Consider the following 72,089-nt stretch of genomic DNA (forward strand, 5'->3'; position numbering starts at 1 on the left):
GGTGAGATAACATTGTATCATTTTAAAAAATACAAACATAATTACTCTTAAAAAAAATTTAAGATATCAGCCACCTTTAGTAAAAGAATTTCAAAATATTTTTACTTTTTAATTCGATAATAGATTGATGAAGGCGAGAAGGAGAGACACCCTCGCCTCAAGTATCTCGAGAATTTGAGATGCCGTTGAAAAGTGAGCAATGAGACTTGCATGTGCATTGTTGGGCTTTTAGGTAAAAAATCTAAAATAGTGAAAAGTTTTCAGCGCCTTCTGTGATCCACTGATCCTGTCCTCCACTAGAGAATAAACTGACAAACGAGTACGAACTACGAACGAGATCCTGCACGTCCATCTAATTCCTCGAAGTACGTTATATTTTTTTTGGCCCGATTCCACCAATTGCGTTATAAATATAACTAGATCTAGTCCAATGCGACACACATGTATTTGTTAATTTTTTTAGAAGTTTAATTAAATGATAAATTTGTTTTCTTTCTATTTTACAAGAGATTTAGTTGAGTTGCTTTGATCTTGTTTATAACAAATAAATATTACTTGTTTAATGCATTTATTATTTTTTTATACTCTCCTTAATAAATGAGTGAGTTTCACATGTCAATTGCCAAATCACTGATCAATTTTATTAACAGCATGATTAAATAAATGGGTATTTTCCAAAATAAAATTGAATAAATGGTGTTAGAATTAAAAGATACTTTTTATAAAATCAAGAGACCAATTGAAATCTCACAAAATTAAAGAATTAAATGTACACTTTATTCTTAACATATTTATAACTTCTAGAGTATCATTTTTTAAAAAAGAGAATTTCAATATTAAAAAGGGTAAGACTTGTGTATTTAACTTTATATACTTAATATATTTATATCAAATCAAATCATAACATGTGAATTTTAATGTATTAATTCAATTAATAATAAAAATTTATTATAAAAAATAATTTATAAAAGATTTATATGTTTTAAATTAATTGAATACAAGTATCTTAAGTATGTAAGCCTAAGTATGTAAAATTTTTCCTGTTGAAAATACATGTTTTGATATTAATATGAGCACTTTTGATTATCTAATAAGTAAATAACAACTTTTTATTTTTATTATTTAACAATTCTTTTTATTTTTATTATTTAACAATTCCTTATTATCCCTACACATATTTTATTGCACATTCAAAAATTAAAAGCTAATTACAAATTACATAAATTTAAAATATTCTAATATGATATTGTAAAAATATTTTTAAAAATGTCTGCAGTCATAATAGTTAGGTAACCTTGAATTGTTTTATGTAAAATAAAAAAATAATACAGTTTTAAAAAATGGACGGCCATGATTACCATTTATACAACTGTTTCACGAACAGTGAACAGCTTTTCTGTTATGCTATGTATCATCTAGGATTTTTTTTTGGCCAAAGATATAGGATTTCGTACATATGAAAATAAACAATGTCATATCATTCAATTAATGCAAATTGATGCGGGTAATAGAAATTTTGACACCTTATAAAAAAATCATATAATTTGAAGGGTTTTACATATTTAAAGATATTTACGAATAATTTTCTGGCCAAAATGTTTTATAAATAATTCACAGATTAATTTTTATGATTCTAATTTATGATTAATTCTTAATTCATAATAGCGCATATTTAATTTAAAGTATAATAAAAAAAGTTAACAAAATGATTTAGAATGGTGGTGCAATCAGCAATGTAATCGCATTGCAGGGTTGAGAAATAAATTTGATTTAATTAAATGACATGTTAAGAGGGGCAATTTGATTGTTTTAAACTATGAAAGATGTTTAAATTACTTCATGTATTCATATTGATACTGATATTTGTCAATATATATATATATATATATTTATAAAGTATCAAAATATTATTTTTTAATTTAAGAATTCTTTTACTTTTGATACATATTAAATACTTATTGATTGCAAGTCTACATTTCAAAGCCTTCCTCTTCATCATGTTGTGAAAGTGTTTGGGTTAAAATATAAAACGTCGCTCAAATAGGTTATAGGACTAATTAGGCTGAGTAACTGAAGAATCAGGCCCAATACAAGCAAAGGAGTTGGCCTCGAAGCTCAATAAAGGCCACAATAAAATAAACATGTCAAAATCTTGTCAGTTACAAACATTGGACCGTTGGTATAAGAAGACACGATCTCGAGTAATTTCGGAAGCCGCGAACATCATGCCCAAGTATCTTGATGAGACGGGCTGATTATCAAAAATGAAAAACACGAAATAAAGACCGTGCCATAAGTTTCATGAGATCCCTGATTCCTCGGCAAAATATGTTAGATCTTAATAGAGGTTACTACCACTCTGACACTATAAATAGAAGATGAAGAGACAGAAGAAAGTCAATCAACACTCAATCAAAGACTTACATTTTAATCCTTTTACCTTAGTTTTATCAGTTAATTTTACTTTCAATTTAGACTTGTAACTTCTCACATTTCAATAAAAATCAAACACTTGTTCTCCCAAAGTCTTGTGTATCTTTTACATCTGAGTGAATTGTGGTAAGGGAGCTCAGGACCCTTTTGTTATCAACTGAGATCCAATGTCTTTGACAAGCCTGGTATCTGTTGTTCACCACGAAAAATTTTTGGCATGCCTAGTGGGACTTGTGTAACAAAGATGGCAAGGATGAGAAAAGACAAAAGGACTGATGAAACAAGTGCTGGTTCTCACAAACCAAAAGAGACCTCTGCACACGCAGGGTTAGAACACTTAGTGCCTGATGCTGAAGCAGTTGAGCGTCGTAAGCACATAGTGCCAATGTTGACAGGTAGCAGCAGCATAAGCCTTGGCTCAAAGCTAAGAAGTGGACAAGCTAACCCACTAATCATATCCAACGTTCCTGTGGCAAAAGTGCTGCAGACAATTCAAGATTGGATGGATAAACAGTTGGAAGAGAACCAAAGGTTCCTTGCACTATCCCGAAAAACATCAAAACACATGGAGAAAGAATGATAGCAGATCATGATGTAGGCTCTACATGATGGCCTGAAGAATATAGCCACATTATTGAAAAGCATTCTTTTAAAAGCAGGCTCAAATTTAAGGCCACATGGAAGGCAACAAGCAGGAATTAATGTAGATGCTGGCTCTTTGGGCCGCCTACTTATAAGGGACATCCCTAACCTTTAAATTTTTGCGAACACTAACCCTCTAACTAATCTATTATACTATTTACAGGAGCCTAGCATAAGTGGCCCGAGGGGTATAGCAATTTTCCCGAAACATCATAATGAGCCTCTTAATTGACTAGTGAACATGGAGGCCTTAATGGATGCTATTTAGGATATACACAGACCGAGGCTGAGGCCAATTGACAACCCCACCTTCTCAAAGCCATACGTGAAGTACATACATAGGGACAACCCATACCCTTAGGGATACAGGATCCCTAACTTCATACTATTCTCAAGAGACAAAATGCAATCTACCCTAGAGCACATTGGAAGGTTCACAATCCAATGTGGAAAGATTATCAATTACGAGAATTTCACCAACTTAAAATTGAGATTGTTCCCAAATACTCTTATAAGCCTGGCGTTCACATGATACACTTCACTACCCCACAATTCAATCATTAGCAAGATGGAAATGGAGCAAAAGTTCCATGTCCAGTTCTACAAGGCAAAGCCAAAGGTCAGCATAGCAGAACTCTACAAGCATACCCAACGGGCTGGAGAGACGACAGACCAATACCTAGCAAGGTTCAAACAACTGAAGAGTAGGTGTCATGTGCTACTTTCAAAAACCAAATTCATCAAGGTGGCATAAGTAGAATTAGATATAGAACTCTAAAAGAAATTCTAAATGATAGAATTTTGAGATTTTTACGAGCTCGCAGCCAAAGTATAGGGATACGAGCAATTGTTCAAAGAAGAAGATCATCATTGACGAACTATAGTAGTAACTTATTTGGGTGACTTTGACGTGGCGGTGGTAGAACTAAAAAATGTAGACAACTACATATGCCCAGCCCTGATAAGGAAGGCCAGAGAGATTCTTAAAAGGTTGAACGCAATTCAGTACACCTTCGACACCACCAAAATAGAAGAAATCTTTAATTTCCTCCTTAAAGAAAACTTCATCTCCCTTCCTGTTGAACATAAAATCCCTTCGAAAGAAGAGTAGAGAGGGAAGGAATACTGCAAGCACTATCACTCGTGGAGTCACAACACTAAAGTATCTTGGGGTTTCAAAAACATCATTCAGGATTAGATCAATAAGGGAGTTCTTAAGTTTCCTAAGGAAGAATCCATAGTTGTTGATGAGGACCCATTCCTATATTTGCCACAATCAATATAGTGAAGATAAACTCCAACGAACTAGGAGAAATAATGGTAAGCAAAGATATGGGAGGCCCTGGAATGTTTGGAATAGGGAAGAAGTAACTCAAGAAAGCTCAAGGGAAGTATAGGATTTCCTGGGGAAACCTACGGGCCAATCTAGCAGGAATAGGTCTTCTAGATGGGACCTTGGCCCTGAAGGGCAAAACTTAAAGAGCTCGAACAACCCTAAGGTGGTTTGGAACTGCTTAGGAGAAGCCCTAGACATTGGCAACTAGTAAAATATAAAGAAGAATAGAAAACAACCCTCAAGATAGGATATTGGCTCAGGGGGATTGATAATAATAGAGCCAGATAGATCTAAGGTAGTCTAGGATTGTTTGGGGAAGCCGTCTAGCAAATTTGACTTTTTTGTTAAGTACTTAGCACCACGAGGAGCAAGTAAACCATTCACTAGGACGTCGACGAGCTAAAATGTAACCATTAACGCCATTAGAAAGTATAATAGAGCTTACTTCAAAACCAAAAGTTGTTAAGGCCTCGAACAAGTTCATTACGCCACCTAGCAACGTGCCGCCTCTAAAATGGACAGTCTTGAGGCATAAGAAGTTCCTAGCTACCTTAACTAGGACTCAAAAATGATGTCTTCAGTAAACATAGTCTGCATAGAGATACCTTGAGCAGTAGAAAATTGAGGTACAGGACGGTCTTGACGTGTAGGAAACTAACAAGTTTAGAAGGAAGTCTACCGAGAATCAGGACGAGGGGAGTGAGATGAAAATTGGCGTGATGGGACTATTCATATTGGGGAGATATCTCTTAATCTTTGCTATGTGGTTTCATGAACGCTCCCTTCTCAGTTTTGGTCTATCACCAGTAGGACCTAGGACTAGCATGAACAGAGCTCCTTAGGGCCAACGTACATGGGCCCGTATCAATATTGCCCAATGGAGCCAAGGGAGGAGGAGGAGTATGAACCAATAAGGACATAGGTGTAGAAAGAGAAGGCTACAGAACTCATCTATCAGGTCACCTTACAAGTTGTAGAAGGAAAGTCAAAGCGGGCTATCCTGGAAAAATCAAGCATTAAGATGACCTAGCACTTAAAACCTTTATACATTAAGGCATATTTCGATGGGAAGCCAATGACTAGGGTCCTAATGGATAATGGCTCAATGATAAACATACTGCCAGCTCATATGATGATCAAGATGGGGTAGGTAGAGCAAGACCTGATGCTACCCGAGGTATTTGTTGTAGGATTCATTGGGACCGCCTTTAAGGTCCTCAGTGTATTACCATTACAGGTGACATTGGGACTAAATCCTCTTTGATGGCCTTTTTCATGATTAGCACTACAACACAGTATTAGGTCCTCTTAGGTGAAGACTGGATCTATACTAACGAGTGTGTACTTTCCTCACTACATTAGATACTTCTTATGTGGAAAGAGGAAGAGGTAGAAGTGGTCTAGGTTAAAGATAAGCCATTCACAACAGTCACTAACTTTGTGGATATGAGGTATTTATGACATTAATATAGGCCTGTTTACATTTTGAAGGGCACAAGAGGATTAAACAGAATCCTTTATGAACAATGAAGAACATTATAGTGCCTCTAACATCGCAAAGGTGCAAGCCCATCATAAAACTGGTAAATGATTGAGTCAAATAAAAGAAAAACCATAGCAGTTGCGGTTATTTAGAAGCTATGGTTGCATAACATATAAGAAAGACTGAAAAATTACAGACCCAAAACCTTTGGGCCGAAGTCATATGTGAAGATGAAACCAAAAGGTAATGCAACTGCACGAGGTAGACCTTGCACCTCTGAAGTTTGAAGACATAGCCTCGAAGGTTCAGGATTCGCTAGAAAAAGTAAACCTCGGATCCCCAGAGGAGTTGAGGATCACTTTCATTAGCTCACTATTAAATGAAAAATAAAAGAATACCATCAACCACGTACTATAAGAGTTTAAGGATTGCTTCGCATGGGACTATGATGAAATGCCAGGGTTGACGAGATAGCTAGTTGAAACACAAGCTTCCTATAAAGTTGAAATTACAGACTGCACCAACAGCCTGCTAGGAGAATGTCAATTGAGGTGGAGCTACGAATAAAGGAGGAGATCAAATGCCTCTTATGGGCTGAATTTATATGGCCTTACAGGTATGCCCAGTGGCTCTTAAATATAGTCCTAGTAATCAAGAAAAATGAAAAGTTATGAGTTTGCGTAGATTTTTGAAACATAAACACAGCCACACCTAAAGACATGTATGCAATGCCTATTACAGATAAGACGATAAATGCTGGGGTCGAAAATGCTTTATTATCATTTATGAATTGTTTCTCTAAATATAATCAAATATTTATTGTGAAAGAAGACATCTATAAAACTGCTTTTAGATGCTTAGGCTCTATTGGGACATTTGAATAGGTAGTCATGCTATTCGGTCTAAAAAAACACTGAGGCCACCTATCAATGGGCTATGAATTCCATCTTCCACGATATGATAGGAAAACATCTGGAAGTATATATAGATGATATAATGATTAAATCTAAGAAGGCACATGATCAAATTGAGTATTTGAGGATGAGTTTCCTCTGAATGAGGGAAGTAGGCCTTAAATTAAATCCATTGAAGTATTCTTTCAGTATAACTACAAGCAATTTCCTTAGATTATCTAGGATTAAAGTAGATTGGAATAAAGCACGGGTTATCCTAGAAGCAAAGGTGCCAAGCAATAAGAAAAAGCTTTAAAGGTTCTTGGGTCAGGTCAAGTATCTTAGGCGTTTCATTTCAAATCTAGCAAGAAAGATGAAAGAGTTTTCTGAGCTCCTAAAACTTAAAAATGTTGAAGAATTCACCTAGACCAAACATTATCAGATAACCTTTGACAAGATTAAAAAACACTTAACATGACCTCCGGTCTTAGCAGCCTCGAGGGAGAACACCCCATTTTTATTATTTTAAGCATCCATCGCCACGTCCATAGATTGTATGTTAGCCTAAATATTAATGGGAAACACGAGCAAGTGCTCTATTATTTAAGTAGGTGTTTAACTCCCACAGAGACTAGATACTCAGCTATGGAAATAATGTGTTTAGCGCTATATTATGCTTGTATTAAATTAAGACATTATATAATAAATGTAGTTGTGTATGTGGTTTCGCATTCTAATTTAATTAAATATATGCTTAATTAGCCAATCAAGACAAGCCGTATAAGAAAATAGAGCTTAGCCTTGGCAGAATTCTCATTAATATTCTTGCCTCAAAAATTAGTAAAGGGCCAAGCATTAGTAAATTTCTTGGCTGATCACCTTTCAGTTGGGCTCCCCAAAGATAAACATGAATTACCTGTATTCTTAATAGATCTAAGGCTTTGGGTGCTTAGGTTCGATGGGTCTAATACTGAACAAGCATCTGGGGTCGGGATAATAATAACTTCTCTTAATAGGGTAAAAATGATATAAGCTCTTCAATAGATTTTGAATATATTAACAATTAGGCAGAATACGAAGCACTACTCATAAGGCTCGAAATCCTTCAAGAAATAAGAGCCCATGATGTGGTCATGTGGTCATAGAAGAGAATTATTAGTTAGTCATCAAACAATTAACTGATGAGTATAAGTGTACAAGCCCGGCTCTAGTAATGTATTACTCTAGGGCTTCTCAAATCTTGGAAGAATTTGAAACTATAATGTTAACTCACGTCCCCTAAGCTTAGAATTGGGAGGCTAATGAATTGGCTCAAATAGCATCAGTGTTAAGGCCGTCACCTGAACTTACCAGGAAAATAATTGTTATAGAATGAAAGAACATCCTTCAGTCTTTCAATGTGGTTTAACAGTATAATGCAATGCGATCTCGCAAGGGTTAGCTCGAGATTAGCAAGATGATTTCAAAAGTTATCTACAAGATCTCAGCTAACGATATCCTTACAGAATGAGGATACGCACTCAACACTTCATTCTAGTTGGAGATGAATTATACAGAAAGGGCTCCAACGAGTTATTACTTAGGTGTTTGGCCTTCACTGAATATATGGAGGTTTTAAGATAGGTGTATGAGGGAGTATGTGAGGACCATCAGTTAGGGCCAAAGATGCAGTAGCTGGTGTGAAGGCATGTATATTATTAGTCATCAATGACTAAATTGCAACAAATATGCTAGAAGATGCAAGAAGTGCCAGACTAACATAACAGGTACCAATATCAAACATGCATCCAATTATCAAACTATGACCTTTTCGAGGATGGGCTATGGATGTAATAAGAAAAATCTATCCAGCCTTGTCTAAAAGCCACTCATTCATCTTAATAGCCAAAGATTATTCACAAAGTGGGTAGAGGCCATCCTTATGAAGAAAGTAGAACAAGACGATGTCATTAACTTCGTACATGACCAAATTGTGTTTCAATTTGGGATTCCTTAAACAATTACAACAGACCAAGGAATATGTTCACTGCAAGCAACTTCAAAGCCTTTACCGAGGAAAGTGGGATTAAATTGTTGAAATCCTCACCATATACCCTCAAGCAAATGGGCAAGTTAAAAGCTTCTAATAAAATAATCCTTGGAATTCTAAAAAAAGACAATTAAGGAGAACCCTAGGGAATAGCACGTGCGACTACCTAAGACACTATGGGCATACTAGACGTTAAAAAGAGAAGCATACTAGAATTTAAAGAGAGAAGCCATAGGCACGCACATACGGGCACGAAGCCATTTTACTTATAGAAATAGCAGTCCCTTCTTTATGTGTTGCGAATAGTTTAGAAAGATCGTCTAAGCACTACAATGAAGCTGTGATGAACGAGTTAATTTAGGTAGATGAAACACATTTACAAGTACTAGCCTCAGGTCTGCAGTAAAAGTAGGCTTACTACTTAGGGCTGTAATAGAAGTAGGCTCCTGATCAATAGTAGCCCCGAAACCTTCTTACGGCCAGCACTATCTGGGGTCGTAGCTGATGTGGCTCCTCCAACCTCTGCAGTAGCCTTAGGTCCTTCTATGCCTCCCATTACCTCTTAAGCCATGTCTCGAGCAACCTCAAGTAGATCTTTAGGGATTAAATTAGGAATTATTGTAGAAACAACCCCTTGGGAGTTCAAGGTTATTGAAGGGATAGCAAAGGTAGAAGAGATGACCACCTGATGGTCCGACATGGGTTTGGAGGTAGTAATGGGGGTAACCATTAGGGGATTCAGGAGCTGAGTCTCCACCCTTCCATAATGAAGGGGACTCATCCTTCCATCGTCAGATTTTGTTGATAAGATTATCGTCCGTTAGTGCTTATGCATGTGCTTTCCCTTTTAGGGAGTGGGTCTGGTTGAGAGAAGAGTAAAGGAAGGCTGATCAATAAGAGGAAGCATCGTCTTCTTCTTCCTTTTGGAGTCAGACGAAGGAGACGGAGCCCCCTTCCTCTTATCGGTCTATCTCTTTGTCCGGGCGGCTTGAGGAGTGGGTCATCTTAGCCTTAGTCTTCTTTAGGACTGAGACTTGAGAGGATGCATCGTCCTGATCCATCCTTTAGACAATGGTCCTCAGTAAAGGGGCTGCCTGGGTCTTTAAAGCAGCAAGGTGTCAATATTTCCCCTCAAGTATGTCATCAACACGTGTGATTGTGTCCAATTATAGTCTATAAAAAGTTAAAATATATTAGACTTGGTTATAAGGTGAAAGAAGAAAAGGTAGAAGAAATTAAACATAGGAGATAATACTTACTAGTATGGCTCTTTATTATGTGCCTAAAGTGCTGGGCCACCATTTATTGAAGCGAAGGCAGACATCTCTATCTACAGGCTCCACCTTATTTTGTCTCGGGCAGTGTGTGGGATGGCTATCTGGTGGATAGCTTCCCAATCCAGCAGCTCCATACTAATCTGGGGGGACAACACCCAAGGGATGCACTAGCTTAATTCAAACTGGCCCACCATAGTTAAGGATGATAAGACTCTAAGTAGACCTTCAGAGACTTGAAGGAGGAGCCAATATACAACAGCCACATCTTTTTGGGAGTAGTGGCTGAGAGGAAAACCTCATCCCTCAGCAATGGGGTAGGCTTATACTTCCAGTCCACCAGGTGTCTATACTATGTGGAAGACGGTGGTCTAGAATGTTGAAAGCCTTCAAGGTCCTTCGTGCAGACTAGCTCTGCTGACTAAAGAACTAGAAGAAGTTATTCGAGTCAGTTAATAGATGACCACCCAAAAGGCAGGTGAAGGGATGGTTGGTGTGGGAATTTTTAAGGAAAGGTTCTTGACAAAGAAGAGGAAAGTAGGCTGTTGTCTACAACTTCAAGAACTAAACGGGCTCGTGAAAGTTGCTGAAGGGTTTCTTCATCAGTGATTTCCTCATGTTGTCATAAAGGTGGCATAAGAATATGATCCCCAAGGCTATCTAATTACCGCAGAGGAGGGACTGGGCAATCCTCAAGTATAGCTATACGGGCTTCCCACCCCTCGGGGTCAAGATCCAATTGCTCAACAGGATTCAGATAAAGAATAGGTACTCCATAGGGGTGACGGGCTCATCGACCAGCTTCTCGGAGAATAGCTCCATAATCTTTGTGTAGGAGCCAGTGCTCCTAATTTTGCTCTCCAAGTCGGCCAAGAGGATGATGTAGGAGTTTTGCTTTTTGGGAATTACAAAAAAGTTCTCCTCCCCGGTGCTAGACAGTCTTAGGTACATGAAGATGTCCCATAATATAATGGATATGAGACTCAGCTCAAATATGAAGGTGTTGCAGCTTAGAGCCTAAAAACTTAAAAGGGCCATCAGAAGGTTGATTGGGATGTTGACATCAACTAAGGACAGCCAAATAAGGTCGTAGAGACCCATCTCTTTCCATTTGTGTGTATAGGTCTTCTTTAAGCGTCTCACCCAGTGGACCCAGGCAAGAGAAGATCGGGGTTAGTTCCTGAGCTTTCAGCAAGACGACTAAAGAAAGGAGAGGTCGTGTGGGCCAGGACCAAGTTTTAGATTAAGGTCAGCGGCCATAGATTTGGTTGGGTAGGGGCAGTCACTTCCAACAAGTTAGAAGAAATGGTTAGGTACTTGATATCGCTCTTATTAGAGATTTGAAAACTCCAAGGACAAGTATTGAAAAAGCAACAAACGGTTAGCGTATCTCCCTAATAAAACAAAAAAGGCTAAACAGGAGAAGTAAAAAGCTTACCAGAAAGCGACAAAATTGTGGAAGAAAGAATTCTCATGTAATAAAAATAAAGAAATATTAGAATGAGGACCTAATCCAGGGGAAATAAGGGTTTTTAACAATCAAATACATAACGTTACAAATCTATCAAGTAAGGTAATAGGATTCTGGATAGAAGCTAGGGAATCATGCAGACTTTCAGTGGATATGGAAGATGAAGCGACAGTAGAGGCAGTGACAGAAGTGGAGGAAGCCATTTTGAGCAAAGGGAAGATCGGAGTAAGGAAGGCAAAAGCTTGAATGTCCAAAAAGGGCAAAAAGGGCAAGAGAAGTGACTAGGAAAAGAAATAAGTTTATTAACAAAGGGTGCTCATAGACGAAGCGATGTTTCAGTTTTTTCAAACGTGCCACGTGACTCACATTATTAGCCACTGGCACGCGAGGGCATTGTTTAGGCTAAAATATGAAACATCGCTTAGATAGGTCACAAGGCTATTTAGGCTGAGTAACTGAAGAGTCAAGCCCAATATGAACAAAGGGATTGGCCCCGAAGCTTAATAAAGGCTACGCTAAAATAAACATTCTGAAATCCTGCTAGTTACAAACATTAAACCATTGACACAAGAAAACACGATCTCAAGTAATTCTGGAATTAGCAAATATCTTGTCAAGTATCTCATTAAGACAGGCTGATTACCAAAAATAGAGAACATGAAATAAAGACCGTGCCATGAGTTTCATGAGATCCTTAATTTATCGGCAAAACGTGCTAGGTCTTAAGGAGAGACTACTACCACTTTGACACTATAAATAGAAGACAAAGATACAGAAGAAAGTCAGTCAACACTTAATCAAAAACTTGCATTTTTAATCCTTTTGCCTTTAGTTTTATTAGTTAATTTTACTTTCAATTCAAACTTGCAACTTCTCACATTTCAATAAAAATCAAACATTTAGTCTACTAAAGTCTCGTGTATCTTTTATATCTGAGTGAACTATAGTAAGAGAGCTCGGGATCCTTTTATTATCAACTAAGACCCAGCGTCTTTAGCACACCTGGTATCTGTTGTTCACCATAAACAAAAAGAAATTGGAATTCCTGTCATTCGTCCAGTCTATTCAATGAGAAGAAAAACAAGTTGAGTCCTAGAAATTAAAAGGGCAAAAAATTTGATTTACGTTCATACTAATTTGCCATCTTGACTAGAAAAAATGGAGAATACTAAAAAGGCAAGTCTATGATGTGGTACAATTGTGGAAATGAATGTAACGACTTAATGATGCTAGAATTTTGTGAGAGGAACCAAATATAGAAGTTATTCTTTTTTTAAATAATGGTTGATGAGAAGATATTGACACTATACCTGTTAGTAAGAATTAAGTGAGATCTAGATAGAATTAAAGTATAACTAATTATTATGTTTTGATTGGTATTATTATAAAATCGTATATAATATATATTAGTTTGAATTTTTTTTTGAATTGAAATAATATTTTAAATGTTTTTTATAAATATGCATACACATACTAAAAATATATTGTATCATGTATTTTTAAAAATTAAAATATCAATGTCGAGAAAAGAATCTTCGCATCACTGATTTTAACACAGCACATCGAACCTTAAAGCCCGCGGGACCAATTTATTGATTTTTGTGGGAAGAATTTCAATAAAAATTTTTGAACTATATTTATTTAAATTTAAAATTTTTAAAATTTTAAATTTTACTATAATCTACGAACATTAATTTGATATTAATTTGTTTAAAAAAATAATAAAATTATATATCATTTAAATTAATATTAATTTTTTTTATTTTTTATTAATTGTTATAGTTCACTTATTAATTTATTTATAAAATATTATTTATTGCTTCATTTAATTTATTTTGATTTAAATTATTTATTTACTTAAAAATTGTTATTCATTATTAGACTTTCACTTTATTTCATTTAAAAAAATAAATAATGAAATGAGATAGTAAATAATGAAATAAAAAAAATATTAATTTAAATAAAAATAATTTTATTATTATTTAAATTTAATAAAATAATATTTCTACAAAATAGTGAAATTTTACAACTTTAAAAGTTTTAAAGTTAAATAAGTATATTCAGGGTCTTCATTAAATTCTCCTTTTGACGGGCATCATTTCTTGATTTTTCAAAACAATAAAATGAAATATTAGCCGCCAAATCCAATCAGCCCGAATCTCCAACACATCATCAAAACTGTGTCTTGTCAAGGTGCAGCCGAAGAAGCTCTGCGTTTTGGAATTCCAACTCCAGCAATACAGATCCGAGGACGCCAAACCTACGCCATGCAGTTCCTAGCATCAGAGTAATTAATCGCTTCTCAATCGTCAAATTCCACGTCGGCCGCATTCGTCCCTGAATTTTTTGATGGGGCTGTGCCTTCGCTCGTGTTTCACCGGAGGTCGGGTAAGTCTCTGTTACCCCCTCTCCCGTTTTTACAGCGGAAAGCTTCACCAAGAGCATCGGAGATGATGTACCCGGTGAAGAAGCTATAAGATATATACTTCTATATTTAGTCAACTTCGTGTGTCTATCGTTGCCTTATTTTTTATCCCATAAAAATAAAATCTATATCTTCAAGGTAGAAATTCAATATTTTATTGTCATCTACATCTTCGTCGCGTCATCGTCATCATCATCTTCCTAATAGTCTTTGCTGTGACGGCTTTGAAGATATCATTAAACAAAACCCTTATCTCATACAAATTCAAATCGCACAAGCGATCCTCAAGCAAAGCGCCACCCAAGGTTAGTCTCCGACTTTGTGTGGAATAGTAATAATCACCTTGATTGATAATCACTATTAAAATAGGTTTATCAGATAGGAAACGACGCAATATCCTCCCTCTCTCCCCTTTTCCGTTCCTAGACATGCTGAGCACAGTCCTCTCCACCTTACAGCGCCAAGAAAATAAAAAACCAGAGCGTCCTAATCACTGTACAAAACGAGACTAAATAATTATTGGAGAGAGAAATTTGTGCAGCGGCCTGAGTCTAACCCTCCAACTTTAATCTCTTGCCCTTAAAAAATGGTAATTTTTTTTTAATTTCTGTTTGAGATCATTATCGTTATTCTATTATACTAAGAAATTGATTAAATACAAATATAATTTCCTCATTTATGAACTCGTTGGTGATTGCGCCAGGATGACTTCTGTGTCTTATAACCCTGTTCGGGCTATTCCGGGGGTTGCGTACGAATCTCTTTCTCAGGCTTCATCACCTTCTCTTTCTTCTGTCTCTCCACTGTGGAGGGATACCATCAGCAGCAGAAGGAGGAGAAATCTACGAGTAGCGAGGGAGAACATGGCTTCGAACCTGACTACTAACCATTTCCTACGCCACGTAGAATCAATGAAGGAGCTTCCATCAGGTGCTGGTCGCATTTCGCAGCTGAACGCTGTGGTGCTGGGTGAAGCTCTCGCTACTGAAGAGAATGAACTCGTGTTTCCCAGCAAGGAGTTTTCTAGCCAAGCACTGGTTCAGTCCCCAGAACAGGTCATTGATCTCTGTTCTGATTCCAAATGAAGCCTTATATATTTTCTGATTTTTTATTACAAAACTTGTTCTCTTCATTGATACTGATTTTTAATCAATTGAAGTTTCTTGTCTGTGTTTTTGATCTACCAGTATCTGGAGATGTACAAGAGGTCCATCGAGGACCCAGCTGGATTCTGGTCCGACATTGCATCCGGGTTCTATTGGAAGCAGAAATGGGTTGACAAAGTACGTTATGAAAATTTTGATATTAGGAAGGGTAATATCAAGATTGAGGTATTTTTACTTGTGGTCATTTCTCATTTGGATCTCGCTTCATAGCATTAGGTTGACGCCTGAGTGGGTCTCTGCGTTTGTTTGTTGGTCTCTCCAGTGGTTCAAGGGTGGCATCACCAACGTCTGTTATAATTGCTTGGATAGAAATGTAGAAGCTGGACTTGGCAATAAGATCGCCATTTACTGGGAAGGCAACGAGCCTGGTTTAGATGGTACTTTGACTTACGCACAGCTTCAGGATCGAGTTTGCCAGGTTAGTTCTGAGGTTCCTCTTTCTGTGTCGGTGTCACAGGAGTCTACATAATGTGCTTTGACTTGGACAAATTTCCACTTAGATGCTGGAATGTTATTCTATTGGAGCACATTCGTAGCAATTGGCTGGATCAGATGATCGAAGCTATCTTGACCTGCAGGTTGCAAACTACCTGAAGGATATTGGTGTCAAAAAGGGAGATGCTGTAATCATTTATTTGCCCATGCTGATGGAGCTTCCCATCACAATGCTTGCATGTGCCCGCATTGGTGCTGTACATTCGGTATTACGCTGATCCTTTTCTCTTCCTCCATTTTTTTACTTATCCGTTTGCGTATTATTTTCTAATGGCTTTTGGGTTAATGTTGCTGGCTTTTTTCATTTGTTTAGGTTGTATTTGCCGGGTTTTCTGCAGAATCTCTAGCACAAAGAATCATTGATTGTAAACCGAAAGTTGTGATTACTTGCAATGCTGTGAAAAGGGGCTCCAAGATAATCCAACTGAAAGACATAGTTGATGCCGCTATCAGCGAGTCAGCCAAAAATGGGGTCTCTATAGGTTGGTAAATGGATTTTTTGTTTATGAATTCAACAGCACAATCTCTTCGTCAGTTATTGAGTAATTCTGGCATCATGCTTGTCATTGTACTCATTTCATATCATGTTATACATTAAGTATGAATGTTCGATTGATAGCTAGCGAGGCTGCCATGGGAGTGCTTAGAACTTACAAACTAGCGAAGATGTATATATTTTTAATCATTTCACTGTACAAACTGACTTCACACAAGTTGATATTTTCTAATAAGAGCGGGCAGGAATGTCAACAATCTTCTGCCTTGAATGATTGATCTCCAACTTTTTTGACTTTTCTCACTATGGTATGGTTATTATGTGTATAAGCTCTATTGAGAGATAAATTAACCTATAAGGTTCTCTCTGTTTTCCCCCTTTTCATCTTCTCATCTTTTTATTTATTCCTGTTTGCCAGATGCTTGCTTAACTTATGAAAATAAATTGGCAATGAAAAGGGAAGATACTAAATGGCAGGAAGGACGAGATATATGGTGGCAGGTTAGAATTTAAATGTTCCTTGCATATATACTCTCATGGGGTTTACTAATTGTAGTGGTAACATGAGGTTATTCTGTACTTTGGCAACAGTGTCTTCATGATATGCCCATGGAGGAGAAAAATCATGATTTTTCCAATTTCAATTTGTTTAATTATTGGAAACATATGTATTTTTTTATGGTTATAAGGTTTAATGTGAAACTTTCTGTGACTAGTAGATTTTATATGTTCATTGGCTATGACAACATCATACGTTCCCCCCCTTTTTTCTCACTGATTTTTGACTAATTTTCAGGATATCATTCCTCGATATCCAACCACTTGTCCAGTGGAATGGGTTGATGCAGAGGATCCACTTTTTTTGCTTTATACAAGTGGGAGTACAGGAAAACCAAAGGTATTTGTTTGCAGTACTTCTATTCGAATTTTGTTCCCTTCTTTCTTTTACCTTTACTAGAGATTGCTGCATTCTAACATATATTCTCCAAAGGGTGTCCTCCATACTACAGGTGGCTACATGGTGTACACTGCAACCACATTCAAGTATGCGTTTGACTACAAACCATCTGATGTCTACTGGTATCCTTGAAAGCTCGCCCTTTATCTCTTTTCTTTTGAGGATGTTCCTGATCAGAAACCAGATTTATGCTATTAATTGAACCCCTTTATACTTTGACTACAGGTGTACTGCTGATTGTGGTTGGATTACTGGGCACAGCTATGTCACTTATGGACCCATGCTCAATGGTGCAACAGTTGTTGTGTATGAAGGGGTAATACGTTTTAAGTTTAAACATAGAGGAGTAATTATTTATGTGAATAATGTGCAGCTTTAGTCACCCTAGAGACATGTTATAGGCATAAAGAAATTAATCACAGATTTGAAGTTGTTGAATTTAGACTTGAACATACTACAAAATGTGTTCTATTTACCAATGAAGTTAAAAGGCTATAAGAAACTTAAAGCTTGCAGAAAAGAGATTGAGGGCCTATTTGGCAACCTATTTCGAGAGCAGTTTTCTGTTTTTCAGAACAAAAGAACAAAAAAAATCTGTTTGGTAATTGTTTTTAAAAAGTGTTTTAGAGAATCAAAAAAAACAAAATATTGCTCTTGAGAGCAGAAAAATGGAAACAACTGTCAAGTGTTCTGAGATTATTGTTTTGGAGAATAAGGAAAAATGAGAAAAACCTTTATTTTCATTATTTTTTTGCTCTCAGAATATATTTGACAAAACACCAGTTCTCAGAACAATAGAATAAAAACAGTTTCAAATAGCCCTGAATATTCATGACTTAAAACATTACATTTTCCCAGTAAAATTGAACTGTTAAACGTCATCATCTTTCTTTACTTTTGAAATCATTGAGATGTTTGTTGGGATCATTGCATCATTTTTTTTTAAATTCCCATAAACTGTCTTAGAATCACAAAAATTGCTATGCTTTCCACCATCAGTTTTTTTTTTAAAAAAAAATTGGTGTTTTCAGTCAAAAATTGAGATTCAAGCTATTGGCAAAGAGGTACTTCATTAGTAATCTAATGGAAACGTAAATTTTCTTACCTTCAGGCTCCGAATTATCCTGATTCTGGGCGCTGTTGGGACATTGTTGACAAATACAAGGTGACCTTATTCTACACTGCTCCCACATTGGTTCGATCCCTCATGCGTGATGGTGATGAGGCATGACATCTCTCTATGCTTTTATGCGCACAAAGCATTGGTTTGTGAATTGATTAGTTGATAACTGTTTCCGGAGATTGATGATTTCCTCTTTTTATAAGTAACGGGCTTAGAAGTATCATATATGTACTTAATCAGTGCTGACAGGCTTGTTTTGTAGTTTTTGTCTACTTACTCTTGGTGAATCTAATATCTTTCACTCAAACTCCATTATCCCTGCCCGCTTTGGGTCTTCTCACAATATAAAAAATGAACTGTTACTGAATTTTAGCGGATGGAGCCGCATGGCCTTACAGAAAACAATTATTTCCACACAGAAAGGATTTTGGATGAACTTTTGAAGAATTACTCCTATCTTCAGGAAAAAAATTTGAGAACAGTGAAAAAGGATAATATGAATTGTCAGACAGTGTTGGTCATAATTCAGATATGACCAATGTTGTTTATCTCCTTCCTTATTCTTCCTCTTTGGCCTTTTATTGATCTGAATTGATGTTTGGTTGTTCCATTTTCCATAAGCTACTGCAGCATGTGAGTTCAGGCCAATAATGCTAGTCATAAGATTTCTAGAATATGGAAAGTAAAACATTGCAAATAGATCTACGTTATGTCAAAATGGATTGTTGGAATCTTAAGCTTGAATGTTTGAAATATCTATCTGGTATTCTACTTTTAACACGGAAGAAATGAAATATTTTTTGTCAATGTTAACATTGCAGATTATATATCCTAGTTTTCTTTGGTCTAAAGAATTTGAGATGCATCCTCAAGATATGAAATTGATTCTTTTTCTACCGCTTACAGGAATAGGATCTGTCATTTACATCTTGAGTTGATACTTTTATAAAGTTCTATATGCAGAGAGCTGAAATAAAAAAATAGAACAATGGAAAATTTTTGTGGGTGTCATTATCTTGAATAATATTGGATTGAGAAAAAGAATTGGATTAATGGTTGCCTGTGAGCTTCTAACATCTAGAGTTCCATATTGATGCTTACTACCATTTTCTAAAGCATGGCAAATTGTGCAGTATGTCACCCGGTACTCAAGGAAATCATTACGAGTTCTGGGAAGTGTTGGTGAGCCCATAAATCCAAGTGCATGGAGGTTATTATGTACTTTTTCCGTAACTATTTGCTGCTTAATTATTACAACAAAAATATTTAAACTATTTTACTTTCTTTTTTAGGTGGTTTTACAATCTAGTTGGAGATTCAAGATGTCCTATCTCTGACACTTGGTGGCAAACAGAAACTGGTGGCTTCATGGTATTTTTAAAAATGAATAGAAATTATTATATACGTAAATTTTGAGTTTGCAGGACTAATACTCTTTGTTGTTATTCGCAGATAACTCCACTACCTGGTGCTTGGCCTCAAAAGCCTGGCTCTGCAACATTCCCTTTCTTTGGAGTTCAGGTCTTTTATACTTTCCGTACATGTTAATATTATAATTTAATTTTATCAATTTGTTTCACCTGCTTACTAGACTATTGCAATGCCTTTATCATTGATTAATTTTGTTTTAACTATAGCCTGTCATAGTGGATGAGAAAGGTGTTGAAATAGAAGGTGAATGTAGTGGTTATTTGTGTATTAAGAACTCATGGCCAGGGGCATTCAGAACTCTTTATGGTGATCATGAAAGATATGAAACAACATATTTCAAGCCGTTTCCCGGATATTATTTTTCTGGTGATGGCTGCAGCAGGTTAGTGATTTACAAAACAACAGGTGCACATTTGTCTGTCTGCTTTCTAGTGTGCTAAGTTTCAAGCACGTTCATTTCTCTAGTCTTATAAGCAAAGATGAATGAGATACTTGTGCTCAACCAAGGCAATTCTATGTTCTAGGGATAAAGATGGATACCATTGGCTCACTGGAAGAGTGGATGATGTCATCAATGTTAGGTATTTGTTTGATCTCAAACGCATTTTCCCCCTGTCAATCTTCCTAATTTAACTCTATGTAAAGGCAATTCAACATGAATCGAAGAAGTTGATGGGAATAAGAATTTAGATATCTACAAAGTTTCCGATAATATCTAAGTCAAATATCTTAATGACTGTGCAGTGGGCATCGTATTGGAACAGCTGAAGTGGAATCGGCTCTAGTTTCGCATCCTCAATGTGCAGAAGCTGCAGTGGTTGGTGTTGAGCATGAGGTATGTTTCTGTAAAATACTCTCGCTGTGCAAGCCTCTGTTTGTGTATGATTCATGTACACGTATAAAAGGTTTGGTTAATCTATACCTTATAGCTAAGGTATTCATGTCTGTGTCTGAATCAACTACCCAAATTGCTGTAGGTTAAAGGGCAGGGTATCTACGCTTTCATTACTCTTGTAGATGGTGTTCCTTATAGTGAAGAGCTGCGGAAGAGTCTCATACTCACAGTTCGAAAGCAGGTCTTTACATAATTTTGCTCAAACAATAAAGCACTGCCAAAATGCACGTTTTGATATCTTAGATTATGCCCGGATTATGACATTAGAAGGAAATAAGAAATAAAATGAATTTTCTGAGGTTATTGTACCCTGTTAAAGGTTCGATCAACTATTATGGTCTAAAAAAATCTGGGCCTTGTCATTAGTTGTTCAAGTGACACATGAGGACCTGATTATTTGGTGGAGAATAACCGTAAATCCTGAAACTAAATATGTAAATCCATTTATAAAGTGGTTACAGTTGGTGCTTAGATTGAAAGGTTCTATATTGCAATTTTATTACTATGAATATCGTCAGGTAGATTAACTTTGTTACAGTTTGTCAGTGCATATTTCTTTCTTTCTTTCTTTTTTTGGGCCAACTATCAGTGCATATTCCTATGTGACTTCTATTCATGACTTTAATTTAAATTCTGTTGTTTGACCTTTCAGATAGGAGCTTTTGCAGCCCCTGACAAAATCCATTGGGCCCCTGGCCTTCCAAAAACGAGGAGCGGAAAGATAATGAGAAGAATCCTGAGAAAAATTGCTTCCAGGCAATTGGATGAGCTTGGAGATACAAGTACCCTTGCTGACCCAAATGTGGTCAATCAACTCATACAACTTGCTGATTGCTGAAGCTCCCATGTTTGATATTTAAGTTATAATACCTGCACAACTGACCTATTAGAGGCTTTGCCAATGTCGTCATAAAAAGCAGTACGAGGACCATTTTTGCTTGTTATGAACTTTTTGTGCATTTTATTTATTTCATGTCCGCTTGAGACCTCAGAAAACTGAAGGATAAAATCTTTCCATTAGTTTTGTCCTCATTTTCATACCATTCGTTTGATGTTGAGTGTGATCTGCTACTGTGGCTAATGAAATAATAGAACACGCGCTTTTGTAAAATTGTGGGATTACCAAATTTCAATTTTTTTTCCCGACCTGTTGGTTGGTTTGTAAAGGCCAGCTTAATAATGACCACATAATATCTGACTCAACCTACTTGCTATGTTCACGTAAAATATCTAAGAAAAAATGATAATAAGATCAGCTTTCAGTGCCATAATTGAACCAATGTCACCAAGAATCATCATTCTGCCTTGCAACATTAATCAATGAATTCTCTTGAATGATGGTTGGGTTGGAGAATCTTAATTTGGCATGTAAAAGTAGTTAGAGAAGTGCGGAACTTAATTCAAAACATCAATTATACAGTAGGCACCCCTTGTGCCCTTGCCGGGCTTTCTTTTGCAATTGAAAATTCAACGTGGCCAATCACCAAGAAATGCTTTGAAGGAATATTAGGATTCGGATTAGTTACCTAAATTTATGGGCAATTAATACCATGCACAATTAAAATTTGCTAGCCAAAAAGGGGGGGGGGGAAGAAGCAAGACTTGCTACGTGGCACTATTGATTAAGCAGCAAGGATGATGTGAGGTGGTACATGAAATTCTAGGGTCCAACTCCTCTTGCTACATGAAAACTTGTTAATAAGTTGTACTCGTATTACCATCCTTGATTCCCAAATGAAATTTGACAGAAAATCATGATAAGTCTCCATTCCCAACGACACCTAAATTCAACTCTATTCCTCCTAGGAGACAGGGGCAAACGTTATATGCTATATTAAGTTTAGACAGGCGTGCAGGGATACATTGTATTACGCTAAATTCACATATGCCACTATCCTCTGGTATCTTTGAACAAAAATTATCACTTTGCTCAAGGTAACTGCTGCCTGTATGCTCTTTCTCGATAAATCACCACAATCTGGCTTAGTTGCCGTATTCTTACATTGACTAAACAAAAAGTAAATGTAGGAAGCAAAAGACAGAAAAATTAAATAATACATATATGATGGAAGAAGCACCAAAAGAGAATGTCTTAGAACCAGAAAATCCAAATGATGTTTAGAAACTATGAATCATAAAAGCGACCATCCTTTCCTCCAATTATCCAAAATTACAGAGGAACTGCAGGATGAACCTAGTCAGAATCCTCATACACCTCCCCATCATCAGAAAACTCGTCAAATGATCTGATGTCAAGCTGGTAGCGAAGGATACCACCAATGCCACCGAATCCTCTGCAAAATTGGGATCCCTCTTGAGATTTGTTGGTCACAAATTCTAGAGAGCAACCAAATCGCTTGTACTCATTTGCAAACCACTCAAGCAAGGGCATTTTTTCCTGAACCTCCAACTCTGCAGAGGTGGCTGAATCTCGGAAGCTGTTTTGATCAGCCTCTTGCTCCTTGTTCAAATGTTTTATGACAATCTCACCAGTGGCACTATTTTTCAACACGTACCTATTTATATCCAAACTTTCCCATACGATGAGTGTTTCCACAGCCCCCATCTCCAGAGCCTTCAATGTGTCATCAACTCCAAAGACATATTTCCCAGTATCCTGGCTGATCTCCTCAAAATATTTCCCTATCAAGCGCTTCTCTTGTATAAACTTCACATTTGATAAGATCTCTGCAGATAGCTCAATAGCTTGATTAAATCCATTCTCCCCGCCATAAGAAACATCAACTACATTTAATATTTTTGCCTGTAAACGGGGATCAAACATATCTGACTGGCTCAGCTCAGTCTTGAAGTCAGCTGAGCCAGCAAGTATAAGTCCAGCAACATTAGGCTGACTAGTAGCAGGATTGATGAAAAACTGTGTAGCAAGTTCTGCGGTCTTTCTAACATAGTTGTGCCGTTTCTCCATGCGAAGACGAGCAAAACGTAGAGCTGACTGCCCTCCTCGACCATGTTTCTTGGGCAAATCAACAGTAAATTTATGAAGCACCTCACGAGTATTTCCACTTAATGTCCCAAAAAGGGTTCCATTTCCATCCATAACAATAAAACCAAACTTGTCATCAGATTCTAAAAGTTCGTTAAGAGCTTCTGTATGAAACTTGTTATCACAGAGGTAAAGTGAAGCATTGATAGGCTTGAAAGGCTCAAAATCAATTGTCACCTTCTTTTCCTTGCCATCTTCAGTAACGATGGTTCCAGTATAAAGAACCAAACCATTTGGAGGAACCTTATTGTAAAGCTTCAGCCTCTGTTGAGCAGAAGTGATGGCTCCCAACACTGACTGCCTGTTCACCCTACTCTTGATGTTTGAAGCAGTTCCAAATTCATCTCCCAACATTTTGGTGACCCGGGATATTTGATCACGTGGAGGCATAATAAGAGAAATCATGCTGGTGCCATTACCTCTTGCAGATTCCAATGCTTTGATTAATTTCTTAATCTTCCAAATCTCAATATTCTTGTCTGATTCATGACCATCCGCCATTGTTGGTTATAAGAGGAAGACTAGCCTAAAAACGTAAGGGCAGATACATATTAGCAAAACTAAGGAAAACAAAAGTTGAAAACCACCACATATAAATCCCACCATATAAATAATAATAATGAAAAAAACACTAGATAAATCCCACTACGATGCACATCATGTAATCAAGAGAACACCAAACCATGGAGGAGTGTTATGCATATCGGCCATAAAATCTCTGTTTTAAGTCAAACGCTGAGAGGATTGAAATCTGTAAATTGGCAGCTTCGACAATTTTACATATAGCTATCTTTTTCCAATGATTATAGACTCAACAAGAAACCATAGACAACAAGATAATTAAAACAATCAGCCTGTAGGTAGCGTTGCGGCCCAAGATCCAGCGACCATGCAAGCCACAGGTGTGACCAAAACAACGAAAACTCAAGTATTGCACTGTGGTTTTAATGTTTTACATTTGTTTGACCCTTTTTAGAGTGAAGATGAAGAGGAAAATCGAAGTTGGGTAGCAAGGATTTGAATTTAATTTGTGTTGAACCAATGAAATCCTTCCTACTCCCACAAGATAACGCATCAGCAAGCGCAGCAAATCAATCTAAGTTTTTCCCCCTTTTTTAATCTTTTAAAAATACCCAAGAATCATCGCAACCATCCTTCCCCTTCTTCTACCTTCCATTTTGAGAGAGGTGATTCGCTTTCATGAGACCTTATCCACTTTCTAATCGAACTTCGAAAGACTCAAGTCAAATTACGATTTGACCAGCCACTTACATCAGTCCAGATCGATTGGCAGGTAGTCTAAATAAAATCCCCAGAGAAATATAAAAAAGAAAAGAAAATTAAATCCATCGACTCCCAGAATTCAAGCGAATTAAACAAAAAAAGTTTGACGAAGGACGGAAATGACTCAGACTGCACCTTTTGAGTACGACTCCTAGGAGGACAATCTCTGATCCCCTTTCCTTTGCACCTAGGGTTTTTAGTTAGCCCTACTCCAACTCCAGCTGCTTCAAGCTACGTAATCTTTCGACTAATTAATAGCTTCCCGGACCCACAGTCATGTAACTCACCGTTTTGTCCGAGATCTGATTGAAACATAATGGAATCTGTTCATGTCGGAAAGATGAGTCAAATTTTAATCCAACAGATTATTTAAAAATAAACATAAAATGAAAATAAACTATTTTTGAACGTAATTAAAATTTATTTAAAACAATTATTTTCTTTTTATAAATTGAAAACCATTCAGACACAAATTTTTTTATCACAGAAGCTGCAGTTGACTATTCTTATTTATTTTCATTTCTTTTATGTTTCATACCACGAGATAAAGGATTTATTTTAAAATTTTAATTTATTATGACTATTGAATTTATTTTTTTCATTTTTTATATATGACGGTTGGGTGCGGTGAGAATGCCTCTTCCTACCACTATCTTCCCTACCATTAGTTACAAAAAAGATATATATTATATATATAATATAAAATTTCTTTCGATTCAACGCAATGTCACGACAATCATTGCAGCTTGATCAGAAATCAACCACACCCTAGTATAAGATTATTTTGAATAAGAATTTAGATGGAACTTTCTCGGGTGAGGGTAATCAAAGACACAATAAAAGCGTCGATCTCTTTGGCTAACCCAATTCAGCATTCATTACTGCCTTCGAATGTTAGCACTCCTCTCTGTACATGCTTCCTTCACATTTCATTCTAATCAGCAGTGCAACAGTACTAACATAAACTACACTTCTATCTCGAACTCCCCATTGAAGATAAAATTAATACAAACCTTCACGTTTAGGATTATCATTCAACTTTGGCAGAAAAAGGAAGGATTATTATTCAATTAATTTCAACCTTGCATCTCTAACCCCACTCCTTCACCCCTCCATTTACTTCCCCCACCAATTGCTACTTCTGAGTTCACAATAGGTCAAAACAAATTCACAACTCAACATTTTATTGTCAATACAATGATCGAAATTCAATGCAAATGAATGCTTCTATCTGCCGAAAATTTGTATCACAACTGCCAAAAAATGTTATGCTGGTCTATCTTAAAATCTCCCAGCTGCGAAAAGTTCCAATGTTTACTAGCTCCATCTGTCGCAGGCTGAAGACCGTCCATTTGTTCATGTTCTTTCATTCACAACGGTAAACATGAAGTGACATCGTTCATGGTCCATAATATATAATGAACAAAAACCATCAAGGGCAGAAAAAATCATATTTAATTGATGAAACCTTCTCCCTCAAGTCCAAATATACAAGTTGAACATACAGACTATTTGCAACTTTGCGCATTCTAGCACCCGTAAACATATTATCTACGGCGTTGTCATCGTGATAATAAGTGACTCAGATCGTCCTGATACATAGAAAAATTCTATCCCTTCAATCTCTATTCCATCTCCCCTTCTGCAAATAAATATCCACTTCAATTTGGAAAGGGGCGAAGTTTTCCTAATTTGATCTAGGGGCTACCAAAATTGGGGACATGATACTGTACAGAGGACAAAAATGCGGAAGAATGATGAGCCATCATGGCTAGGTATTCTCAGTGGCAGGCATCAGAGTCAATTGACTGTCACAATTCTCTTCAGTATACACCAAATTTCGCTGGTTCTTTCAGCAAAAGGCGAAGCACTTGCTCAACTCTTGAAGTTGCATGATGGATTGGGTCAGTAAATATAAGAAATATTTATGCGGCTATCAAGTTAAATTTGCATGTTTCGGTGAGCATCAGCAAATTCCCGAACAAGGCGCTTTAGAACTCTGCCACCCTTCCCTTGCATATGCCCAAAATTACTCATTATTCCATCAGACCTCTTGCTCTCTATATAGTCAGAGGCTGCATCAGCAAGGGCCTTGGACCAAAGTGGCACTAGTGTTTCTGCTTCTCCTTGGTTTAGGTATTCAGCAGGAAAAGCCAGAACCTGATGACTCAAATTGTCAATCAAACTGACCATAGATAGAGATAAAGGAAGAAAAAGAAAATTGAAGCGGGAAATCCATAAGATATTAAAAAAAAAAAAAAAAACTCCAAATAGACATCAAAGCCAATTGCTGATGCCTGAGGTAGCCACAAACAAATCCATCACATTCCCCAACTTCTACAAGACAGTTGAGAGATATATCAAAGGACCATCCACCACAGAGCTCATAGTTACAGTTCCAATAGGTTATCTACATATCCTTTGATGCATATACGCCAACAACTACATATAGACATCTTAACATGCAATTATCTCTAGTTGAGTAACTTTAATCCACAATAAAACTGAAAACAATTGATGAACCTAGCTTGAGTTGGACACTATCTAATCCAAGAAAGTTAAGCCTCGATGAAATCATAACCAGCTAATAGACAATTTACAGGAATGTGCATGTTATGCCATTATTCACACAATACAATGGTGCATCAAATACAAGTTTATAACACTGCGAAAAAATGCATGAATTATTAACAACTGTTGGGATACTGCTCAAACTGGATCAGGCTGTGAACTCGCTGAAATCAGGGCATTAACAACTGGGTAAACCTTTAAGAAATAATAACTACACATTAATTTAATTAAAAAAATCTAAGAAAATGTTAATCACTAATCTTATAATAAAAAGATAACCAAATTTTAAAATTGAAACTAATTACTCACACTCAAAACATGCCACCTAATTCTTTGGTCATTCTCCCACTATTAAAAAAGTTGACCTGCAAGTTTATCTTCTTTGGCGTTCATTTAATCAACGAAGCTAACAATAGCTAGCTGTTTCGGCTAAATCTGAATTAAAAATGGACACCTAGTAGCAGCAAAATTATTCATCTTGTTAATAAACAAATAGGCTGAACAGTTCCCCACATGGCTCACTGATCTGCTGCATATTCAAGTTTATGCAACCCAATGCTCCTCCCATGACTCTGACTCTTCTTGATTAGAGGCCATCTAAGTTGCCACTACAACACTTAACAGCTAGTTCAAGTCAAGTAAAAAAGAAGCCACCCAGAATCTAAATTGACCAGAGAGGAAGAAGCTGCCTGATCAACTTTTCCTAACCAAAATTTAGAACATTATAAAGGATATCAAAGAAACACTTGCGTGATCAGATTCAAGTTTCATGAAAATGAAAAAATAAGAAGGGGGAATTTCCAAACCTGTATGCTGGTTATTATGAAGGCCATGCCAAACAAAACAGTATCAAAACAAAAGACAACATAAATAACAAATTATATAGGCAGGAATGAGAAAGAGACCGCTGAATGTAGCCATCCATGCAAAGTTTCCCTGCAAAGTAAAGTCTTCCACGTTGTTCTTTCACATAGATTGCAAATTGCTGCCAATTGTTGTAAAATTGTTGCACATTTGTGAACCTAGCATGCACATGATTATTCTTAGTTGGCTTCCTAACGAAAATTGACAAACTAAGAGTAAAGGCTAAAAGGAAAGATTTTATATATCAAATATATGAGCAATTAGGGAGAAGATAGAGGGAAAGGAAAGAAAGAAGAACTTGACCCTTCTTCTATCGAGATTACCAATATATTATAAAACCATAACAGTTAGAAAAAGGCAGCAACCGATCTCAAGTTTTAAGCAAATGATGTACATGCATATTTAAAAAATAACTGTACAGCGAATATACTAAATCCAAAAGCCTAAGTATGAAACTTTCACTATTTTGATTCAGTCTTATTATTGCTAGTGTCAATGAAATAACAAAAGAAAGGTTTATCTTTCTCCTCACAAAGATCAAAACTTAACGAAATGACCATGCCTTACAGGGAAAATAAGAGTACGAAAACACTGGTGGAAAACAAGGATTGGTTTTTTACATGAAATGCATACCAACAAGAACCATCTCATAAAATAACAAAATTTCGTCCTAGCCAATATCTTTAGTTCTCACCATTTTCCTCCCCTACTTTTACATATTATATCAAGTTTATCATCTGTAAAGAATACTAAAGTAAGAAAGTTACAATAAATTCCAATATACTAACCCGTGACATTGCAGAAACACCAAGTAAAGCATACACAACATTGGAAACAAGGCCCTCGCCACTGTGAGAAATGACGTGAATGGCCGTGGCATTGAATGACCCTTCAAGGATACAATTTGCACATTCCAACAACGAGACCAAGCCCACATCTAAGAAACCTAATAAGTCCAGAAAGGAATTGATCAGCCTCATGCAACTCATAAAAACTAATACATATTTAAAATATATGTTGTTTAATGTTACGCACAAAGATTCATAAAGTTATTTTATAGCCTAAGTTGCAGCAAAATCTAATATTTTACCAATAAGAAATAACCAAATCAAAACAAATAAAGTAAATAAAGAGAAAACAAATGCATAACATGTAATCTTCAACAAAACCATCACGAGTCTTCACCTAATAACCTATGCTACTGAGACGAAACAGTCCTCACAATTTTAACCTAGGCCCTGTTTGGTTGGGGGGAAGGGGAGGGGAAATTTTAACCTCCTCCTCCTCCCCATCCATCCCCTCCCCTCCCCTCCCCTCCCCTCCCCTTGAACCAAACAAAGCATTAGAGTTTGTTAGTTTAGTTTTCGTTCTCTTTCTCTTTCAACTAAAGAGGTGGGCATTTTTAAGATTTTAAACTACAATGGTGCATTGCTCGTGGATCCATCCAACTGGGACTATGCTTTGACTGTCCAGTACATGTGAAAAAACTGAAATGCTAAAGCATACCACGTTGCAACTTGCTATAGCCAAAACTCATGCAACACTTAGGACAAAACCAAAAAAAAATTAAAAAGTATAATTCTCTTACAAGACAAATATGACATTGCAGCAAGAGCTGCTCCACGATGCATTGCCGTGCAACATATAGCTGCTTTCTGGACAGAAACTTCAAGTAGAGAACCAGAAGTTGCAAGCATGTCCTGAGATACATTGTCCAATAGGTAAATATCCAGATTCCATTCAAGAATCTTCCACTAAAGCTCCCACCCAAAAAAGGAAAAGAAAAGGGAACACAGAGATGAAAGAAAACCTTGCTACAGGAGCGAATAAAGGTGGCTGCAAAATTGGTGTAGGCCTCCACTAGATCAGGCTCTTGGTCACATATGTATGAGGAAGTTAGAGCCATTACAGATGATGCATTCGTAAATCTTTCAAAAGTTGTGACAAACAAAGGCCCATACTCCTCTCTGTGGCCGAATTCTTCAATGACAATAGAAGCTGAAAAATGTTATACAATTAGACAAATAGCAATGGTTCAAAACAAAAAGTGAAGAGGAGCTCAATTTTTTTTCTTATGAAAACAAGAAAAAAAAAATTATGTACTCCATTGCAATAATTTGCTTCTGAATTTGATAGTATAATTACAAAATTTCTGAGTTTAGACACAATGGTGTCAAAAAAAAAAAAAAGGTTCCTTCTTTCCTCAGTGTAATTTTATTCGTCCCTTTTATAACCATTTGAATTCTATTATTTACATACTGGGTTAACAGTTCATCAAATCAAAACAGGCAAACAACTTCTTAACTAGCAGAAGGAGATTAATGTTCTAACCATATTTTCTAGAAATTATGAAGTAAAAAAACTCCCAATGATGTCCTTCATACACCAATCTAGATAATTATATTAAGAAAAGCAAACAACTAGTTTGGACGAGTTAAATCCATTATTAAAACGTATACAGACCTTTTCTCTTCCGTTCTGGTTGGTCATCCTGGCATGCACACATAACTATAGAAAATTCGTAGGTTGTGATGAATTTATATCACAATGACAATTGGATGGTAGGTGATATCAAAGAACATAACTAATTTGAAATTTGATGTTATCTAATCAAAATTCAGAATTGTGGCGAGAGATTTAGTCCTATTTTGAAATAGATTGCAAATCAACGTTTCCCATTTCTATATAAATAAACATATTTGTTTTACAGATACTAAGTCACACAATCACAAATGATGAAAACTATCTCCACACATTCGAATCCATATTGCAAAGTACCCATAGATTTAGTTCCAGAGATTCTAAAGGCCTATGAGAAATGAATGAAGACAAAAGAGAATGCAAGGGGCTGACCAGAGGGAAGAGAAAGAGAACTGAGTGTTGTGAGTGTGAGAAGGGATGTTAGTGTGGTGAGCTGGAAAGGGGCGCAGGTGCGTGCATGTCTGTGTGTGATTCGAGGGGTTTATTAAAGGGGATTGAAGGTGTGCGAGACTCTCTAGCCCAAAAGTTATGGGTCCATTACAAGGTAAATCTAGATCACATTTCTGAAATGAACAGGAGATACCAAGAAAGCATACCAGTTCTAATATAGCAATCATGACTTTGAAACAAGACAAAATTTGTTGAAAGCCAGTCCAGAACTTTGGATAGTAGTGTCACAAAATGCTGACCTGCACATTGTAAAAATGAAAAAAGTTTTTTTTTTCTCCCCGAAGTGGGACAAGTGAACTAATAAACATGTCCAGCCAGAGGGTAAGCATGCCTGAAGATTGAATTGCCAGTGAAAGAGCTCGGCAAGCTGCCATGGATAAATTGCCACTTTCCATATGCTCAGAACAGAAAAGTTTCTCCAGAATCGGCCAAAAAACACTTAGCAACGAAAGAATGGAGTCATCTGTAGCAGGTTCAGCCACCCCAGACATAGCAAGATGACTGAATACTGTTCCCATTCTGAATTTGACGGATCATAATAAGAGGTGGGACAAATCCAGAGACCATGACAAATTATAAAAACACACATCAACTTCAATAAAAGTAAAGAATCGATCAATAAAGGAGGAATAAAATGAAGAATGTCAATCCAAAAGCAAGAAATAATGAATAGTTACATATTATGCAATATGGAGAGCATAACTTACTCCGGTCAGAGACTGATGCAGTATCTAAACTAAATGTGTCAATCTAAATAAAGTCATTCCCATTGGTTTATATGAAAGTGTAGAAAAAAAATGTTAGCGGTTCCACCTCCCATCAACTGATTGTAAATTGACAAAGCACCATCAAAGAGAGGGTACCAACCAAATGGTTCTACAGCATTTAAAGACATTTCCAAAAGGAAAAATAGGAAAATATGAAAGTGTAGTCTGAAAGCTGAAAGTAAGACGAAAGTGAAAACAGAGAAACAGAGATGTATATAGAACTACATATTTTTTGGACCAGATGGTTTGAATTTACCAAATCTAACGCCAAGATGCAAGACCTAAACCATGTTTGGCACAAAATATTTATATGCATATATAATGGCTAAAAAAATTTGACAAGCAGCCTGCCAACTACACTCCACTGTCCTTCAGACATCCCAAAAATAGATATCACTAGTGCACCTGTGCAACCCTCTAGCAGCAGCATTCAACACTTGAGTGTAACAGGCTGGATTCTGCTTAAGTGAATGGCTGCTATCTGGATCAACCTGAAAAATATTACAGACCCTTAATTGAACATAAAATTTATCGCAGATTACAGGAGCTAAAATTAATATAGTGCAAGAGATCCCATTTTTGAAAGAGCAAAATCCACATAGAAGCATCTAACAAGCGCATTCAAGGATTTATAGCAGGATGAAGAAATCTGGGAGAAATGCATGCTGTAACAAAAGATTGCCACTACCTATGTGGCATAAAACACAATGAAAGCTTATAAAATGACATCCCTCAACATAATATATCTAGAACAAAATATCCAATTTCAAATAACAAAAATATAGAAAATGAAGATATAAAAACACAAAATAATGTCAACTCAAAAAGTTATTAAGAGGTCAAAAACATTTTTTACAAGAAATTAAAAGCATCAAATGCCTTCAAGCCATTCAACAGACTTTGTAAGGGATGATCTGTCCGTCTACTATCTAAACTACAAAGGGTCTATAATTAAGATTCAAAGCTAACCCATAGACGCTACTCTTCTTTGAGAAGGAATTATCAATTGCATTTTATGAGCCTCTATTTATTTATTTTTCTTCCTGTTTGGCCAACTGTTTATTTATTTATCTTCAGTTCCTTAAAAATTCTATCTTTATACTGAGGAGAAGTCTAAAGGATGAACATTAGGAAAAAGGATGAAATCACCACCAGTCAGTTTTACAAATAATATTAAAATTAAAGGCATAATCAGTGATATCAGATTAGTAAGCTGTTCATTAGATCCACTCAAAACAGGCATCACAAGATCAAAATCTGATACATTCACAAGATTGGAGGGGTACAGAAAAAGAAAAAAAGAAACCTTACCAGTTTTCCAACTACTTCATAACTGGAAGAAAGCAATCTAGCTAACAAGTTGCCCTTTAGTTCTCTATTGGGTACCGAACCAAGAACCAAACTGATGGCATTCACAACTTCTTCCTCATCTTCCAAAGGTAAATGCCATTTCTCTAACCCCTACAAGAAGAAACAGGACTTACATGGCCAAAGGAGAATGCAGAAATCCCTTAAATATTTGAGAGAAGATAATAATAAGCATATTATAATATACAAAGTTGGGCATACATGGCATGAAATAAACCCCGTATGAGATGTCTATGTCCCATATTAAATAGTATACAATGCTCAATAGGGCCTTTAAGTTAGCTCTCTCATATCAATAATGAGCTTTCGAGAGAGAGTTTTTCACCTCACTTAATGCCCATCAATTGCTACCAGAGCTAATAGCCAGCAATTTTGAAAAGGGCTAGCTATGGAGGTTTCTAACCTATGGAGAAGCTAAATGAAATATCAGAGTTTGGTTGCTAGGATGTGGTCAATTGATAGAAACTAGTCTCAAATTGGATAGTATGGAATGTACTATCCAATACTTAAATGAATTGAATCTCCCAGCCCAATAGCTAGCTTTTGGATTAGGATTCTCAACCCTGCCTGGGTGACAAACACATGCACACAATACAAATCAGAGAAAAATATTCACAATCAAATTTACTCCACTTAGGTCAGAGAGTAGCTCACCTCTCCTATCCACATCAAAACTTCCAAATTTGAAGGTTCAAATATTACTATTGACGCATCTTCACAGACTTTACGTAATGCAGAAGCACAGGCATTTGAAGACAGAGGCTCTGAAATCCCTATAGCAAGAAACAATCTGGAAGGAGAAAGCTTGTTAAAAATAAGGAATGTACGAACCAAGGAAGAAGGAAAAAAAAATATTGTCAATCAGCAATAAATCAAATAAATTCAACAAAACTACTTTGGTTCAGTTACAGAAATCTATAAAACTTGATTGGATATATCTAAAAGAGGAAGCATAAGGTAATTTGCAACAACAGCATCAAATGGTCCATTAGAACCATTTTATCGTGACAAAAAATAAAAGTACTCACAGCAACGGCCTAAAATTTGACTTAAAAGCAGATATCCACTTGGAATAGGAACCAACAGCATCTGCCAGAGACCTGTATACCTATTTAAAAAAAATGAAATTATGTGGAAAAAAAGAAATAGAAAAGCATGCGGCTTGGAAATGAATACCAATGGAAGAAATAAGAAAAAAATAATATATAACAGCATAACGCACAATGCAAATGAAGCCCTTCAGTCCATCAGAAGGCTTAGTCGACAACATTGTCACCAACTGCATGACTACAGAGGAATCAAAGGTTTGGCCATCCTGTATGATTACCTCAGCAACCTGGAAGAAGACACATGTATTACCATATATATCTTCATTATCGTGTGTGTGTGTGTAAAATGAAAACCACGTCATTCGCAAACAATGCATGCAAAATAAAATGAACAGAGCATTATATTAAGTTTCTCAAGACCAAAAATGACAAATAGGAGTTTCACATGGAAAGACAATTTTGTTATGAAGTATGAACATATTTGTAGTTGTAAGCCAAACATGAAGATACAAGGATTTTGCCTCTGTCAGGATGCAATGAAGCAGAAGAGCAACCCCAACTTACAAGCACGTGCACCTATATGATGGCGTGAAAACACAAAAATAAATTGGCTAAGGAAGAAGCAGAAGGAAAATGGCACTTTTTTTTTTCTAGCATCAGTTGAGTCACTACTGAATATCGTTCACGACCAGTCATGCACTATTTGTTAAACCAAGATCAATCAAAAAAAAAAGAGAAAAAAGAAACAAAATCTTCTAGCATATTCCTTTAAAAAAATTGACTATTCCATTTTATGCTTCCAGTGTACTCCAATTTCATTTTGCTAGGGGTTCAGCAGAAGTACTCAATGGGCCAATTCAAGTTAAACCTTCAACTCAAGTTTTTTCATGGCAAAAATCTCCCAAAAAACCCAGACTTTCAGTATTTTCTTTCTAAAAAAGCAAGTATATAATGACGGACAACTAAAACATTCTACTCAAAGTACAATGGTACATCAAATAAAACATAGTAAGTGATACAAACCGCATTAAGAAAAAAAAGCTTGCTTTCAACTTCCTTCCATTGGATTGGCAGATTAGGAGATCCCCAACCACCAATAAATAGCTGCAGAGACAATGATATTCAAAGTGAGGGAAATGAAGCAGAAACATCATCAGAACTTGCTTTAACTAATTCACTGAAGACCAATTTTGCTGGTTTTTGCATTGATTAGCCATAATAGGGTAGCAGCATTTTAGGTGATAAAAAGGATATGCTATCAACCTAGTCAAGATCAGGATTTGATTAAGGAGGGGAAGAGCAGTTCAACTGGCAAGATTTCAATTATTTTTATCATAGTTCAGTAATATCAAAACAAAAACTGCATCCAAATTTCAAATAGCAAATCTTATACATAATTTACTTGTTCATCTACTCATAATCCAACGTTATCAGACAGAAGAATTTCCTTCTGCTCTCATCAGTTTACAATCGGATATTATAAGTGATATGAGAAAGAAAGTTATTCCATGATACGAGTAAGACATCAAACCTATGCAAAAAGTTGAGTTAAAAAAGAGTAAAAGGAAATAAACTTTTGAAAAGCACCTTTTGTATAAAAATGGCAGATCCTAACAGGTGGCATATATCCACCAAAAGTTCAACTAGATTCATCCTGAAATGGACAAGACCATCAGGCAAATCAATCACTCTGCTCTCATCATTATACGTGGAACCATCTACCTGTCAAGTTCCCAAGAAGAGAAAATTAGAACATTAAATATGATAAAGAAATATAAGATATCTCAACAACTAATCAACACAACAAATCCATGAAAATAACATTGAATGGATAAAAAATGAATTCCATAGAAAGGAAACTCTTGTCTATGAAACATAAAATGCATTGACACTTTTAACAGAACAAGATGAATCAATATGAATAGCATAATTAACACAAGAAGATCCGTATGTTAACTGCACCTCACAATGTTGTTCCACAATTTAAGTCCTTGCTAGTCATGACTAATGCAAAACAAACCCATTTTTCAAATGCCACATGTAAGAAATTTTAAAAAACTAAAACCTATGTCAAATCTAGAGTATGAATTAGAACAGACAACGACAAAATGTTGTTAAGAATATTTTTCCCTCTTCTAAGTGAAAAATTAATCTTGAAGAACTATTTTGAATAAGAATTTCCCATCAACCCAAATTTTGTTCCAAAAAGAAAACGAAAATTTCAGTTATTCAAAAACACCTAGCCAAGGTGTGTAACTGCTGGGTTGTTACAATGGGAAGACATGACATTAACAGGGCAACATAATTGCTACTATGATAATTTTTTGAAGTGTTGAGTAACGGAAAACTTCAAGTGTGAAAGATCATCAGGATATGAATTTCAGACATGTCATAGCATCAGTATCTTGATTAGGGTAATGTGCAGAGACATCTTACGGCAGATTTCATCATAATTCATGGAAGAGATACATCCTAGCATTATTTTGGCTTATAGTGACATAAGCCAGAAATCATAAAAGTGATACCACCAAATGAAAAGCAGCAACACATAAAACCAACGGATGAAGAAGAAACCTGAGAACGCAATAAAAGTGAATCAAGTAATGCTGAGAACACAGATGAAAAAATGCCTTCCACATGTTTCCTACTTTTTGCACCATCCTCATCAAGGTTGAGAACGTAGCTTGCAAGAGTGGACCTGAAACAATATATTTGATGCTCGTGATGAACAATAATTGACATTACTATAGATAGGTAATGCAAACTAAATAAAAAATTGCCAACCCTAAGGTAAAATTACCAAAACTGCAATGTTGAGTCTGCAATCTCCCAATCTTCGCTTGGGAATGTCACACAGCTGCAAGCATATTCAGCATGTTAAACTCTTAAGCAAGTAAGATAATTTGAAAAGAACCAGCATGTTACGATACATAGTTACATATAATTGCGATAATTCAAGAAAAGGGCCTCCAGAAACATGCTTATGCAAGTTCTTAAACAGCAACTCTTTGGTCCAATTATTAAATGAAATATAAATTTCAACCAGAACATTATAAAATAAGTCCATAAAATTAATTATAGTTGGATCTTGAAAATGGACAAAAAATCATAAAGTAATAAATAATTGAAAATTAATCTTTTCAGGCATCACCTCAAGAGTGCGTCTGCCAGCGCAAGGGCCTCCGGACTAGCATCAACAATAAGAGATGGAGCCTAGCATACATTCAAAGAGGGGGCAAGTTCAAAAAGACATGCACAGTTATATACAATGGATGGGAAAATAAGAAAAATGATAAAAACCATAAACATACAATTGCGCCATTAGTATAGCTCCACAAAACATAAAATACTTATTTTGTCAAGGATGTTTCTCAAACGTTACTTTAGACAAGTCAAGAGATTCAAATGGGCAACACATTAAAAAGATTACATGAAGAGGATTTGACAATTCTTTAAAAAAAGTGTTCTTTTACTTATAACAATTTTTTGGAGCATAAATTCTCACTTAACACTTACAGCCTGCCCAAGTTCTGACAGCAAGCATGCAAGGCCGCCGATTATTTTCTCGTTTCCCCTTGAAAGAGCTGGTAAAAGAAGTACTTCCTTGAGATAATGTACTCTGCATAATAAAACCTGGGGCACCCCCTAAACAAAAGCACAGATCAAAAGAGATGTATCCTTCGCATTCAAAAGAATTTACACATTGAAATTTGAGGTGAAAGTAGTGCAAACTGTGTAAAATTCACATCTTAAAAACTGCCTGAGTAATCATCTGCATGAGGAGTTTCATATCCTAATAAAGCCAGACAAAAATGACCGTAAATAGTCAATGATTCTGTTAACCTTTTCCTCACCTGGCATAGTATTCATAGCTATATAGATGAAAATAAGAATTTAATATTTCATTTAAAAACTTTCAAGAGTCGTCTTAGCCTTGTATTGTGACTGTCATAACAAATATGACACTTGTACCCATGACCACAGTACATAGACAACCACGCATCACTCAAATTCATCTTAAGAGGAAGCAAGCAAAACTACAAATTTTAAAGGTTCTAACAAGCAATTTGACCAAATTTAAGAACAAAAATCTCTCCACCCTCTAAGGGTGGGGCTTCAAGTCTCGAGCCAGAGAAATATGCAAGTGTTTGAGAGAGTATTTAAGTACATTGTTCCCCACTCAGGAAACACCCACATAAGGTGCTTTACTCCTCATGTTTGGTCTCAAAAATAAGGATCTAACAACTATAATTACTATAAATTTTAAGGGCAATAAATATACCAAAAGGAAAAATAATAATTTTTCATTAAAAATTATAACAGTTACTGACACATGCAATCACAGTAAATCAATAGATTTTGAATGGTGATCTATAAAAGTAGACAACCATACCTCATGTCGGCTCACTAGTTCAATAAGAACTTCAATGGCCAGATCAAATGACAAAGGAACCTTCTCCGGAAATACAGATAAAAGTTAAGCACAAGTAATCTTAAGAAAGCATGAACATTTCATTTAAATACACACATTGGAAAATAGAGTACCTGTAATGAATTGAATACAAAATTCAGAAGCGGGTGAGCTGGCAATGTGCCCTGAGGAATCTCAGAGAAGCAACCTGCTCTAACCTGAATCCAAGAAAGCTTAGCTAATTAGTATAGCACCAAAAGACAGTCGAAAACTTTTGTTATAGCTTAACATAGGGGGATGGGGGTGAAGCAGCAAAAATCAATGTCACTCAAGCAAATAGCCAGAGATGTCTGTGATTAAAAACTGGCATGACCCCTAACGGCTGCACTATTTCTAAAATTAAAATGACTCATCGGCAGAATTTTATACCCAGCTCAACAAGCAGCGCAATATTTTTCTGTTCCTTTCATGCTGTTGTACAGAACCATCAAAATTCTTTTCTGATTGCTGCAGCAAGAACTCAAGAACCATAGGCGTATGCGAGAGAAGCTACATTACGAAAATGAAAAGAGTGCATGGAAGTCAAAGAGGGCGAGAGAGGCAGTGCAGAAAGGACAGATAAGAAAGTATCAGACAAAAATATTCTAAACCTCTTGGCAATAATGGCTTTTTTGTGATGAACTTATTTTAGAATCAGTGCGTTGGCCTGTCAACTACTTCCTCTGGTAGGACAGTGAGCATCTCCAGTACAGCAATATTACCATCATCCTGGCTCTGCAGATTCTGAAGACTGTAAAAAAGCTTCTCAATTGGATTTCCATGCTCAACAACACGAAGCACAAGAGCAGAAAGTGCAAGACAAATCTGTGTTAAAAGCTGTCATGAAAATACAAATGAGCCAATCAAAAACCAAAACAGAAATAAAAATCATGCTTTCTTCATGACCCGCATGGGAATGTTTTGGTACTAGGTAAAAATGCTTAGCATCATTATTTTCTAAAAGAGCATGAAAATAAATGATGGACAAACAAGGCACCTGGGGAGGGCCAGTACTGAATCTTTTGGCTGCAAGAAGGAGCGCATTTAGCAGAGCATCTTTAGCACCTAACTGCAGCAGATAACCTTCATTTTGTATCTGTAAAATGAAACATATAATGAGCAAGAGGAAATTCTATTGAAACATCTGTCTGAGATCCTAGTGGATTATTTTTGGTCATAAGTGCAGAGTTGTCGTGAAACAAAAGTGAGAAAAAGTTAGGTTTGTCACATTCATATATCAAATATTGGTAGCTAATAACCACTAAACTGTCTGGTCGTCAATGATAGAGTAAATACAACCCATTCCATCTATATTGTTGCCCAAACAAATCGGATAAAATGTAAAACAGGACTGTGAACAAAAAAATCCCAGATAAAACTTCAAAGGATTGATATGCATGCAAGTAGCCCAGACTTAACGTATAGTTCTGATGTGGCCGAGCAGAGAAAAACTAATTGGGATTTGACACCAGTAGTATTGATCTGCTACACAGGACAGATAATCCTCCGTTGACTTTAAGAATTTGCCATTGCACATGAATGTGCCTACTGGATAAAACTACCATGCTAACCTCCATCATGTCTTTCTATCCCACTGTTATGAATAACAATCTGTTTATATATGCCCTCTTACCGTGACTCCCACGACAGCCTTCACAAACTTTTCATTCTACTAGTAAATCGGGCATGGAGAAGGTGAAACTAATGACTGACCCAATGAAGACATCTCATATTTTGCTAGGATTTCTGAATTATGAGAGAGCATACAGAATGCGCCTCCTCGGTTGGTGCCACTCAACTTAGAGTTTGACGTTACCATCAATCGTATCAAAGTTCAAACTACAACATCCTTGTATTTGTTCCCATCCCCCAGTAAACAAGCTTCTTTTCTCCTAATAAACAAGCTAAGATGGGGAAAGCCTGCTCCGATGTCTAAACCCGTCTCAGTTGAAATAATCACGAACTGCACGTGCATCAACAATGCTTACAGTGAAAATTCAAGGCTACCTAAGGCGAAGCATGAGCAGAGTTGGGAGAGCAGGAAAAAATAAGTGAGCAGCGGAGAGAGAACGGGAGGGGATGACCTTGCGTTTGAGAATCTGAGCGGCGAAGAACTCGACCTCGAAATCGGAGGGGAAGGAGTGGTGGTGACGGAGGTGATCGGAGGTGAGAATGGCGGTGGCAACCTCCCAGGCGGCGTCAGTCTGCTGGAACTGAACGAGCCACTGATTGGCAGCGACGCGATTGCAGGATTGGACATCGTGGTTGAGGACATGGACGGCCTGAGCCACCTTCATTGGCAATTCCATGGCTTTGGAGGAGTTATTAGAATATAAAAATTAAAAAAATTGGGTGGAATAGTAATTTCGGGAAAAAATTGGAAAAGATGGAGGGAAGGAGGGAAGGAGGGGGAAGCGACGCCTGGAAGTGATTCTTCATCCGGGAAGCATCCCGGATATGATCGGACGGCTACGAGCTCAAGTGGATTCTGCTCCGTGCGTGAGTTTCCCAAGTGACAGACCAGTAGACTTGTGAGGGTTGCGCCTTTGCCTCTCTGCTACCCAACCACCTTCCTACATTCTCTCTCCTTTTCCTCGTTGGGCCTTTCATTCCTCCTTCCACCGTGTTTCCCATCCCTTCTTTCTTTCCCTTTCCTTCCCTTTTCTTTTCTTTTTTGTTTTTGTTTCGGGTTGAAGTATATTTTAAATTTTTAACTTTACATGTTCATTAATTTAAAAAATATATTTTTAATCTTTTAACTCTAATATTTTTAATTTTATTACAACAAAATTATATCAAATGATAAAAAATTTTTAAATATTTATTTATTAATTATAATTTTTAAAAAAATAATAATAACCAACATACAAAATAATTATTTAAAATTGATGATGTTAATATTAAAAGATTAAAAATTTACTCTATAAAACTAAAAGATAACAATAAAATTTTATATAAAACTAAAAGATACTTTCTTTATTTAAAAATATAAAGTATTTTTAATCGAATCTCATCTTTAATAAATAGTTACCTATTTTTTAATTAATATTTTTTTTATATTTATTCTTATTAAACACCCTATAATAAATATAAAATTATTATTAATAAGAGTATTTTTTAAAAAAATAATAATTACATCTTAAAAAATTAAAAATATTTTATATTTTTTTAATATTTAATTTTTAAAAATATTTTATATTTTAAAAGGAGAGTAGAATATACTTTAATTTTAGTTGGCCCTTTGTTGTTGCCGCTGTCAAATCATTTTGTTTCTTAAAAGAAAAATCTATTGAGAAAAAATTTGTTGATGTCTAATCATCTCCAATGTATTGCGATTCATTCTCTTTTTCCCCGTTCTAATGGATGCCTACCGCCATTTTCACGTGATGATATGACACTGATTCCATTTTCTTCTTCTGGCTCCACTGTTCTTACATGTGATGTTCAGTGAATCACAGGAAAGATTAAAAATAATGCAAGGCTGAAGGATTTTGCATCATATTTCTAGTTTCTGTCCCCATTGCTGTCTTCGATTCTATCATTGCTGGAAAAGAACAAAAGTATTATATTGCAGAAATATTATATACTTTCCTTTAAAAAATATTAAATATTTTTAATTAAATTTATCTTTAATAAAATAATTATTTATTTTTAAACTGATATTATCTTTTTATATTTATTTTTATAAATATCCTAAAATAAATATAAAATAATTTATTTAATAAAATACTTTTAAAAAAATTAAAAAAAAATAATTTCACTTTAAAAGATTAAAAAAATTTATATTTTTTAACATCTAATTTTTTAAAAATATTTTATATTTTTTAATAAAAGAATATAATATATGTATTTTTATTACTCACAAATATCTTCATATTAAAAATAATTATATAAGGTACTGTTAATTATTAAATATAAATACTCCTTCTCCTTCATTCGAATTGACCCGGGCCCTCTTTGATGTTTCACTTCTTTTTTATATGGCTATGAGTTAAATTCAAGTATTGATGGGCCAATTAAAAGTGTTTTTTTTATTCACACAAATTAAAGCTTGGAATCTCGTATTTAAATGATCATAATCCTGTCCACTCAAACCAACCTGGACTTCACTTTAACCCGTAATTGAGAATGCTAGCAACGCTGCCCAAGAATCGGATTCTTCCTTCTGACTGTGCTTTACTTCCTCCCAACATACATCACGTATGTTTAAAAAAAATTAAAAAATTGATTTATTTTTCTAGTTTTGTTTTTATTCACCAACGCTCACAATTTTTCATACCTGATTATTCAGCCTACACTAATCGACACGTAAATAAAAATAGAAAGATATTTTTTAAAATTACAGACCAAGTAGAAAATAAGAAAGATCAAAGGAGTAATATAAGTTTATTTTAAAAAAAGTGTTTTGAATTTTGTTTCTACGAAAAAGTTGAAAGTCAACCAAATGGAAACTACAAAACCCTTCCTCGCAGCTAATTGCCCAATCATTTCGTTCACGTTGCTGCCATCGTTCAGTTGCTGGAGGATACTGGAATGGCTGGGTTGCATTCTCCTCGATCGCGACCACCAATATATTGCTAACGGTGGCTCGGACCCTACTTCGGCCGTAGCCAAGACCCAATTTCTGAACCGCAAGGAGGTACTCGAAGCTGGCCGGAACCGGCAGCGCCAAGTCAAACAACTCACCACCACTGCAAGAACCCTCTTCTAACAGACCAACTTAAATTCACTTAAAAAATTTAAAATTGAGCCTAAAAAAATAAGACTTTTTAAATGTTTTAGCTTGAATAGATTCAAAAAAAATTTGGGCCAACTCGGGCTTAGTCCGAGTATCTAAATAAAATTTTTTAAAAATATATATATATAATACATTAAATATTAATTAATTCTTTTAGATTTATATTATTTGATACCAAAATATTATATATTTAAGTGCATTATTATAGTTATTTTTTAAAAAAATTAAAAATATTTATATTTTCATATTTTTATTATTTTTAATTAATAAAATATCTTAAAATAATATTTAAAATATATTTTAATATTAATTTTTATATTTTAAGCCTCAATTTTTAAAAAAATTGAGTTCTAGACATCATTTGCATATCCATAAAAATATATTTTATATTTTGATAAAATAAGATAATTAATTTTAAAGTAAAAATAAAATTAAAAATAATTTTAAAATAAAATTCAGATATATACAAATTCACAGTCCGAAAATGTTAAAACTAAATTTAACTATATGAATTTTTTAAAAATGATACATTAAATTAATTTAAATTTAATTTAATTCAAATAAACTTAATCCGCTTAAATTACTGATTCTGTATATAAAGGTTGGATGTCAAGTACCGTGTCTGAGTGTTACTGGACTCATGGCAGGAGGTGAAATTCGAATGCAAAAAAATCAACAACAATAAAAAGGCGATGTACGGTGGATCATGTACAGTGCACTTCATGTATATTATAAATTAAAAATATGAATTATTATTTGAATGAATTTATGTTGTAGCCTATATATTAAACCCCATTATTATATGAATTTTTTTCATTTAAATTGTACTTAATGTGTTTTTATAGCTCAAATTTTTAGATATATGCCTATAAAGAGTTGTGCTTGGCATGGGTTCTGAATAAGTATTTGAACTTTCAATTTTTCTCCTATTTTTTATCATACTATTTCATCTGTGATAATGTGATGTTATCTAAGTTTTTTTGTGAGTTTTTTTTTCTATGTCCCTACTTTTGCAAAAAAATCTACTTAATTTTGGATAATTACTGTGCAATTAATTCAATTCAGCGAAATAGCTCTTAACGATAATAATTTTTAAACACTACTCAAACTATAATTTTACATATTGATGCTAACAATTTTAAGAGTTAAGTCACTTTCATTGACCTCTTTTCATCAAGATTTTATTGTTGACTCAAATAGGTTTTCTTATAATACACTACAACACACATACCCATACAATATGTTATGCCCATATGATGATGAAATAGAATAGTCATGGGGCGCGTTCAAACCCGACATTGGTGGAGTAAGAAAAATAATAATAATCATTCAAATATCGTAGTTGCTTGTTTTCAGCAAGTTAATCCGATTTTTTTTTTTGATTCATTCACAATTTTTAATATCCAAGATAAGGGCTATATATGTGCGTGCATTGATGCTTTTATGCATGGTGGATGTAAAATTATGACAACTTCTAATTTAATTATAATTATTATTGATAAGTATGAAAATGTTTCATACATGTGATTGAGATGTTTTAAAGTGTGGGGTCTCTAGTGAAAATTATTTTGCTTTATCTAAAAATTGTATTGTGCCAAATTATTAGCCTCAATTTCAAATTGTGTGGCTTGTAACAAGCATTATGATGGTGGCACAACATTCAGTCATTTTTCTATGTAGATAAATGTATTTTAAAATAAGTGCATGACCTATTTAATTATCTTGACATCAATATTTATTATTGTGAATAATAATTTTCATATGTGTTATGCCTTGTGAGATAAATGAAATGTTTGAAAAATGCTATAAATTATGATATTGTATATAGTGGGTTTCCATTGTATAAGATGCACGGATGTTAATTGAATTGTAAGTTCATGTATGAAAATTCACTATTGACAATCCACATTTAGTGGTAGTGAAAACAAATATAATAATAAGACTATAATGGAGTTAGAGTTCATTGCTCTAACATTGAATGTGAAGTTTTTGAAAATCTTCATAGCAATTATTTTAGTGTAAAAACCAATAAGATATTTTTTGTTGCTCAATTTGTATATGCAAAAATTTTTTTAAAGAGTTTGTTGCATTAATAAGTATTATTTCATGACATATGTTGCATGGAGATTGGGTAGAGAAGTAATCTCATTAAAGGATGAAACAAATGAATATTTGAGAGATACCATGCATGTTGATATCATGAAAAATGGATATTCGTTGCATTAAAAATAATATAATGATATGGCTAAATTTTATATCTAGTTGAGGAAAATTCATTGGTAACCAAATAAAATATTATGGGAGTCAAGGTTTATTACTCTAGAGTTAGTTAATAATGAGGCTATGTGGTTAAAAAACTTCTCAGTGAATATTTTTATTGAGAATACAATTGACACAAGCTATTTCAGTTATTTGTGATTGTTAAATAACAATAATTGTTGTAAAGAGATCAATAGCTAGTGCAAGTGGACATTGTTTGAGATATAATTAAGCATATTAAAAGGTGAAATTATCTCAGTTGATTATGTGAGATTATATATAAATCTGACGGATTCGTTAATTAGCCACTATGGATGAATTTAATTATTAAAATATTAAGGAACATGAGACTTAAATTTATTTGAAATTAACAATGATAACAATCCAACCTTTGTAATTGGAGATTCCATAAAAAAGATTCAACGGGTAAGAATAAATCATTTGTTAGTTCTGCGAGCAATAAATTTTTATGTACATTTTACAGTTTGACAAAGTGCTAGAATGCATTGATTGGAGGTTGAACAAATGCTCCTAATGATTTTTATAGTTTTTATGGATGATGTATTTATTGCAGATATATTTGATAAAATCACTAAGGAATGTGGAGCAGAGCTGCTCCTATTAGATCGTGGCAAAATTTCTAGAATTTTTGTTAAAACCAACCGCATGTACAGCCAAAAATGCACAAAAAGATTGTTAGCAATGGAAATTTTAAAGGGTATAATCTGGCTAATAATACCTTTAGTGTATGCCTAAAATTTGTTGGTTTATAGAAACATGATTTTTTTGACATTTTTGTGTATCAAGTTTTATTAATCCATATCTGATTCGTAAAAAACATGATTTTACCAAAATTCAAAATTGTTATATTCCATGTAAAAAAATCAAATGATAGTGGTCACTTTAACACATACAGTAATTGTTGTTGTTGTGTCAAAAAGAAAAGTCTTATGTTGGTTGAATCAAATGAATGGAGGCTTTAGTGCATCTATACTAAAATGTAAACTTGGATGAGTAAATGGATTTAAAGGAGAAGTAGGTTCATACATACAAGTACATAAGAGTTAGGTGTGATACTAGGCAATTTTTTTAAAATTTTGAAAATTGTTTGTGGAGTTACAAAATTATTTGTATAAAATAGTTTTTTTTTAAAAATTTCCTTTCTTTTAAAACATGTGACGGATTGTTGGATATTATAAAATACTTATGAGTATTTTAAAAGAAATCATTATCAATTAATAATATTAATTACTATTTAAATCAATTTATGCTGCAATCTATATATTAAACACCTATTATTAGTTTTAAATTTAAATTGTGTTTAATGTTTTTTTATCACCCAATGTTTGAGACATCTATCTATAAAATACTTATGAGTATTTCAAAAGGAATCATTATAGGTTAATAATATTAATTACTATTTAAATCAATTTATGTTGTAACCTATATATTAAACACCATTATTATATGAAATTGTTTTAAATTTAAACTGTGTTTAATGTTTTTTTATCACCTAATGTTTGAGACATCTATCTATAAAATACTTATGAGTATTTCAAAAGGAATCATTATAGGTTAATAATATTAATTACTATTTAAATCAATTTATGTTGTAACCTATATATTAAACACCATTATTATATGAAATTGTTTTAAATTTAAATTATGTTGAATGTGTTTTTATTGCTCAATGTTTGAGACATCTATCTATAAAAGGCAAAGGCAGTGCTTGTAATATGTTTTGGATGAGCCTTTTGAACTTTGAACTTTTCCTCCTTTTCTGTCGTACTACTTCATTTGTGATGGTGCTTGAATTTATTCTGTAAATTTATTTTGTTTTGTGTCCTTACATTTCCAATAAGAGTATGTTTTAATTTTAGAAAGTTGCCGCACAATTAATTGGTGTAACAGAAGAACTTTTTTGATACAATAACTTTTAAAGATAGCAATATTGAATATTATTTAGACTATGATTTTAGGCGAACACTTCCTGTGGCTGTTAGTTGAAGGCTAATGCGTTAACCTCCGTATTCGCCGTCATATTCTGGCAAGGTTATAATTCAGAAGCTCTATCGGGGTTTCAACGTCGCGGCCCCACTGCCCCAACACAGAACCACAATTCTCTGTTTATTTTCTTCCTTCATTTTTCTTGCATGAACTCGGTGTATGTTCACTCTTTTTTTTTTTTTTACGAACATGTTTGCACACCTTGATCTTCAGTCGTTAAATCACAAGAAGATAAAACCAAACAGCATATTGTCGAATACCTTTATGTGAAATGCAAGAAAAAGCCGTGACTTTCTTAAAGTAATACATACAGAGATGCCACCAAAAAGAAGGCAAGTCAATTTATATTTGTTGCACCTAACAACAAAAACCTTACCTTTTAGCCAGTGGGGTCTTTTGACAGTTCATTCCCATCAGAGATTTGGAGTAGACGGTTAAGTTCATGATTCAAACCCGCCAAATTTTGTCCGAGGGTCAACTTTGACTTTTCAGGAGTAAGTCCAAGTGTAGCACTTTACGCAGATCTGCCCTGTTTTCATGAGCTTGGTATTTTAGCGCGCGCGCATCATTCTAAAAATGTGACCCGAAAGTTCCCCCAACATGTCTGTAGACCCCAATTCCAGATTTCCAGGCATAGTTCTGCATAATCATGGCAGCATAAAAATTATTTTTTTTTTCATCTATTTTGCTTGCTCAAGATTTTACATATATATACCTGATTTTATATTTTGCATGTGTGCAGTTTTGGACCCATCTATCGAACTCAAAACCATCAGGTTAAGAACATGAGGACCAGATCTGCTAGTTGGCTTGTGATTTTCTATGAAGGAATGACAGAAGTGACTTGCGGATATTAATCCGAATTTATCGATCTGTTAAAGTTTCAACAAAATTTGGCTCATTGGAAATTAATTTGGAAGAAGAAGAATATTTGAAAGAATAGTTTAAGATTTTTGGTGATGCATGTATAGTTGCATTTCTAAGCAATCGAAGTGGTGGCCCGTGTTCTTAGGTACAGTCATCGTCCATGTTTGGAAGGAGCTGATATATACCAGGGAGAATTATAGCCACAATCTACATGTTTAGATGTTTTGGATCTGCCTCCATCAAAACATGTTTGCACCTTTCTGGTTTTGGGGCAGAGGAAAAACTAATTTACTTGCACTGCTATACTCTTGGCGGCGGTCTTAATGATCATTATGAGAGCGACTGTACCAGCGACACGGAGCTTGGGGTATTAACCATACACTTAACCGGAATGATAATGATATTTAAGCAATGACAGAATAAATAAATATGTGATTGTTTTCAAAATAAAAATATCATTAAACATTGTGCAACGTCGTGATGAAACATGTAGCCCGGTGCAAATCACTTAAACCATAAAATTATTTGCAGGCCTAATGCGTCACTCAGCTTGCACACTTCATACATCTATAGCTATAAGTAGATACAACTTGTAAATTATATGGATATATATATATATATATATGATACTATTCCATAGAATAGTAAGCAATGAAACTTGCTGTGTATAGTACTCCCGTCAATTTAGCCAGACGCAATTGGCAATTGGAATTAAACATGCATGGGACCCTTATGAATCGTGCACCGGTATGGTGTATTCGTTATGTGCTTGCTAGATAGGGAGAACCACAGATTTATTATTTTCAATCCGGAGCCATCTTTAGCGCTCAACTAATAAAATCTCACTTGAATGGTATAGATTTAAATTTTTTATTTTTTTCTATTAAATAAAATAGAAAATTATAAAAAATTTAATAAATCTGTTTATCAATGACTAAACAGTCTAGATTCAATTTGAATTGTGAATTTTAATATTAATATTTTAAATTTATAAATTTACTATTCAAATTTAAAATTTTTAACGAATAATTATTTTAAAAAATATATTTTAAAAGAAAAGTATTGGTTAAGATATTATATTTATTTTTAATATTTTGTTTATTAAAAAAGTTATGATAAATATAAAATGTTCAGAATACATTTGGATATATAACTTGTAAAAATTATAAAAATATTAAAATTAAATTAGACCATCTGAATTAAAGCTGTACTATCCTGATTAATGATAAAATATTTGTTAAAAAATTGTTAATTATTTTATTTTAATAAATACAAAATAAAAAAAAACTTCACATCTAAACTGTTTAATTTTTTAATCTGGACAATCTAAATCAAGGTGATGGTGCAGGGACGAGCAACGAAGACGGACCCCTTGAGTCCCATAAAAAGTAAAAAAGGGAAAGATTTAGTGTTTGTGGACCTGAACACACTCAACTTTACAGGCTTTGAACGCAGAAACCTACAGAAGCAGCGCTTTTAATGGCCACAGAACCTAACCATCAGCTGAAGTGGAGTTTCAAAGCTATATTTGGCAAATGTAATGAGGATTATTTGGCAAGATGTAGTCCATACTTAGCGCATTGGATATTGTAATAATATATTTTATAGACATCTGCGACGAAGTGACTGTGCATGGTATGGAAATGTATCAAGGGCTGATGGGGCCTAAAGCTTGTATAAATGTACATGCCGTGCTGGGTTTAAATGTCACAATTGGACGACGTGAAAGCGGCCATTTCTCATTTATGGAAATCCAAGTAATGACAGCCATCAGTCTTGCATTAAGGGGTGGATTTGAAGGAAAACTGTGGAAATATAAAAGCCGGAAAATGTAGTTAGGAACTGGGGGTACAATTAATGTCATATGGGCGAACGTCCTAATCTGGTGTGCTTTTCATGGTCTCTCTTGAAAGGTCATCATTGTTCAAGTCTCCATTTCCAGAGAGTTATGGAGTGATGCCTTTATGAGGACCCCCTCCCCCACGCTGTGTCTGGCCCAAACACGTCCACGCTTATTTGGCCATTCAACCATTAATTTCTTTCTTTTTCAAGGGAATGAGTTTGGTGTTTTTCAAGAATAAAATTTGAAGTGATGATTAGTTAGCCAGAAATATTGGTTGTAAACGGAGCTGCTGTAATTATAGGTTCGGCCTACTTCTGGGAATGCACACGAGGAAGAGATCAATTAAACAGGTGCTTCAGATTTCAGACTGAAAGTAAATAATCGAAGGCAAGGGAAATGGATATATAGAATTTGAGTTCGATCAACAATGCCCGCATGCAAAAGGCTCGCAGTGCACTTATGTGTGGTGGCGGAATGGGGTTGAAATTTAACTGAATTATTCGATGATTCTATCCTCTTGCGTACGCTAATTGGGCTTCCCAGATCTGTGTGTTTGCGTGTGTGCGTGCTGGGCGGGGTGCTAGCTAGAAACTGGATTAAGTACTTTCCTTAACATTTGTCAATTTTGAATTTCTTAGTTGTAGTAAAAAGATTGTATGATCATTAATATTTCTATAGTATGTGACTTCAAAATAGGGCTGCACAAAAGACTAAAAGATATTGGATATTGACTTAACCCAAAGTCTGATCTCTTTCATGAAAAGTATTGGGTCAGACAACTTATAATCTAGTCTAATCTTATCCAGTGATAATTATTAACAAGGTTTGACTTGATCTATAGAATTGAAAGACTAATCCTATTAATCTAGTACTTACTTAGCTTTTTTTTTCTCTATAAGAGGCAATAATTCATTTTAACTTAATAAACTCAATTAAGATAATAAAAATACTTATAATCATAATAAATTCATAATAATTTCCAACAATAAGAAAAAAATATTTCAATTATAGTGCAAATGATTTAAATTTACATCTTCAACAAAAATAACACTTAACAAACTTCAACAACACTACATTACAACAACAATTTAAAAACAAACTCAACAAATTTTCAAGCAATCATCTCTTCAATATCAATTACACTTAAAACATTTGTCAAAAATAAATTAATTATAATTATATTAAATAAATTAATAGGATCAAGTGGTCCAGATATCTAGTCTTCTGTCTCATCCAACCTAAAGAAAAAATCAAATTTTTTCAATCTTTTTGATTTTGAAGGACTAAAGTTTATACGGACTGAATAGAACTAGACTATCTCAAATAAGACTAAATTAGATAGGATTGGGAACTTTTGCACAGCCTTACTTCAAAATGTTGACTTTGTTTCAAAATATTTAACAGCTTTAGATTGGTGCAATGAAACTATAATTATTTATAATATTTACCACGTGCGTATGACACAGCAGGAAATTGAGAAATGACTAGAATATTGTAACTTCTGCGAAACCAACGAACGCTTTATCCTAATTTTTCAAATCTTCATACCTTGAATTTTCAAATACATTTTCTTATATCTTTGCTGTGAGTTCATTATTATGTTGCCTGATTTCTTTATAGCTGGCTCTAGAAATGAAAAAGAAAAGAGAAATGTGAGATGCAAAAACTGGATCTAACACCAAATTAATTACAGGACTCGAGGAGACAGAAGAGTGAACAGACTTGAGATAAGAATCACATCCAGTTATATATCTCGTGAGAACCTAGACTTTTAGACTGGGTTGAAACTGATGAATGAGCATTAAAGAGATAGAAAGTACGGACGGCAAGTATTGATGTATTATGGGAAAATGCATGGATCACCACTCCATTGCATCCACCTAACAATTTTAGCCTTCATTACACACCGTTGCACTCCCACACCCTGTCCTTTTATCTTCTGAACCTACTAACCAACCACCTTCTTTATTAACCTCTCAACATGCTCATTCAGTCCACAAACATAATCTCCTTACACCCTGCATTTTCTGACACTTGTTTCTCTCTCACTACTCTACACTTACATGCCTTCTATGCCAACCCTATTCCGTGTGCCATTCACTGTCTTTTTTTGATATCATCATTCCATCTTCTCTCACTTGATTTCGTGTCGGAATCTGAGCCATTCTCATCAGTTTTCCAAGTGTGTGTGCGTGTGTTTTTAGATCAGCAAAGGCGAGAGCGCAACACGCACCTATTCACATTTTGAACAGTTTCTATTCACGAAGAAGATGGGAGCCATTTACCAAGAAGTCCCTCCTTTGCCTCAAGATCTAAAGGTGAGGATCCACGAATCGTCCTTGGTTTTTCCATCGAAACAAACGCAGAGAAAGTCCTTGTTCTTGTCCAACATAGATAAAGTCCTCAATTTCGACGTTGAGACTGTCCACTTCTTTGCATCCCACAAGGATTTCCCTCCGGAAGCTGCAGCCGACAAGTTGAAGAGGGCTCTGGCCGATGCTTTGGTGGCTTATGACTTCTTCGCCGGAAGACTGAAGCTCAGTTCTGAAACGGGTCGGTTGGAGATAGACTGCAACGGTGCCGGAGCTGGGTTTGTGGTGGCGTCAAGTGACTTGGAGCTTGATGAGATAGGAGACTTGGTTTATCCTAATCCAGCTTTTGCTCAGCTAGTTCATAAGACCAAGGGATTTTCTCAAACCAGGTGATCAGCCACTGTGTGTTCTCCAGGTACGATAAACATCCTCTCGATCCTTTCAGATGCACTTGCTTCTTTTGATTAAAGTCTTAATTATTTTGTGACACTGCATGCGAAGAGGGTTAGTTTTGTTCATCTGCATGCTATATTTCTATAATTGTGCGGGCGGGCCATGGGGTAGGGCTTACTTTGACGTCTTGTATAATTAGGGAACCACTTATCGCGTATAGATTGTTTAGATTTAATTTTTTTTATCTAGATTTACAGTTGTTCAATGGGTATTGTTTAAATAAAAAATTATTTAAAAAAACCTTTATTTTAGATTGTGTATTCATTAAAATAATTTTTTTAAAAAAATAAAAAATTATAAACTTGTAATTTCTCTATTAAAAAATATAAAGCATTTTAAACTAAATCTCACTTTCAATAAAATAATTACCTACTTTTAAATTAATTTATTTTTTTTATATTTATTCTTATTAAACACCCTACAATAAATATAAAGTCGTTATTCATAGAGATATTTTTGAAAAAAAATAATGATTATACATCGAAAGATTAAAAATGATTTATATTTTTAAACATTCAACTCTTCAAAAAATATATTATATTTTTTAATGAAAGGAATATCATTTACATTAAATTTGAATAATTTAAAAATGATGAACTTAGTACTCGTTTGTACAATGAATATGGAAACTAGTTTGGCATAATTAGTACTCTCTTTGATCTTATTTACAAAGAAGAGAAAAAAAAAATTTTTAATTTTATTTATAAATCATGTCATTAAATTTTGTATTACGATTTTTTTTATTTTTTATTAAATATTGGAGAAAAAATGTGTTGTTAAATTATATATATATATATATATATTTAATAGAAATAAAGTTAAAAATTTATTAAATTTTAAAATTTTTTTATAAAGTTAATTAACGCCTATCTTATTCTTTCATAAGTGCATGTTGACTTTCCAGTTTTTTATTGTTTGAATTGTCAAAAACATCCGTCTACGGCTCGCCAGCCATGCATAGAGTCAGGAAAACGGGCCGAGCCCGTCGGGCTAGCTCATTTAAGCCCGTATAAGAGTAGGGCCAGGCTTAAAAATAGGACTTCAAAATAATAAATTGGGCATAAACAGCCCGTTTAAGGCAGTTTAATTTAGGACGTAAAAGGGCTGGCCCTGCAGGGCCGAGGGCTAGCCTATTTAAGCCCGCATATGCATTTTTTTTAATTACTTCTCATAATTTTCACTCTTTTTAGATTTGAAAAAAAAATTAAATTAAATTTTACTCCACATCACATATTAGCCCATATTTGCTGAGGATGGAAGACAAAAAAAAAAGAAGGAAAAATAGCAATGAAGAATCACTGATAAAAAATTATATCAGTCAAGGATCACTTGTTGTCAAAATTCGAGTAGATACTTGTGGATTCGAATTAGCCTTTATCAATAAGTATTCATTTAGGTTTTAATAACAACTCATTTTAAATTAACAATAGTTCATTGTAGCTTATTTTTCATTCAGGTTTTGACAACAATTGATTCTTAATTGATATAAATTTCATACAGAAATCCTTAGCTACTATTTTTTTTAAAAATACAACCTTAAATCCCCTAATTCATCTAGATCCATGATAATAATTCATTCAGTTCAACATTTACTCTTCTAATTTTGATTGAGTGTTTGTCGGCTTAGCCGATCCATTGCTTATTGCATTGCTATTATTTTATTTATTTTTTTAGTTCATTTAGATATTATTTAGTTAGTTTTTTTGTACCTTTCTTGATTAAGTATTATATTAGAATGAAGTAATTTTTTATTTGATTAAAAATTAAAAAAAAATAAAAATAGTTAAAAAGGCCTAAAGCCCGCAGGGCCAGCCTGATCCCGCTATGTCAAGGGCCAAGCTTTAAATATCAGAATTCTAAAGAAAATTTAGGCTTAAAAGGTTAGCCCTTTTAAGCCCAAGCTCTTCAAGGGCCGGCCCTGTAAGGCCAGGCTGGCCCTTTTTACCAGCTCTAGCCATGCATAGTCAGTTCTAAGATCATAATGCCCTTTTTTGAACGACATAAATAATGTATTTTTTTGAGGGATTCAATGATTTCGAGAAATTTTGGGATTGGCTTTGATGCTCTCATTAAATAAATGAATATCACGATACTCATTGCCCTTAATGAAATTTGTACCATCCAATTTAAAACTTTTTTAATTTTATATTTATTAAAATATAAATTTAAAAAATTATAAATTTTTTTAATAAATATGTTCATTATTAATATGGACAATACATACTTAGCCTAGATGATCCGATTTAACATTAAATATTTTTATATTTTTAAATAAAATTAACTCTCCAAATATTTTTTAAATAGTTCAGATTTAATATTAAGTTTTTTATAATCTTCAAAATTATATATTTTTATAAATATAATATTAAAAATAAATATAATCTCCTAACTAGCACTTTATGAAAAAAATTAAAAAATTACAAGATAAAAATTTCAAATTTAAACTGTTCAGAGTAAATGTGGATGATCAATTTATAAAAATTATTAAAAAAATTAATATAAATTTAGATCATATAAATTAAATTTGAATTATCCAAATTAGTAATGAATAATGATAAAAAAAATTTATTAAAATTTTTTATAATTTTTAACGGAAATTATAACAATGGACTTAAAAAATAATATTTATTGTAGAGGATCTTAAAAATAGTTATTATTTTGAAGGATCGAATGTCAAAATATAATTTTAAAAATACTATATTATCCCTAATCATACCTCCTTAAAACAAGGGGACAGTTATTAAAAATGTATTATTTGAGAGAAAGCTATTTTTTTATATGACAAGGAGATAACGCAGCAAATAAAACAAAACTAAATTAAGGCCCAAGAACCGCAACAAGTTAATGCTATTATCTCTCTTAAAAATTCAAAAATCCAGAGATTGAGACAATGTCTCATTGGCAAAATTAAACAATTCTTTAAAAGTAAAATTTTTAAATTAAATTAATTTAATTTTTGGAAGTAAAGCTTTTTAAAAAATTATACTGATTTACTTATTTAAAAGTAAATATTTTTTAAAATTATATTGTTTTAATTAAATTTAATACTACTATTTTCAGGGGTGTCAAATTGAAAATTACACAACTTTATTTTTAAAAGACTGCTTTTGTAACTTGGACAATATCCTGCTTAATTTTAAACTTAGCATATTTTATACTAAAATTATAATATTCAATTACACTTATCTTGTCCTTCATTCTAATTTTAACTTTTATGATCTCTTGTAATAAATACTCTATTCGTTAAAAAATATAAAGCATTTTTTGAAGAGTTGAATGTTTAAAAATATAAAGCATTTTTAATTCTTTATTGTGTAATCATTACTTTTTTTTAAAGTGTACCTAATGATAAAAACTTTATATTTATTATAGGGTATTCAATAAAAGTAAATATGAAAAGATAATATTAATCTTAAAGTAGGTAGCTACTTTATTGAGAAGCTAAATTCGATTAAAAATGCCTTATATTTTAATAAAGGGGTATGAAATAAAAATTTAAAAAATTAAATTTAAACTATCTAAATTAGACATAGATAGTTGAGATCTCATAAGCAGCAGCGATCATGATGAGCAAGGAAACCAATTGCAGAAATTTTTCGCCCCACGTCTCTTTCAACTCATGCTTTGATGGTACAGACGTATGGATTTGGGGTTTCTTTCATTTTTTTTCTTTTCATTTTCCTTATTTTCATCATTTATTAATGTTATTATTTAAAAAATTATTTAATAAAATAATTTAAATGATAGGTATTGGAGAAATAGAGGAAGAAAAACGGAAAGACTCTCCCATAGAGGCATGGACATGCTGTGCTGACTATGAACATTCCAATCTCCCAATCATGAAGCTGCTGACTCTATTTAATATTTCACCGGTCTCTCCCCTAGATACACGAAAAGGCAAACAGGGAAAAGTAAGGGAGGACAAATAGAAAAGAAAATTTAAAAAATATATTTAAATGGGAAGAAAAATAATGGAAATTAAAACAGAGGCATGAAATTAAAATTCCATCAATAATTCACCCTTTAATTAGCAGTAGCAAATTATTTCGCACAATACCGTGGGTGTGAAGGAAAGGTTGTGACTGGCGAGTTCAAATAATGTGGTGGTAATGCATGTTAATTTTATGTGATCGATATTTAGATAATGTTCCCATAATTTATGCAACCCATTATGAAATTCTCTCTCTCTGGATATAAATGCGCGAGCGCGCGCGCTAATTGGAAAGCGGAAAAATCAGCTGTGCCAGTTGAAGCTCTCAATGCCGTGGGAGGCTGGGAGCACGTATCAGCAAGAAATGAATGAATTGAGCAATCATAGGGAAATTAAGAGTAGGATAAATAACGTCACGTCATGTCAAGGCAGCAGATAATATTTGTTAAACATCAATGAGAATTGAGCAACCATAGTAACTAATTAATTATGTCGCTTCATTGCAGGTGACGTCCTTCAACTGTGGGGGTTTTGCAATTGGGATCTCAACGAGCCACACCGCGCTCGACGGCATTTCCTTCAAGACCTTCCTGGACAACCTCGCTGCTTTGGCTGCTAACAGGCCCTTGGCTGTGACCCCTTGTCACGACAGGCATCTCCTGGCCGCTCGATCGCCTCCACGTGTCGCCTTCCCTCACCCCGAGCTGCTCAGCCTTGGTAATGTCCCCGCCACGGGCCCCGAGTCTGGAGTCTTCGAAGCCTCCTCCGAGGATCTCGATTTCAAGATCTTCCGCTTAACCGCTGACAACATCAACCACCTTAAGGCTGAGGCCAAGTCCAAGGCCACCGGAGCCGCCCGCATCACCGGCTTCAACGTCGTCACCGCTCTCGTGTGGAGGTGCAAGGCGTTATCCGCGGGAGATGATCCGAATCGGTCCTCGACTATGCTATATGCGGTGGATATTAGGTCGCGATTGAACCCTCCACTGCCTAAGGCCTACGCTGGAAACGCGGTGTTGACCGCATATGCGACGGCCAAGCGTGAGGAATTGGAGCGAGGGCCATTTGGCCGGTTGGTGGAGATGGTGAGTGAAGGGGCGATGAGAATGACAGATGAGTACGCAAGATCGGTGATAGACTGGGGAGAATTGTACCATGGGTTTCCGAATGGGGAGGTGCTGGTGTCGTCGTGGTGGAGATTAGGGTTTGCAGAGGTGGAGTATCCATGGGGAAAGCCCAAGTATAGCTGCCCGGTGGTGTATCACAGGAAGGATATTATACTCTTTTTCCCCCCAGATGATGAGGGTGAAAGTACTGGTTCTGGGGTTAACGTTTTGGTGGCTCTTCCTCCTACTGAAATGCAAAAGTTCCTCAAATTCTTCCTTGAGTTCTTGAATTGATCAGATTATCAGCTGAACAACTCCTGATTAATTCTTCCATATATTTACGTGTATGCAAGTTTTATAAATATCAAAATATGTCATTACTGGTACTGGGACGATGATAATCCTTGGTTTTAATTGTGGAATTAGCCATAAGAATGCTAAGAAGAAACATATAGTACTTGGTATTTGCAGATTTTCAGCCGCTACAAAGGCGGAGCTTCTTATCGCGCCAAGTCAAAGGCACTGTGCATGACTTGCGTGCTGGTGATGGGAAGGTTTTTAATTTCTTCATACTGGTTTGTACGATTAATTGGATAAGTTCTTCTGAAATACGCTTTCAATAATAAATATCTGCAAGGTATGCCAATCTTTGTTTACTGGAAGGGGGAGAAGAGATTAATACGCTAGTCAGGCTCATACGATTCTTGCTTCAACAACAACAACAAGCCTTTATTTCATTAAGTGGGGTCGGTTATATGAATTGTAAGATTCTATTGTGCTCTATCATTTATCAAGCTTTTAGGAATATTATTAATTAAGAGATCGCGTTCATACGATTCTTGCTTCAATATTGAAAAATGTGTATAAATTAAGATATATGTCCATAGAAATCTTGTTAAGAAACCGACGAGTTAGAAATTGAATATTTATCTCTAGATGAATTTTTAAGTGATTGTTCAATAAATTTACACTCCCTGCATTGTCGAATATAATCAATGGATGTTGGCGAAAATCAAGAATATAATCCATGGATGAGAATAAGTACACATTAACACAATTTTGTGTCTGAAAAAATAGTCTTTTTTTAATATTATACTTATCTATTTACTCATCTTTTTTTTTTTCTTTGCGTGAGCATCCAGTATGCTGAGCCTGCTCCACTCAAACTATAAGACTTAACGTTGCTATGTTCTCACAACGTGAATTTGAGATTTTTGGTTAAACTAAACCAATCCTTTCTAGTTGATTCAAACCCTGTGATCAACCAACTCATCCATGAACCCCTCACATGAGCTACTGTCAACTTAAAAATGTGAAAGGAATTGTGTCTGGTATTTGACATTCACGCTTTAATTTCATGCTTCCTTGCCCCCAAGTAATTAATTTATTGACATTAATATTCACTAACCCTGTCCCACACCTACATCCTTCTTAGAATGAGACAACCAAATTTGACAGACAAGCAAACCTCACCTCACACATTAACATGTCGGTTCAATCCAAGAACTGTTGGTACGTACAATCTAAACCTCTTGTTATAATTTTGTGGACGTTTGGAGTAGTTTGGAGCCTCCATATGAGAATAGGCGGACAGCATTCTGGTAACTCAATTTAGCAAGTTCTTCCTTGGGAATCTCCAGCATGGACGCAACGTAATCAAGTACCTGCACGTGAAGTTGAAAATCTGAGAACCTAAATAAAACTATTATCCCCTGCTTTTCGTGATGTGTACTACACACACCAACTGTGAAGCAAACGTGTTGATGTATTCAAGCATACAAGTTAAATCCTGGAAAATCGCATGGAATCATCACTATTCTTGAAACTCAACTTCGTTCTGCAGGGGATTTAGTAAACGGTGTGCTTATTTCGAATATGCAAGACAATGGGGAAGATGATGACATAGGCCACTTACGTTGCGAATGTTTGCTGGATGATTGAGTGTCTCCTTTGGCAACATTGAAGCATCAATTGAGAAGCCAAGGTTTGAGGAAGGAGTTGCTTGGCCACCAAGTTCTTGGGGGAGAGAAGGATCTCCTTCAACGAAAAAGAGAGTATCTCTATTTGACCTCAAAAGTCCATCTGGGGCATCCGTCTCCAGTAAAATCCTATCAGATGGTACCTATATAGAATACAGAATTAAGAAAATACTTAGTTTTGCCATATATAATATAACAAAAATCAAATTTGATCATATGACCTTGGAGAAAATTACCATCCTCAGCATTTCCTTTGCCTTGTCTGGTTTTAGAAACAAAAGGTGACCAGAGAAAGAAAAATAAGCTCCAAGCTTGTGAAATTCAGGAACCATCTCCGCAGAACCTATGTACGAATGAAGGATGACACCAGCGGGAAAAGGACCGACGGACCTGGAAATTTTGAAATTTTTATGACACTTCACGTTAGAAGACTAACAGATAACTAGGAATTGGAAATGTGCTTCAAAAGTTCAGTGACAAAATGATCAATGTTGAATTACTAGCAAGGTCGTCCTTATACGACTGACATAATCTCATTCAATAATAAATGCACAACAAACTTGGGAGCACTGTTCCTCCCTATCAATGTCATACTGTGGAGAAGCATTATCCTCCTAATATCATATCTCATAAAATGAAACACTTGCAAAGTCCACTCTATCTGTTCGCACAATCTGATAGCCTGGCGTTTGCAGAAGCAAAATTGGGGGGATAAACATCTACACTTTCAAGCTGATAAGTGCAATGGACTTCAAAATTGCAAGCAAGAAATCAAGAAACAAATGAACACCATCAGAAGTACGTCATAGAATGCATCTTCTATTTGTTAAACTGATGGTAACAAGAGAACTCTCTTTTGCAGACTTAATCAAATCTCATTTGGAAAGAAAGTTCTGCATTTGAATAATCACCAAAATGTCATTGACGATGAACCAAGTTTTGTAATATGAGATATTGGTATTCATACTTCATTAGCTGAAGAAGGTCATCAAAAGCAGCAACACAGTGGACAGATGCTGGCTTGTTCAACTCTTTTGCTAGTTCAAGCTGCTGCCGCAATACTTCAACCTAAATAGATGTACTGATGCATGAAGAAACAGTCTAGCCGATATCTTAAAAGAAGGTACGAATGGAACATGAAACCACTTTTTTTTTTTCGGGAATACGATGCCACAGAAATTGCATGTAGGAAGATACAACATGAAACCACTTCATATACAACTTCATTGGGCCTTTGACAGGATCTACTCTCCTATTGAAGTAATTATATGCAGATATACATATTTAAGAAAGGGAAAATCAAATAGGTGCATTCATGGATTGCTCCAAGAGCCATGATGACGAAGCTATGAAGACCACAGAGAAAAACACTCCATAAACAACTGAGAGAAAAGAGAAGGAAAAACCTGCTCTGAGAAATTAGAATGACTTCCAAGTGGTCCTTTGTCCACACCGATCTGAAATATAATAAACTAAACACTCACATTGCATATCACCCTTAAAAGAAAGGGGGGGGGGGACAGACCTCATATCACAACGAAAGTCAAGCACATAATACTAGAGTTATACATTGCTTACAGTAATTAAGTCCCAGGAAATCATTGTAAGAAAACTTCCATCTAACGAGTCAATCTTGAACACGCCTTTTCAGTCAAGATATATATATATATATATATATTTGGGGGGCCAATCAACAATCATCATTACTAGCTTACATGAATATAGTCCATACAAGAGTTTCTTTCTTTCTTTCTTTTTTAATGCAATCCTCTCCTGAATACAAAGCAAGCAACTCCAATTTCTTGTAGCAAATGTAATTACTAATTAGGCAAACCTCAAAGGGATGGAAAGAAAGGGATACCTCTCCAACTGCAGCAGAGGGTGTAGCGTCAAAATATTCTTTGAGGGTGTTGAACCAATTGGAGCTCCTCTCTCCAATAAACCTGCAGGTAGAGAACTTACAATTCATGGATCCACAGCCGAATAACTTTAAACCAGAGGCAAAAAGCATTGAAGGAGTAAAGTTAGGAGATTGATAATAGAAATGACCATGGATGGAGACCGAAACAAGGAATGACAGAAGGATGAGTGTGGCTCATGTCCTTAACAAAGTGCCAGTCTTTCTCGGAAACTCCATTAACGGCAAACCAGACGATCCCAATGTCTTGGGCGGTATTGATGAGTTGGGGTGCCTTGCTTAAGATTCTGGGGTCCTGCAGGTGGCAGTGTGAATCGAACAGTTTCATCATTGCTACTTCTCAACCCTCTAAACTATGATCTTCAGCAAGCACAAACATCATACTTTGATTTCATCAACAAATGGGATAGCTTCTACGCCTAACCAATTCCGCCTTTGATTGAAATGGACGCAAGGTTACATCGTTGACTTTTTATTTGTTTATTTATTTATTTGGTTATATGTGGCGTATGGGGAAGCAAATGTTTGTGTTCTACGATTACGAACTCCGATCAGTCATTTTTCGGTCAAAACTTCTCTCAGATCCCGGTGAGAGACTTACATTTTCTTCGCAGTTCTTCGAACTCTTTATAGGCTAAATTGTCATGCACGGCCCAACTTTTTTAGCTCGTAATGGTAAATGATCACCGATGGATTCGCCCTTCCTTTTTGTTTTTTTTAACCTTTTTAACTCTTTTTTTTTAATTTTTTTGGGCTTTTTTTCTTAGTAATGTCTGCTGCAATTATTAAATGAGAACGAGAAGAAAATAATTACAAAAATTAGTATTTTTCTAATGTTCATTACCTTTTATACTTGAGCTTTGGTGCATCAAATGGCATGATAAAAGAGTGATTAGAGCAATAAAATCTACTTCTCTTCAGTTCAAAAAAAAACTTTTGTTCAGTAAAAAAAAAAAAACTACTAAATCTTTTGCAGTAAGATTTTATAAATCCAGACAGATAAATAAAAGTGAATAAGCTTTGTTTTGAAATCTCTCATTCTCTTTCCCTATTTGTTTCTCTTTAAATTAATAAAAAATTATAATAAAAAATTAAAGACACATTTGAATTTTAATTGGATATAATTGATTATAAAAAAAAATTGATCAATATGATTGATTTATTATAATTAATTATGTTATAACACAATTATGTTTGGGTATTTTTTTTTTAAGTTGATTTTGACACAATTGAACCATTTGGAGTTGCTAGATTAATTGACTATGCCCCCTAAATCATGGTTTTAGGAAGAAAAAAAAATCCAAACACCCTCTTTTTTTAAGAAATCAATTCTACGCTTTGAACTCCATTTTGGGATAAGCTCATCTTACCAGCTTTTCATGATCGATTATCACGGTTGAATCTATTATTATTTATCTTAATTTTAACCTCCCAAATACACCCTTGATTGTGTGGCTTGCAGATTCAAAGCCTCTATCATCTTTTTTTAAAACTCAAACTTTGATTGGGTGTAAATCTTTCTTCAACTGCAGGTGTCTAAGTTCAACCTGTCTTACTAATTTGTTGTGCCCACTGTCTACAATCTCCAATATTTTTCTCCTTAAGTTGAGATGTCTTCTTGCTCATTCTAATATGTTCTCATCCATTTGTTACAAAATTCTATATCTTGTTTATCGTCTTTTTCATGCTTCATCCTTTTGCCACAAAGTCCTCCCCTTGGATATGCATTGAATTGATGCAAATGTCACCCTCCTCCTATCAAAAATAATAATTTCACTCCATTTTGAAATGGGTTCCCCCTCTAAAACTGGGAGCACATTTAATGTTCATTGGAGGTGATGAGCACTGCATGCTTATCATCCCTCAATGAATCTGAATCATCCAAATTAGATTAAATTATTTTTTTATTTTTTAAATAAAATTTATAAATTTTTTTAATAAACATATTTATTATTAACATGTACCACCTATATTTAATCAAACGAGTCTAAATTTAATATTAATTTTTTATAAATTAATCATACAGATTTAGTCTATACTTTTTAGATTCAAAATTTTTATTTTGTTATGTTGTCAGATTCAAAACAGTTTAAAATAAATCTATATTGTTAATTTATAAACATTTATAAAAAATTAATATTAAATTTAGACTGATTTAATTAAATATAAATGGTACATGTTAATAATAAATATATTTATTAAAAATTTTATAAATTTTTATTTAAAAAATAAAACAAATAGTCTAATCTAGACCATCCATCCAAATTAAATCTAAACGGTTCAAATTCATTAGGAGCAATGAGCACAGTGTTCATCACCCTTGATGAGCAACGAATGTGCTCCCCTTAAAGCCATGGTCTTAGAATTATGTAATTGATTATGGAGCCTATCCAAACAAGCACTAACATTTTCAATTCAATCCAAAAAAAAAAAAAAGAATAATCGCTATCAGTTAAACTTAGAATATCCTTTTTGTCATGCAATCAGCTGAAGTGGAAACAGTTTTTTTACGAAGAAATATTTGAAACGCAACTTATACTATCTGTAAATTGATCAAAAATTGATGTAAATTTTGAAGCTTGTCATCAATACTGTATTGATTGATTCAATTACATCTGAACTGTCATGTAATGCTTGCATACAAATATTAAACAAAATACCGCTAGTCCATTAACAGGGTTGATGTAATTTATTTAACCAATATGAAGCACTTTTGTTTATATTTAAACATTCGCATATTCCTCTTTCACTGTCCTCTTTATTTTGTGGTTAATTAATTGGCATTACCAGCATGAATAATTGACATCTTGCAGCTAACTAAATCTGACAGATTACTCGCATATAAAAGCAGTACAAGAACTCTTGGATCAATCTACAAGACTATAACCTCGTCCTGATTTTGTTTACATTTGAAGGACTTTGGAACCTTCATATGAGAATAGGCGGACTGCATTGTGGTAACTTTGTTCAGCAAGTTCTTCTTTAGAAATCTCCAACATGGATGCAACATAATCAAGCACCTGCATGTACAATGAAGACCTCAATGTCGAAATAAAAGTATTGGCCCCTGCTTGACAATGATATTCACTACACTACACCCAATAATTGAAACACAAAACATTCATTTCATACGAGTAAAATATGATAAAAGTGTTCGTCTTTAGCGGACAAATTGTTATCTCCAATAAAGCAACTGTTAGAAAATTTGATGTAATCACTGTCAGTGAAACTCGAATTCTATCAGCACATGAATAATGGAAAAAAGGTATGCTTCTTTAGAATAAATAAGACAACAACAAAGACGATATATAAGGCACATACGTTGCGAATGTTTGCTGGATGATTAAGTGTTTCTTTTGGCAACACTGAAGCATCTGTGGAGGAGCTAGAAGTTGACGGAGTTGCTTGTCCACGTATATGTTCAGAGAGTGAAGCATCTCCTTCAATGAAAAAGAGAGAATCTATGTTTGAATTCGGCAGAGCATCTGGTGCATCTGTCTCTAATAAAATCCTACCAGATGGTACCTAAATGGAATGAAGTTAAGACCATTAACAGTTTTGACATACAAGAGATTGGAAAAATGATCAAATATCAGAGGTTATGAACATTACCATCTTCAACATTTTCTTTGCCTTGCTCGCTTTAAGCGACATAAGGAACCCAGAGAAGGAAAAATAAGCACCAAGCTTGGAAAATTCAGGAACCATCTCAGCAGAACCTAGGTAGGAATGAAGAATGACACCGGCAGGGAAAGGCCCAATGGACCTGGAAATTTTGACATTTTAAAGGAATAATGTAAATTAGAAGGCTTAAAATGAGAATTCACTTTAGAAGAAATTTTTGGCAGCTAACAATTGAAAGAAACAGGAAAAGACCAAATATCAAAATTCATACTTCATCACCTCTAGAAGGTCACCAAAAGCCCGAACACAGTGTACAGATGCTGGCTTGTTCAAGTCTTTTGCAAGTTCAAGTTGCTGCCGTAATACTTGAACCTGCAGAGATGTTGTAACACACTAGCAACGATGTGGCTAATATTTTTTAAATAAAGGAAGGAACAGGACATGAAGGCTGAAGCCACTTCCTACATATCTTTATTAAACTGTGGGAGAATCTACCTCCTATTAAGGTATTCTATGTGCAGATATAAATATATAAGAAAGAGAAGAGAAAGCCAAATCGGAGCTTATGCTCCAAGAGAACCGATGAAGCTATCAAGAGTTCCAGACCACTAAGGGAAAAAAATAAGAAAAATACTGCACAGACAGCTGAAAGAAAAGAGGATAATGAAACACTGGAGGTGATAAAACCTGCTCTGTGAAATCAATCTGCCTTCCATGAGATCCCTTGTCCACACCAATCTGAAATAAAATAAACACTCTATCACAACAGTTGAGCACATAATACTAGAGTCAGAGTGTCACACGCTGCTACAGTCAATTCATCTGAACACTATATGAAATCTCAGCTACGCACACACAAATGCCCTAAAAGCATCTATCGATTTTAACGCTTGTATGCAATGCTGGAAACCAAGCATGCCTAGGTACATCCAAAAAGTATAGTTTGAAAAATAATTAATCTCTTTACCATAAAAAACAAAGACATGTAACTTGCCACTTTGTCAGTCGCTAGCCTCATGCTTTCACTAATTAGTATTTCTATTTAGTGAATTCTCAAATATCATACGTTGGTAATCCAAATGAGAGAGAAAATGTTAAACACAACAAATAAAGTTCCCAAAAATCGTAGTTAGGAACTCCTTTTTTTTACATCAATAAACATACTTTCAGGTAAGCACAGGCCAGGCATCAACGCAACCGAACTGCAGAGAGACAACAAGAGCAGTATCCACAACTACAAGTGGACTCTACATTTCCCCAGAATCATGGAAATTAATCAACAAAGGAATTTTTAAACGGAAAAAAAAAAAAGGTACCTCTCCGACTGCAGCAGAGGGTGTAGCGTCAAAGTATTCTTTCAAGGTCTTGAACCAGTTGGGGCTCCTCTCTGCAACAAACCTGCACATAGAGAAGTCCCAAATCCTTTCTACTCATCCGAATTAACTTAACCGGAAAAAAAAAAGAGGGAACGGAATGAGGAAGCAAAAAAGACGAGATTGATACTAGAAATGACCATGGATGAAGACCGAAGCAGGGAATGACAGAAGGATGGATTTCGCTCATCTCCTTAACCAAGTGCCAGTCTTTCTCGGAAACTCCATTAACGGCAAAGCAAGCGACCCCAAATATCTTGGGCAGCCTTGATTAATTGGGGGGTCTTGCTAAAGATTCTGGAGTCCTGCAGGTGACAGTGGGCATCAAACAGTTTGATCATCACTGCCCCTCAAATTTGTGCGATGTCTAGACTTGAGACGTTATGATGTCGGTGCATGAAGCAATAGACTGATTGAGATGAAGCGAGATTCCTGACTTTCCAGATACAAATCACGAGCAAAAAGCTAATGAAGCAGTGGACGGAGTCGTACGGGGGTGAACCTTGAGTGACGGCCGGAGATTGAGAGATCGAGAGGTGAAGGAAGTAACTGAGTGCCAAGAGAGACAGGCAATTGAGAGGCTAAGCTAGAGGGAAAGATTGAGACGAAGATGGAGATTGAGAGGTCAGAGGCCGAGGAAGCGATTGAGTACTTGTCGTAGGTGACTGAGAGGCGAAGCGAGAGAGGGAGACCGACGTGAAGGCGGATATTGTGATATTGAGAGATGAAGGAAGCGATTGAGTGCTGTACAGGCAAGCGGGTGAGGCACCGAGGCGCCCACGACGGAGGGAGGAAGTCCTGAGATGAGATTTATGAGAATAATAACAAACCTCTCTCCATTTTCCTTGCTCTCATTTTTTTTTTTTTTAACACAACCATACTCAAGATTCTCTACGGTCGTAGTTCAAAGTTATTTTTTTATTTAAAATGATATTAAATCATAACTATTAAAAAATCGGTGATGAAAAGAAAATGAGTGAAAAGAAGGACAATGGAAAAATGAGAGGTTCCCTTGACTGGTGATGTTGATGCGGTTGGTTATTCAAAGGTTGTGAATAAAATTTTGGGAGAATTAATCTACAAATTCTTATAATTTTTTTTAATTATGATTCAGATTTTTTTAGTTTATTTTATTTTAATAAAACCCTAATAGTCTATAATATATATTAATCCTTTAGGGTTAAGATTAATAATAAATTATTAAATTTTCCAAAAAAATGCTTTGAGAGTTTATAGAAAATTTAATTTAATATTTTTAATCAAAAATTAAAACAATTGATTTAATAAACTGTTAAATTTTTATTTTTTAATAAAAATTCTATAAATATAAAAAATATTTAAAAAACAACCTAATTATATAAATTTTAAATTATAAAAATTATGCAATTAATTCTAAAATTACATAATCATGTGATAAAAATATAAAAATTTTTATTTTTTTTAAATTCAAGAATTTGAATTTTTAGGGATTAAAAAATTTAACTTATCAAGCTATAAAGGCTCAATTAAAATAAAATAAACTGTAAGAAATTAAATTAAAATTATAAGAATTTGCAAGGATATTTTTTCTAAAACTTAATACATTTAAAAAATTTTAAGGTAATAATAATAATAATAATTAAATGAAGTTAGTTTAAATTATATTAAATATTAAATATTAAATTGTATATACACATACATAAAGCTAAACAAGACACTCTACAGGCTAGGCCTTGTGTAATTCGGTCTGGATACAGGTCATAAACTTGACCTTTTTTAAAAAATAAGCCCCATCACGACTCCGATTTAAGAATTTCTCTAGACTGTTTTACTCGTATATTTTTGGCAAAAGTTTTTCAAGCATGACCAACAATAGGCCTGATTTGACTTATTGGGTCTTGACCAGATGGATCTGCCGTTCGGCTCAATCCAATGGCTTGGATGAACAGCCCAATTTGAGTTGTGAGTTTGGCTCCTTCATTGCTAGCCCTTGAGACGTATGAAATAGAAATGGAAATTTAAATTTGATGATTTTGCAATTTGATTAATGTTGTTCCTCTTTCTTTTTAACAAGGTCAGTGTTGTTCCTCTTTGTTTAACAAGGGCAGTGTATACAGCATTATCTTTACTCTCATTCCTTCGTTTTCGTTTATTTATTTGTTTGTTTCGAGGATAATGACATTTTCAGTTGTCTAATCTTGAAGATGTCATGGAAATTTTTTATTATAAAATCTTAAAGAACTAGAGAAAATCAATACTAAGTACAAACCCGATGCTAGCATCCTCATAAATTGGTCTGGTTTTGATCTGTCTTCTGGATCAGGGAAATTATAGTCTAAAAGCAGAACAATCTTCAGACAGAATAGTTTGCTTTAATACTGTATTGGACATGACATGGCAGAAAATGGGCGCGTTAACAAGTGCGAGAAAAATTGTAGTTTCTGATAATAGTAATTGATTAATTTCCCTTTCAAGGACTATGAGACGATAAAAGAACAGGGAAGCATATAAAAAATGTGTGGGAAACAGGACACGGTGTGCCACAAACGAAATGGACTGAATTAATTAATTAAACCAAAAAAATCTACATAAAGGCCAATGATTTAAAGTGATATTTCCCTTTCAGTAAACTCCCTTTCTATAACATCCAAAGCAGGATTAAGGATTAGCACAACGTTAAATTCAGAAATCCAAATGGCCACGGGGAAGGCCTTAAATAAAATGAGCTGAATTTTTCACAAACACAACTAAACGACGATGAGTCGCGCAACTCAGTATTGAAGAAACGGAGTCATATAGAATGAAACAAGACGCCTTGAGAATCACCCCTAGAGGCTGGAGCCAACCTAAATTTTAAATCAAGAGCTGCTGAAACTGGTGGCAATAGGGATGACGATTACGAGGATTAGGATCAGGAGAAGTATAATCCCAATGCACATCCACTTTCTGTTGCTCTTCTGGTATTGCTTTGCCGTCTGCAAATTTTTAGTCCCATCCTTGACGTAGTGAGAAGCATGAAGCACGTGGTGCTCTATGTCGTCCATCTTCTCTCCCTGTGCTTCAACCATCACCGCCATGTCCAGAAACACCTGGTGCAGCTCCAGTAGACTCTTCTCGATATCTTTAGCAGTATCGTGCCTGTCCTGTATATCCGCCACCATCTCTAGAACTTTCCCTCTTCCGTGCTCTTGTATGGCTTTGCTTAAGAACTCCTCTTCCCATTAGAGATGATCTTCTCAATTACTTCTTCATCTGGGTGTTCCCCTGTTATAGTAAAATAGCATCTTCCCACAGTCTCTTTGTGCTCCGCCATCATCTTCTGCCTCAGTTCCTGAAACTCCATCATTATCTCTTTCAGTTTCTTGCGGAGGCCATTGGTGACCGTAATTCTTGTTCTGTAAATGGCAGGCGTGCCGTCTTTAAGGCCAGAGAGCCTTCTATTGGCAACATTGGCTCGGTCCATCTCTTCCAATTGAGACCGGATCGTTCTAGCCATCTTGAGCACAGAGACGATATCAGCGTTGATTCTGTTCCTCAAGGATTTTAGAGCCTCAGGCTTGTGTAGGGATTTACTTTCTTCGTTCGCTTGCTGAAGTTTGCTCAGAATGTCACGGAGATCCCCCATCTCCGTTTTTACCTTCTCGGCCTCTTCTAGGAAGAGACCCATGTCAGTATCCAAGTGAGTCGTTGAAGAGCTAAGTTCCACGCCAGAGGGAGGAAGATTGGCTTCCAGATCCACTTCGTCTTTCAAGGCGGCTTTTTTCAGATCCACGTAGTTGGTGAAGGATTTGGTCATGAGGTCGTTCATTTTTGCTATCGATGACAAAGATCAAAACTCTTGCTCTCTGCGATTCGAAATTGATACAGCGGGAGATAAACAACAAAGTCGACAGCAATTGAAAAGTTTGAAATCTAAACAAACAAGGTGAGAAGAATTTGCGTTTCTCGGCAAGGGAAAAAGGATCCTTTAGTCACCTTGAGCGGTGTAAGATAAACCTCTCTGATCAACACGAGGGAGGAGCTGAGGAAAACTGATGCAGACGAAACTGTTTTATGAACTGGGAATGCACAATGGATAGTTTTCAGAAAGCAGATGACAAAGTGACCGTTAGAATACCCTCCCGGCCTCGCAACGGCTACTTTTCTTCTCGACCCAAAAAAATATCTTTGGAATTGGAAGGCATTGGGGAGGACATCCGTGTGCCAAAACGTGGCAGTGCCACACTGGCTTGCATTCAAAAATGTTTGAATGGGTTTAAAAAGGTGGCTTAACGTATTTATTATAAATTAAATAGTGAATGATATAATATTTTGTAGTTCAGGAGACTTAATTATCAATTTGTGTCTTTTTTTTTAGTTATATTTTTAATTGATAGATGAAACGCAAAAGTTGTATGATAATATATAATTTAATCAAACGGATAAAGGTATAATACACTCAAAGTTCACAGTTCCTTGACAAGGAGTGAAGGGTTAAGGAGATTTGGGTTTTATTATTTTTTTTCAAGATTTAATTTAGCTCTCATTGTAAGCAAATAAATTGTTTGAAGCTGACAACCACACTCGACTTTTGATCTAGGATGCTAAAAGTTTATATCTTTCTCATTCAAAATTCCTTTAAACAAAAAGGGTGATAAAGCTTGATAGGAGCGCTGAAGTCCATTAAAAGGAAGAGACGAAGTTGATGGACTTTGGAGCAAGGGTAATTCAAAAAATCATGTTAAGAGAGTTGTTCTTATTTGAGAACTAAACAATTTTAAGTGACAGATGAAGCCTTGCTTTAAGACATAATTGGTCCATATTTTCTATGACCATTGATATCAAAACAATTTTAATATTACAATTTTTAATGAATTCCT

The 72,089-nt window shown here is 34.9% G+C and overlaps 6 protein-coding genes and 1 pseudogene across 11 annotated transcripts; 2 read left to right on the plus strand and 5 right to left on the minus strand.

Annotated features, from left to right (window-relative positions):
• Positions 1-13,760: 13,760 nt before the first annotated feature.
• LOC129306085 (acetyl-coenzyme A synthetase, chloroplastic/glyoxysomal-like) lies at positions 13,761-21,593 on the plus strand. Of its 4 annotated transcripts, none has more exons than XM_054946429.1 (19): positions 13,761-13,949; positions 14,690-15,041; positions 15,174-15,317; positions 15,415-15,570; positions 15,731-15,853; positions 15,961-16,129; positions 16,562-16,644; positions 16,940-17,041; positions 17,135-17,223; positions 17,327-17,417; positions 18,213-18,326; positions 19,358-19,434; positions 19,517-19,595; positions 19,677-19,745; positions 19,862-20,037; positions 20,180-20,236; positions 20,400-20,490; positions 20,633-20,731; positions 21,203-21,593. In XM_054946429.1, exons 2-19 carry the CDS (start codon positions 14,691-14,693, stop codon positions 21,386-21,388), a joined length of 2,256 nt encoding a protein of 751 aa, XP_054802404.1. In that variant the 5' UTR covers positions 13,761-13,949; position 14,690; the 3' UTR covers positions 21,389-21,593. The 4 variants fall into 4 exon arrangements, with proteins under 4 accessions (XP_054802404.1, XP_054802405.1, XP_054802402.1 ...); XM_054946427.1 differs by lacking the exon at positions 13,761-13,949 and adding an exon at positions 14,180-14,291; XM_054946428.1 differs by lacking the exon at positions 13,761-13,949 and adding an exon at positions 14,412-14,575.
• An 882-nt stretch (positions 21,594-22,475) lies between these two features.
• Positions 22,476-25,133, minus strand: LOC129306412 (eukaryotic peptide chain release factor subunit 1-3). 3 transcript variants are annotated; one of them, XM_054947014.1, is made up of 2 exons: positions 24,977-25,133; positions 22,476-24,083 (listed from the first exon to the last, which is right to left on the minus strand). In XM_054947014.1, exon 2 carries the CDS (start codon positions 24,056-24,058, stop codon positions 22,745-22,747), a length of 1,314 nt encoding a protein of 437 aa, XP_054802989.1. In that variant the 5' UTR covers positions 24,059-24,083; positions 24,977-25,133; the 3' UTR covers positions 22,476-22,744. The 3 variants fall into 3 exon arrangements, with proteins under 3 accessions (XP_054802989.1, XP_054802990.1, XP_054802992.1); XM_054947015.1 differs by lacking the exon at positions 24,977-25,133 and adding an exon at positions 24,728-24,952; XM_054947017.1 differs by lacking the exon at positions 24,977-25,133 and adding an exon at positions 24,514-24,715.
• Positions 25,134-25,994: 861 nt separating this feature from the next.
• On the minus strand, positions 25,995-41,459 carry LOC129306411 (transportin MOS14). Its single transcript, XM_054947013.1, is given in 25 exon segments — positions 25,995-27,001; positions 28,318-28,434; positions 29,065-29,222; positions 29,865-29,976; positions 30,087-30,274; positions 31,354-31,446; positions 31,539-31,726; positions 32,380-32,465; positions 33,286-33,435; positions 33,997-34,132; positions 34,371-34,450; positions 34,565-34,678; positions 35,415-35,495; positions 35,979-36,113; positions 36,966-37,089; positions 37,192-37,248; positions 37,543-37,604; positions 37,908-38,036; positions 38,785-38,844; positions 38,937-39,020; positions 39,232-39,351; positions 39,453-39,506; positions 39,508-39,678; positions 39,839-39,937; positions 40,926-41,459. Coding segments are annotated over 25 exon segments (3,042 nt in total). The 5' UTR covers positions 41,151-41,459; the 3' UTR covers positions 25,995-26,782.
• An 11,110-nt stretch (positions 41,460-52,569) lies between these two features.
• Positions 52,570-59,013, plus strand: LOC129307264 (acyltransferase GLAUCE-like). The gene is given in 3 exon segments (XM_054948174.1): positions 52,570-53,239; positions 53,241-53,282; positions 57,758-59,013. Coding segments are annotated over 3 exon segments (1,350 nt in total). The 5' UTR covers positions 52,570-52,825; the 3' UTR covers positions 58,652-59,013.
• Positions 59,014-59,670: 657 nt separating this feature from the next.
• On the minus strand, positions 59,671-62,816 carry LOC129306821 (uncharacterized). Its single transcript, XM_054947572.1, has 7 exons — positions 62,386-62,816; positions 62,198-62,279; positions 61,743-61,793; positions 61,304-61,404; positions 60,573-60,726; positions 60,273-60,479; positions 59,671-60,021 (listed from the first exon to the last, which is right to left on the minus strand). The coding sequence occupies exons 1-7, from the start codon at positions 62,583-62,585 to the stop codon at positions 59,893-59,895; spliced, it is 924 nt and encodes a 307-aa protein (XP_054803547.1). The 5' UTR covers positions 62,586-62,816; the 3' UTR covers positions 59,671-59,892.
• Positions 62,817-65,068: 2,252 nt separating this feature from the next.
• Positions 65,069-68,070, minus strand: LOC129304849 (uncharacterized). The gene is given in 8 exon segments (XM_054944674.1): positions 65,069-65,274; positions 65,576-65,779; positions 65,867-66,020; positions 66,150-66,250; positions 66,566-66,616; positions 67,195-67,276; positions 67,392-67,501; positions 67,503-68,070. Coding segments are annotated over 8 exon segments (909 nt in total). The 5' UTR covers positions 67,593-68,070; the 3' UTR covers positions 65,069-65,157.
• Positions 68,071-69,832: 1,762 nt separating this feature from the next.
• On the minus strand, positions 69,833-71,361 carry LOC129306979 (syntaxin-related protein KNOLLE-like; annotated as a pseudogene).
• Positions 71,362-72,089: the final 728 nt, after the last annotated feature.

The sequence above is a fragment of the Prosopis cineraria genome, unplaced genomic scaffold, assembly GCF_029017545.1.
Source record: "Prosopis cineraria cultivar Desert tree isolate PC_DT_omini unplaced genomic scaffold, ASM2901754v1 PC3, whole genome shotgun sequence".
In the NCBI taxonomy this organism is placed as follows: Eukaryota; Viridiplantae; Streptophyta; class Magnoliopsida; order Fabales; family Fabaceae; genus Prosopis; species Prosopis cineraria.

Bases quoted from the DNA above. Each gene is read 5' to 3' on its own strand.
- LOC129306085 (XM_054946429.1), top strand. From the start codon at position 14,691: ATGACTTCTGTGTCTTATAACCCTGTTCGGGCTATTCCGGGGGTTGCG. The intron at 20,038-20,179 runs GTTAGTGATTTA...TCTATGTTCTAG, and splicing joins TCTGGTGATGGCTGCAGCAG to GGATAAAGATGGATACCATT. The intron at 20,491-20,632 runs GTATGTTTCTGT...AAATTGCTGTAG, and splicing joins TGGTTGGTGTTGAGCATGAG to GTTAAAGGGCAGGGTATCTA.
- LOC129306412 (XM_054947014.1), bottom strand. From the start codon at position 24,058: ATGGCGGATGGTCATGAATCAGACAAGAATATTGAGATTTGGAAGATT.
- LOC129306821 (XM_054947572.1), bottom strand. From the start codon at position 62,585: ATGATGAAACTGTTCGATTCACACTGCCACCTGCAGGACCCCAGAATC. The intron at 61,794-62,197 runs GTATCCCTTTCT...ATTATATTTCAG, and splicing joins CCTCTGCTGCAGTTGGAGAG to ATCGGTGTGGACAAAGGACC. The intron at 60,022-60,272 runs GTAAGTGGCCTA...CTTCACGTGCAG, and splicing joins ATCCAGCAAACATTCGCAAC to GTACTTGATTACGTTGCGTC.